The sequence below is a fragment of the Dipteris shenzhenensis genome, chromosome 12 (assembly GCF_047967505.1).
Source record: "Dipteris shenzhenensis isolate YYH24624 ecotype China chromosome 12, Dip_SZ_1.0, whole genome shotgun sequence".
Taxonomy (NCBI): domain Eukaryota; kingdom Viridiplantae; phylum Streptophyta; class Polypodiopsida; order Gleicheniales; family Dipteridaceae; genus Dipteris; species Dipteris shenzhenensis.
This window is the reverse complement of record NC_141607.1, coordinates 23,776,974-23,849,062: the sequence shown is the minus strand read 5'-3', so window position 1 is coordinate 23,849,062 and position 72,089 is coordinate 23,776,974. Positions and strand designations below refer to the sequence as shown.

Sequence of the window (72,089 nt, the reverse complement as noted above, 5' to 3'; positions counted from 1 at the left end):
GGATCAAACTTTCAGTATTGGAAAGAGCAGATTTATGATGTGTTAGTGCAGAAAATGCAGCATAAGCCCATTCAATGCAAAGGTGTCAAGCCTAATAGCATTAAACAGAGTGATTGGGATGACATGGATGAGCAAGCATGCTCTATCATTTAGTCATCACTCTCGAAGTCAGTCTACTTGCAGGTACAGGATGGTGTACAGGGTGTAGACTGCCATGCATATGAGTTCTATACTCGTATATGCCGGATGTATGACCATGATAGTGTTATGTTATAGCATGATGGGTTGAAATGCCCTGATGTGCTGAAATACAGCCTTGATATGCACTCCAGAGGTAGATTAATTTTGGTAGAAACAGGTCATGTTCAAGGGGGAATTCCAAGAGCAAGTCTAGCTCTCGGACTTGTGTTAGATGTTTCTATTGTGGAAAGTATGGCCACATAAAAAACTATTGCTGGAAATGGCTGAGAAAATACAAGAAGAAGCAAGGTTAAGAATGACAGGAAGAAGAAGAAGAAGCATGTTGAGCTTCAAGGCATGGATGCCAGGGTTTCCACTGACAGTTGCAGTGATGAAGGCATTCTTTTGTCTATGTCTGACACCTCCTTCTTCGCCACTGATGTACCCATTCTAGGTGATTGGATGTTAGATCCATGTGCTTCATGTTATATGACCCCTCATAGGTCATGGTTCAATGCATATCAGGAATGCATTGTGGAGAGTGGTTTGACGGGCATTGATCATTCTATGGATGTCTATGGTTATGGGGATATCCACCTTGTTATGCCTAGTGGCTCTATTCTTGTTCTACAAAGGGTTAGACATATACCAGGACTTGCTACGACCAAGATCAGTATTGGACAGTTGGTTGAGGCAGGTTATCATGTCTCTTTGGGTGATCATGCATGGAAGATTGCTAGAGGCAATTTGATTATGGCTAGGGGATCACGGGTTGGATTCTCTTATGCATTGCATGTATCAGGTGTCCAGGATAAGATGCTTATGATTAGTAAGCAGCCATCAGTTAGTTTATGGTATGCCAGACTTGGACATATGTCTACTGCAGGCATGGAAGCCCTTACAACATTGAGATACATTCCTGTTATGGATGTCTCTCAAATTTTATGTCATGATTGTGATGATGATCAGCAGTCAGGATCCTCTTTTGTGAGGAAGATAGTCAGTGAGAGGTATGTTGAGCCATTGCAGTTGGTTCATAGTGCAGTTTGTGGGCCTATGCCTATTGTTTCATTGGGTGGTGCCCCTTACTTTGTGACATTTATTGATGTTGCTACAAAGTACATATGGGTATATCCGATTCCGCAGAAGCATGATGTATATGATACATTTCAGTGCTTCTTAGGTAATGTTGAAAATTAGTTAGGAAAGAAACTATTGAGCTTGATGACTGATGGTGATGCAGAGTTTACCTCTTCTAGATTTTAGCATCTATGTGATACACTTGGTATCAGGAGGGTGTTGACCACTCCTCATCTTTCTACTCACGATGCCTTGGCAGAAGGCATAAATCGGATTCTATTGGATAGGATTGGTAGCATGCTACGATATGTAGGTCTTACCGAATGTTATTGGGCTGAGGCATGTAAGACAGCTGCATACTTGCTTAACAGGTCACCCAAGAGATCTCTGAATGGTAGAGTGCCATTTGACTTCTTGACAGGCAGGGCACCATGTTATGAGCATTTACGTGTGTTTGGCTGCGAGGCTTATGCTCATGGTTCCCGATCGAGGAGGTGTATCTTCCTTGGATACAGTGAGTCCAGTAGGGACTACAGGTTATGGGATTCTTCAACTAGAGAGTTGATACGCAGCCATAATGTCTATTTCAGAGAGGATGCTATGTTTAGACAGCCCAGGACTATGGATAGTAGGAGAGTGGTGTTCCACGAGGGTGTAAGTGCACTGATACCTCCAAATTCTTTGCAGGGGTAGCCCATATCCCTTGGAGTGGGAGGCTTTTCCGACAGTGAGCAGGTTATAAAGTTAGGACAGCCACGACTACTTCCTGATTTTGGTCAGAGACGGTCAGATGTCTCGAGTATTCCACAGGTTTATACTACTATGGAGATTGTTGATGCATCTTCTATGGACAGTTACAATTTACTCCCAGGATGTGGAGTGCCTCTTGCAAATGAGGATGAGGCTATGCATGGTGAGGAGGATACCTTGGCTAATGATGCCCGGTATGATCCATTGGCTGGTTATGCCAGGACAGATGTGGTTTCTGTAGTTATTGACTTGGGTCATATTGCGCATGGGCAGAAATCATTGATATGTTTGCTTCGTAAGTGCCTCCATGGCCAGAAGCAATCCCCTCGAGCTTGGCTTCATAGGTTTGATACCGTTATGAGAGCTCAAGATGTGATGCGCAGTGAGACAGGTTATGGTCTCAGTGTTCAGGAGGTTGCTATCCTTTTAAGGTTACTTGCCATATGGTTCATTATGGACAGGGATGCTTTGCAGGGGGAGCTGCATGGTCTTGATGATGTTTGTCAGATACTTAGTTGTTTCAGTATGGAGAGGGGGAAGTTACTGAGTACTCCATTGCCTGTATTGACTCCATTCTTGAAACACAGTAGGTTTGACGATCATAGATCAGTTGAGCAGCAAGTTATGGTTGATATGGCAGCCATAGTACTTCATGCATCCATGACTGTGTTGATGAGACTTGGTTCTCACATGTTTGCCATTGGGGCTACACTTCCGGTTCTTGCTTCCATTGCAGTGGGAGTTGGTAGCATGATTATGGCAGATTTTGGCAGTAGGGAAGCGGTTGTGGACATCAGGTCCTTATGCTTCTAGGAGTAGCATGCAGGTGATGCAGGTTGGGTAGACCAGCAGAGGTCTATTGTAGGGCATGTGCTTATGGTCAGAGGTGGTACAAAGACATTTTCTTTGCACAGTGATAGTTCGGGTGCTATGGACTTAGCACAGGAGCACGTGGTGGTGAGAGTTCACTCTCCCAGTGAGATCTGGCATGAGATCTTGGTTGACAGGCATCTACAGCTTGTCATTTTCTATCCTGCAAACCTGATGTCTGCTAGCAGCTTATCCTCTATGCACTTTGCACATTGTAAAGTGCTGATGGGCATAGGATGACGGTCTGGTCATCTTGTTTTTCACCCTATGGCTGATTGTATTATATGTGTATTATACTCCCTTAAAGGCACACTACCTTTAAGTGGGAGGTTGTTGGGGTAAAGGGCAGTATGCCCACCCACTTGTACTATGCCCATGTATACTCATATATATATATGATAGAGGAATAAGCTGGAGTAGCTTTTGCTCCACCACTTTTGGTGTCTCCTTAACACTTTGTGTGTGCTCTCCTCTCCCACAGAGAGAGAGAGAGAGAGAGAGAGAGAGAGAGTGTGTGTGTGTGTGTGTGTGTGTGTGTGTGTGTGTGAGAGAGAGAGAGAGAGAGAGAGAGAGAGAGAATATTTTGTGTGTGTGTATGTGTATGTATATTTTTATATACATTTATATACATACACACACACATGCATGCACACACACACACGCACACACACACACACAATAAGCATGATGGCAAGCTTTTACTTACGTGTGTGTGTGTGTCTAAGTAAAAGTTTGACATCATGTTTTTTGTGTGATGATCATTGAAAACTAGGTATCATTCTTCTTCCTTATTGATTGGAACATAATGATGACTAGCTTGGTGTCTATGATGAGAGGCACTATAGAGATTCAAGACTGGATTTGAGCCAACTACCTTTGTACTTGCATGTTGGTGGATGCATATGTGAAATGTGGGATGATAGAGTATGCACAACATCTTTAATAAGTATGATAAGGGTACCGGATTGATTACTTCCTTGCATACAAAAATTCATGGAAGCAATGCAATGTCTTTAATCCGTTGTTTGATTGTGATGTGGTTTGATGGACTACCATGATCTTGGGATTATCGAGCAAGAAGATGGTATGTTTGGATTTGGAATTATATGCATTAATGCATCGAAAAGGGTTCAACCACATGATTGAACTTTTATTACTACCTTTAATTCTTACATTAGCCTGGTAGCACTACAAGAATGGGATCATGTGGATGGAAGCTTTGTGGAAGGCAGAGCTATGAATTGTGGCTGTGACTCAGATGTATTTGTTGGAGAGAGAGAGAGAGAGAGAGAGAGAGAGACATAGATTATAGAGAGAAAAAGATAGAAAGAAATTGAGAGTGAGAGTGAGAGAGAGACAGAGAGAGAGAAGAGAGTGTGAGAGAGAGAGAGATAGAGGGGGAGGAGAGAGAGAAGAGAAATAGAGAGAGAGAGAGAGAGAGAGAGAGAGAGAGAGACGAGGAGGAGGACAGATAGGAGATAAATATATATATAAATAAATTAAATAAATACATATATATATATATAGAGAGAGAGAGAGAGACAAAGACAGAGACAGAGAGAGAGGGGGGAGGAGAGAGAGAGATAGAGGGGGAGGAGAGAGAGAAGAGAAATAGAAGAGAGAGAGAGAGAGAGAGAGAGAGAGAGAGAGAGAGAGAGAGAGAGAGAGAGGATAGAAAGATAGAGAGAGTATAGAGAGACAGAGATACAGAGATAGCGAGAAGAGAGTGTGTGTGTGTGTGTGTGTGTGTGAGAGAGAGAGAGAGAGAGAGAGAGAGAGAGAGAGAGAGAGACATAGACATAATATTTTGTGTGTGTGTGTGTGTGTGTCTATGTTTATTTTTATATACATTTATATACATACATATGTACACACACACACACACACACACAATAAGCACGATGGCAAGCTTTTACCTATATGTGTGTGTGTCTAAGTAAAAGTTTGACATCATGTTTTTTGTGTGATGATCATTGAAAACTAGGAATCGTGCTTCTTCCTTATTGATTGTAACATAAGGATGACTAGGGTGGCATCTATGATGAGAGGCACTATAGAGATTCAAGACTCGATTTGAGCCAGCTGCCTTTGTACTTGCATGTTGGTGGATGCATATGTGAAATGTGGGATGATAGAGTATGCACAACATGTCTTTGATAAGTATGATAAGGGTACCGAATTGATTACATCCCTACATACAGATTTTCATGGAAGCAATGCAATGTCTTTAATTTGTTGTTTGATTGTGATGTGGTTTGATGGACTACCATGATCTTGGGATTTATCCAGCAAAAAGAGGGTATGTTGGCTTTGGAATTATATGCATTAATGCATTGAAAAGGGTTCAACCACATGATTGAACTTTCGTTACTACCTTTAATTCTTATATTAGACTGGTAGCACTACAAGAATGGGATCATGTGGATGGAAGCTTTGTGAAAGGCAGAGCTATGAATTGTGGATGTGACTCAGATGTATTTGTTGGAACCACTTTATTGGGCATGTATGCAAAATGTGGTGGATGCACATGTCTTTGATGCCTAGAGAAAGGCCTCTACTATGCACTCCCATGTAGTGAATTGTGGATGTGACTTAGATGTATTTGTTGGAACCATTTTATTGGGCATGTATGCAAAATGTGGGAGCATGGAGGATGCATAACATGTCTTTGATGCCATGGTGCATTATGATATGGTGTATACCCAAAAGGACGATGGTGTGCGGCCTTTGGAGTTGTAGGTACCAAATTACTAATAAGTGGATTTTGAGTCACATTCATTTGTAGGGACCATTTTGGTGGATAATATGTGAAATGTGGAAGCGTAGAGGATGCACATCATGCCTTTGATGAGTTCCCTCAATGCTTCTCCCATGTTGCTCTTTCGACTCTCCATGTTCCCTTAGAATTTGATATCCTTGCATCAACATTGACTCATGAGGACGATTATGCAATGCATGTGCTCTCAAACTTCCCAGCACAACTCCATCTCCGTGCATGAAAAGAATTTAGCTAATCGACTCAAAAAAGTCACATACAAGCGCGCACACACACACACACACACACACATATATATACATATATTTATTTATTTATTTATACACACACACACATCTCTGTCTCTCTCTCTCTCTCTCTCTCTCTCTCTCTCTCGCCTTAGCAACATCAGTATTATCCCTTTGGATGGAGACTACCATCAATGAATTTGGTGTACTTGGCAGGGAAACGTCGTGTTTCCAAAATAGAAATTGTCTTTTGGAATATGCTATATATATAATATTATATAATATATAATATATTACATTTTATATAATATAATATATATGTAATATATAATATATTCTCTCTCTCTCTCTCTCTCTCTCTCTCTCTCTCTCTCTCCTTCCTTTCTCTAGGCACCTTCTTTTCACATAGCTTCCATCCTCTTGATCCCATTCTTGCGGCGTTGCCAAGCTATCGCAAGGCTTCAAGGGAGCAATAGAAGTTGGATCATTGGTTGGGCCCCTTTCTAGTGCATCAGTGCATACAACTCCAAATTCCAAAGTGAGCATACCGTCTTCTTGCTCGGCATATCCCAAGAATATTGGTAGCCCATGAACCCACATAGAGGAGGATGATCTAAATGAGGACGAAATAATGCAAGACATGATAAACACATACTTTGATGCTCCTTCACCCCAAAGTGAAAGAGATGAAGATGTGGAAGTGAGTAGGGAGGATAACATGAGTCCCAAAGAGGAGAGCTTGCGACATGAAGCTAGCACCATGTTGTATGAAGGGGCAAGCAATTCTCATGTTGCAGCCATTCTTTTGATCTTGAATTTACAAGTAACTTATGGATGGTTAGATACTAGTGTTATGTCCTCTTTTCGTAAGAGTTTTAAATGCATTCTAAACTATAGTTTCATTCATGTACCTCCAAATTATTGCCTCAAATTCATTAAATGTGTCAATCCCAGGTTACTCCAAACAGTACTTTCAATAATGCCTGACTCAAGAAAGGATGCAAAGAAGATGTTGGCATCATTAGGAATGGATTAGAAGTCAATTCATGCATGTACTGATGATCACATCCTTTATAGACTTGTAGGGTGACCAAGGAGTTACAAGGCATGTGAGGGATCATACCCTAAACATGTATGCTTGATCCATCTCATTCATCCTCGAGTCCTTTATGTTCATTCACTTCTATGCAGATTCAATGGCCCCATTTGTGTCTTGGTTTGCAAGGGGAAGATTACATGCATCTCGCACCCACATGCCTAATCATTCCAACAAATGGATGGAGAAAGCAACAAACAAAGACAAGTTAATTGAAACAGTTAGATAAGACAAGTTAATTGAAATAGTTAGGATGTGATGAAAAGAGGAAAACACAAAGCAAAGACATTCTGATGCATATAATGGGAAGCATATGTATGTACACGTGGGACCCAATATGTTTGAAAGTATGACATGAATGCAACTTGGTTTGCAAATTCATATGTGAACTCATCTATCAATCAATGGACTTCTTTCTCTCTTTGCATCATAGATTACCCAAGTTGTCCATGCATGTTCATTATTCTTCCTAGTGACATGAACATGGCTACGCGTGTTGGCCAGAGTCTTGAACTTTACTAACAAGATTCTTTAGCCAGGATCTTCAAATGTGCCACAAGAAAAGGAAGATAGGAATACCAAACACTCTCCTACAGTGTGAGAAATGAATAAAATGAGTATGCACATTCAATAGTGCCACCTTAAAAGCTATTCTTATATGAATTCACTTAGCTCAAGGCCTCCAATGCTGCACTTGCATCATCGACCATGAAGGCATTAGCTTCCTAAGATTTATTGTAGTTCAATATGCAATTGTGAAATGAAGTTAGCCACTTCTTGAGTGTCTCGTCATCCTATGATGAGGTAATGACCCAACAAACCGAGACTCCATTGCGAAGTGAGTCGAACACAAGCAAGGAGTACAATGAAAACTATAATTAAAAAACATGAATGCAAGGGACTTCAAGCACAGATGATGTACAATGGTTGATGAGGCACAAGAGAAATTGGCATACCTTGTATTTGTTAGTTCTCCTTAGGTAGCATCCATTGCAATGAGTCCACCATTGCCATATTTGGTCAACATCTTGAGTTGCCAAGGTGTTTGAATGCTTAGAATGAATGGCACATTTGAAAGCTCATCTTGCTCTTGATATATGAACATGGTTGATGCATTGCGATCCACCCACATGTGCACACTAAGAGCATCATTCGAGTGGTATTGGTAGAGCCAAGAGTTCACCTTCTTTGTAAGATTCAAGACATCACAAAGGCTAAGGAAATCATCTCTTCTTATACAACTACTAGGATCTAATTCAAGTCATCTTTTCAATGTTTGGATGTGTTTGTCCCAAACTTGTTGAGGTGTAAAACCCCTCACTAGCTCTTTGAAGACCCAATCGTTCATTTGATGAGACAATTAAGAGGCATAGTCAGGATTGGATTTATGACTGTCACCTTGATAGTGTACTCCATGAGTTATTTCACCTTTTTTATCGACATGCTGCATTTTGTGATGGATGCAATGTGGGGAAAATGAAATAAGTGTTGTACTATAAAATGGCACCTGCACCCAAGAAAGTGGTCACCACTAGAGGCTTGTAGATGACTTCCTTTCCCTAACTTAGGACAATTTTCCATCTCTAAGACTAGGCGAGAGATTGCTCACTTTCCTCTGGCCCAAAGCCACACCAATACCTAAAGATCACATGCATGAAAATCGGAGAAAATAAGGACCTCTAAAGCATTCTCAAGTAATATGTAGAAATTAAGATGCAAAGGGTCCAAGAAATCTTGACATATGTGATCTTTATTATCCAAGTCTTCTCTCAACTTCATTATGAGTGTTTGCTATTGTTGTTGCACTTGCTTGAGTAGATCTTGAAGTTGGTAGGAGCATCAACTCTATTGGCCTCACCTTGAAGGAAGTCAATGACCCTTTTAATTAAAATAAAGGTTTTTCTTGTGGCATTATACATGTTTTGTGGATCCAATATAGGATAGCATTGTAAATGTGAGGAGTCAAACATGCCTAGCTTTGGATTTTGAGCAATAGGCTTTAGGGGCCTCCTCTATGAATGATAATAAAAATGCAAACATGTAAGAATTAGTTTTTTAGTATATAAAGGTAGTTAATCCAAACACAAAAATTATCAGCATGAATAGCAACCAAGATCCCCTTTACATAATCTTCTAAACCATAATCTCAACCAACATATGCTTAAACAAAAAGAAAAACCAAAACACACACACACATGCACGTGCATGCATGCACACACATGCATGTGTGTGTGCGTGCATGCTTGCCAACATATGTGAATAATGAGCAATTTAATTCCCTACCTTATCTGTTGAATGGTCCATTGTGTACGAGGAGATGAAATAGCACTAGGTCTGCTTGAGATGCCGTGGCCTTAAGATGAAGGGTCTCGGAAGCTAGGAGTGTTTTTGGAAGGAATGCCTTGGCATAATTAAAGGAGACGAGCTCCAAAGAGCAACTCTAGAATTAGAGGACATGGAACATACAAAAAAATTAATTCATAGAGCTAGAGCAATTATCATTCACCTTAATAATTAAAAAAATATAAATAAAACAAATCAAGATCGTAATCCCATTATGTAACACAAGTAGTGAATGTAATCCCCTATTCTAAGAACATAATCCCATTACATAGTTTATGAAGTAATCCCATTTACACACTTGGTGGCCAGCTACTAGTTTGTCATCAATACGATCTGCAGTTGCATATCACCTTTCCGAGATGGAGTTGCTTGCATCCATTTTGACTTTGAACTTGGTCCTAGGTGGTGACGTTGGACACAATTTCAACAAAGAAGTCTTCTACAATCTGCTGCAGCTCGATATTTTGTCCCTGCTATGTTCTATCACCTTGCAGGCTAATTTGCCACAACTCGAGATATGTGCTACTTCAATCTCACCTTGAGAACAGAAGTTGGCATTTTGCATTCGCTTCAAGATAAGAAGGTGGATCTACAAATGCGGAGATGTGGCGAGGAGAGGTGGGGGATGGCGATGTTTATTTTCTTGGTGGAGCTGCACTGATTCAAAGGCCACTCTCAAGAACTTATGCCAGGTTTTGAGCTAATAATAGATGATCATCACGAGACAGAAGCTAGAATGCGAGCAATGGATAAAATTGGTAGGAATTGAGCAAGCCATCCAAGCTCATTGAATTGTTAGCTATGGTGAGCACTAAAGGATGAGGAATCACTACACCAGGGGCGAAATTAGGCCAAAATCTGTGAATGTGGCAGAGTGGCTCAGGATTCAAATTCTCTATGTCTACGCTCCACATACTGTGTCTACGTAATGGAGTTCTATGGCTCCAGCTACTCGAGAAAAGAATCGTTTGCTCATTCCGATGGAGGGTGGTGGTGGAGCATAGACACGGGTTCTAGGCTCCTATGTGGTGGTGGAGCATAGACATAGGTTCCAGGCTCCTATGTGGGGAAATGATAAGACAAAGAGACCTCTGAATATCCTACAAGATTGCCGTCCTGACATCTACTTCTAGTCTTCTACTCTTCTACTCTATCCTTTAAGAAGAGGTTTCCCCGTGGCATCCAAATAGCTAGCCATGTGGCACACTTTTAGCTCCTCTCTGCACACTCTCAGCACCTCTCCTCCCCTTCACTCTTGCTCTCACCTCCACTTTGTTACAAGAAAGAAAGAAAGAAACTATGATGCCTCCCCTTCATCACAAGATAGTTACGTTGTTAGGTGAAGTGCTGGACTTTCCATATTGAAAGAGGAGTGTGATTCCTCTTGACACTTTTTGTCTTGCCTTCCATGCACCGATCTTGCTAAACCATTGAAAGCTCTTCACACAATTGACCAGGAGTGGTAAGTCTCGACGCCTTGCCCAAACCTATCAACCCCAAGAATTAACCTTGGGTAGTAACCTTAATAAAATTTCTTTATTTCTTAAAAAGAATCCACTTGAAGAAAAAATCTAGCTATGTAATGGACACCAATGCATAGAACTCAGAATTTCAAAGATTTTACCTTTTTATAGAAGAGAGATCCGAGCTGACCATCAAAAGTTATGGCCCCGAAAGAGTTTGAGGTGTAACCCTAACCCTAAACCCATTCCTATAAAAACCCCCCCACCCCGTCATTCTTATTCTTTCACATCTAGCCTCCATCTGCTTCCCCATTGTGAACCCTATGCAAGACCCTCCTCCCTCTCCATCGACCACCACCCTACTCCTATCCTCATCGGTGAGTTATTTCGAGCCCTTCTTGCAATGATAACCAAGCCATCCACCCACCGTCCATTCACCCTCAACAATCTTGTTACATTGAGAAATACTTGGGAGAGCGTTGTAGGTGACCATCTCCTCCTCCCTTTCAATTTCTGTCAAAGTTTTTCGTCTGTCAAGTTTTCACCATCACCTCCCCCCCCTCCTCCTCCACCCCGCCCCCCCACCTTCTCCACCCCCCCCCCCTTCCCACCATCCCCATCCCTCCCCCCTCCTCCACCCCCCCTCCCACCTCCCCATCCACCCCCCCTCCCACCCCACCCACTCGAGCCCCCCCCCTCTCACCCCCCTGCCCCCTCGCCTCCCCTCCCTCCACCACCACACCCCCACCCCACCCCCCCCCCCCCCTCTCCCCCCCCTCGTCCCCCCTCCCCTCCCTCCACCATTCCCCCCTCTCACCCCCCCCCTTCCCTACAACCCCCCCCCTCTCACCCCCCCTCCCTCCCTCCACTACCCACCCCTCTCACACCCCCCCCTCCCACCCCCTCTCACCCCCCATTCCTCCCTCCACCACCCACCCCTCTCACCCCCCCTCTCACCCCCCCTCCACTAACCCCCCCTGCCCAACCACCCCCTCCCCCCTCTCTTAAGGCCTTAGAGCATTGCCTTGGTGGTCAGCCACCCGTAGCAGTTGCATAGCCCACCTACGGGCGGAGCCACTAGAGGCCCAACATATATCAAGTGCCAATCCAGTGCTACACTTGTGGAGGGAATCATCGAGAGTGACCTCATCATGGTAGCCCCACTACTTTCCAACCACTCAACAGAGATTGTGGCATAGGCCATGCTTGTATTGATTGTCCCATGAAAAATAAGGTCCCACAACAAAATGAGGCTAAGCTTGACATCCCAATTGACATTATTGGGGTGGACCATCAAAGCCTAGGCCCGAGAAGCATATTATCACAACCTGTGAATGTAATTACCCGCTAGCAAAAGGAGGCCACCAAGGGCCCTAATATTCCAATTCAATCAAGACGGCCTCTTCAAAAGAAAGCACAAGTGCCTCTATCTCCGCCCGGCAATGAGCAGCCAAGCTCATCCACATCAGCTTCTGAGCCTCAAATAAAAGACGCTCCATACCCTAATGCAGAAGTGGAGAAGACTCGATTTTAGGCACTTCAACAATGGGTGCAAAAGGAACAAGCTCAATTTGAGGTTGAGAAGCAAGATCCAATACCTGACTTGGCCCCACCAAGTATTGACACTATACTTGAGCCTCTATTCCAACAACAAAATCCACAACGTAATGTACCGCCATTCCAACTTGAAGGTGCTGCACTCTCTAGCATTCTAAGTTGCCCTGTGTCAATTCCCATTGAAATCCTCTTATGGAATTGCCCTAATCTCTAGGAAAGTTTCAAAGGATGGATTAAACTAGCAAATCCCCCTCCACCTATGGAAGACATAGAAGACACTGTAGTAAGAGTCAATGTGGGGACAAGAGCAATAAAACCAATTGTGCCTAAAGCATTGGATGAAACCTCCTCAAGTAGAGATGCCCAATGTGTGGCTTGTGTCTAGTGAATGCTTCATAAAGAGTCATACCCTATATCGGTTTGGTAGGAAGCCGATTAAGCAAATAGTTTGCAATGGCTATTGCTTTTGTTATGGCCGCTACCTGTAATCTTTTGGCCTTTAAGGCTCTCAGGAAATTGCCGAGCTTTTATAAATGTAAGATCCTCTGTTAAATTTTTGCTTAATATAAGTTGATAATTTTTATATAACGTGTTATTGGACGTACATGTACATTGTAATCTCTTTTGCTCAAATTTCACTCGATAAATTGTACTTTTGCCCTCATTAACTACAATAAGGACTAAAATACCAAGAAAGAAGGACTACAATTTCCTTGGTTTATGATCAAAATAGCGCTAAAATAACTCCAATGACCCCACCGTTGTGGTTGCATGGAGATACATCTAGAAAAATACAATTAAACTTTCAGAAAATGCAATTGATGATATGGCCCTTGAGGGGTCCCCTCTAGGGGCAAGGGCCATATCAACATGCATTATACAATATCCAGGATGCCATTAGACGTTGATATGGCCCTTGCCCCTAGGGGACCCCTCAAGGGTCATATTGCCAATTGCATTTTGCTTTGTTGCACAATGGAATACAATGTCCTTGGTACACAAATATATCACTCAAAGAACCAGCGCGATGGCTTTCATAGGTCTCCTTCTGTTTGCCAGTGCGTTGGTCATCATAGACCTCTTGTAATACGTAAAAATAAGTAATGGAGCTATAACTCCAAGAACCAGTGCGGTGGTCTCTCCAAGATAACCTTGAATTCCAGGCGATGACAGGTCATCAGGCCAGAGACTGTGCTGAGGCGATGCTCAGAACGATAGATTGCGTCTCATTATTACACCAAAAACCAGCGCAGTGGTCTCTCCAAGACAACCTATGATTTGCATGGGTTGCAAGCAAAGATGTGGCAAAAGGCTGCACGATGACAGGTGGTCAGTGCTGCGACGATGTTCAGAATGATAGATTGCGTAGAATTATTATGCCAAGAACCAGTGCGGTGGTCTCTCCAAGCCAACCCGTGGCGTTGCGCCGCCAAACGCTTCCGACTGATTGTGATCCTCAGACCCCCCCTGTCATGGCCTCTCCCCCAGGATGTCAGAGCTTGGTCCCAACAGAAACTCCGAACCTTCTACGGGATGACCACTTCAGAGATCTCGAGCTGGCTCGAGAAAGCATTTGCTCATGGCACCAGAGGCCTCTCGCCATTGCTGAAGGTGTTGAAGAACGGGCAGGACGACCCCGTCTCCCCCTCCAAACCTTCTCATAAGCGGCAGCGCCTCCATTCCGATATGTCTGATTCTTCTTCGACTTCGACCGCGAGCAGACAGTTGTTCGCAGCCCCCCGTCCCTCTCCATGAGCCTACACCTCGTATCCTGGAATGTGAACGGGTTTCACTCTTCGGGCACCCGTGGTCCCAGGAAGCTCATTTTGCGACAGGAACTTCAGCCTGCAGTGATTGGTCGATTGGATGTACTTTTGCTCCAGGAGCACAAGCTTTCTTTAATTTTAATGATCTGCATGGGTGCGTGCCCACAGGTGGCAAAGTTGCAACAAAAGGTTGCACGATGATAAGTGATCAGGCGGCATAAGCCAAAGATTGCACTGCGCAAAGCAGTGCAGAGATGCCATGTGTCGAGCTATGTGGTGTTCTGAACATTTAGATTACATCTCATTATTATGCTAGTGCGCCTTCATGATGTTAGAAAATTTTTTAGCGAGAGCGCGGGTCCGCGCAAAATTCAAATATTCCTTTGATAGAACCAATTGAAGGCAGTGCTCACGAGTACTTGTACTCACTTGTTCCTTTTACACGTAAGGTGCCTCCGAAGTGGCAAGATGTCCATCCTTCATCACATTTAGTGCACATCTTTGCCCTTTCTACCATATCTAGCATTACATATTAGCATGGGACATGGTGGTCCAAAAATACAAGTTTTTAGTTCCAACTTGTCCAACATTATATACATACATCTCCATGTATTTAAATCCATACCAATATCTCCCTTTTTCATTCTTTATTATTTTTAGTCCAACCATGGCAAGGTTAGTCAAGGTGTATGCACACCAAAGAATCACAAGGGTCCCCAAGAACACCTCTTTCTCACAGAGTAAATTGTGCCCATTTTTCCATTAGGGGATCAACCATTAACGAGGGGCACGGTGGTTCTAACCATCTATACATAAAGTTCCTAGTAAAAAAAACCATGCATATAGTCTTTATGCCCCTCCCAGTAGATCCAAGGGGGGCTATCATTCAATCTCCATTCAAAACATGGTGAATTTTTCCATAAAGACATAAAATTTGTACACTACCCATACCATCAAATTCTAGATATGGTCTTTTGTGAATGAATCACTGACATAGGCAAATGTCAATACAATATGCATGAGATATAAGAGCCATAACATCGATTGGGATGCTATACATACACTTGAAGTCACAACCTCAATCAAGATCCAACAAGTGTGGGCTGTGATGAGCCCAAATATCATAAGCATCCTGAAGGGGATGCATGCATGCGTGCGTGTGTGTGTGTGTGTGTGTGTGTGTGTGTGTGTGTAGAGAGAGAGAACCATGTTCAAGTAGACAGAGAGAGGATTTTGCACCGCATTTAAGATGTCTACAAATCCATCTATTCATCGACAATACTTTATTGGATCGCAAGGTTTCCTTTGACACAAACAACTTCAACAATGCTAGAGTTTTGTTAGCTACCTCCTATTTTCCATATTTGTGCACATGTTACTATGATAGCATTTTTGCTATGTTATCATTTGTCTTACACTTGGATTGTTTATGGTTGTATGATTTCAAGTGATCATTGATCTATTCTTCTTGTAAAATTTTTTGGATTATCTCTTAACTTGTGGTGTAGTGTGCTTGCAATGTGATGTGTATTTGGCCACCTTTGGTATCGTACAAAATGTAAGGAAGTAAGTCTGGTTCTCTTTGGAGGTTTGTCCTATCCTTTGCTATGGGTGGACTATGCCCAGCTAGAGTCACTAAATGGGAGAATAGAGAGTATAATAAACATGAAAATATGGTTGCCTAGGATAAGCAATATGTTATGTATGAAGATGAGGACCATTTTTAGTAGAAGACCAAAGTTTATTGCCAATGTTGTGGTTCTTATTTGTCATTGTTAAAGATGGATTATGTGGATGGGGAAATGGTACCACTAGATCATCTATCTCTAGCTTAGATTTTAATAGAGATGAGTCATATAATTGATTAAGGGTGCTCCCCTTATATATTTGCTTATGATATCTATGCTCATGGATGTATTATTATGGGATGCCAACGATTATCTTAGTTGAGTATAAGAGGGCAGTGGATGTCTTGAGTGTTTGGGAGGTTTGCAGTTGAGTGGAGTTCACAGTTGCAAATGAGGGTTAAGAACTTGATGAAAGCATTAGTCTATTTGCATGCTTGATGTCTTTGTAGGTTATATATCCCATGAGGGTCCCAATTCCACTTTTAAGGGGCTACCATGGGTGTGCATTGACGGGAAGGGTTGCTCAATGTATAGCACATGCACTCCATGTGTCTTTATCACTATGTTTACAGTATGATTGTGTCTTATCCATCTATTATATGATTGGTGCTAGGTACACTTGCCCTGCTTCATTGAGACTGTGTTTATGGGTTGTTGATCGACATATCTCTATCATTGAGCGCCAAAAAGGCTTTCCGATTTTTGCTAGAGAAATCCTTGAGTGGAGTTTCTTAACTACCAATGAGAGAGGGAATGCTTGTGTTGGCTTTGTTACTGGAGGTACACATGGTGGTATGCAGTTTTTCTCATAAGGTCCTTAGTTCCCCCTAGATGGAACTAGGAAGTGTATGCATCCATGGGGATGGGATTAGCCCAATTTCGTACACCTCTACTCACTTTGTTTGTCACTTATAATATGGATTGTACACTGTCCATCTAGTTTTGGCACATGTGCAAGCACGAGTGCCATGCACTTGTTTGCTTTGATTTGAGCACTATGAAGCGTATTTCTTGGGGAATTATATTGATGGGTGCTTGTATATGTTTGTTAGTGAGTAGAAAGGCATTTTGGTTTTCCTAGAGTGAACGTCAGGTAGTTTCTATGTGAAGTAAATACAAATGAGTGTGTGAGGGAATAAGTTTGATTGATGTGAGCCTCATTTCGTATAGTTTGAATTGTTTCCATGGAGATTCCTCCTCATGAGGGTCTTAATCTACCTGAATGGATTATGGAGATTCATCCTCATGAGGGTCCTAATCTGCCTGAACAGATTATGAATGCTAGCGCACTCACTTGTAAGAAGCCATGCATATGCCCTTACTTTTGCCTGGAGCCATGCACTTACACTTGCTGCACACGTTTCTGGCTAACATTAATGTTTTGTTATTATATTGTGGATTTTTGTTTTTGTTGAACCTATTTAATATGATGTGGCTTGACAACGATGCTATAATTAGTTGATCATGATGAACATATGCCAAACGAGTCTCAACTTGCCAAAATGAGTCAATTTTGTTGATTTGAGGAGATGCTTACGATTTTGTTGATTTCATATTTACGATTTTTCAAACGTGATAGTCTTATAGATACCTTCGATTTGATCATTTTATGTGTTTATATAATCTTGATCCAAGTTATATATCTTTGAAATGATCCAATAAAAAATTTCGACCTGCCACATGGTACCATCATAGGTCTAGAAACCTTAATTTTATAACTATATCCTTTGATATCTTTATCATGTGACTACTTGTCGCTCATGTTTTGTACATTGTCCCTTTCACATATTGTAAGAGTTTCTCAATATGAACAAGTTATTTTCTCCTTCCCGCTTGCTTCATGCTATCCCAACATGGTGTGAGAGTAATCTGGGAGTAGATTTGAGTAAGGATTGTGAAGAATTCATATCATAGCATCGTGTTGAAAGTTATGCTCACTTTTGTGTAACACTAAGTTGAGGAGCCGAATCCGAATGCCATGGCAATCTGGGGTGGATCAAGATGATGTGGCAATCCGAGAAGGATCCCAATGGTATGGCTACCTATAGGTCCAAGCCAAGTAGGATGTCATGTATTATGATTCCAAATGTTGGAACATGGATGCACACATGGCAAGAGTTGATCGAGGGATTACTATGGTTACGCAACTGGTGTATAGGGTGTCTATACACTATGTCCGCGCATGTGCGCCCATGGTGCATTGAATGCATCTGGGCCGTCCATGATCTTTGGGCGTGCCCACCAAGTATGTATAAACTTCACTTTGGGAGGTTTTAGAAAGTGGAAGCATTGTTGAAGTCGTCTATATATATCCATCCGACAAAGTAGGTGGTTTACCGTTCCTGTCATTGTGTTGCTGGGCTTTTTAGTAAGCCGCTCTGCTAAGCCTTGGAAAATGTATAACTGAATGGTGACTAGAGAGGTCCACGGATGTCGCAATGAGGACGAGACGCTGTGACAAAAAGAAGATAGAAAAGTTGCGTAATCCATGAGTACACGGAGTCCTCGTTTTCAACGAGTTTTACGCATAAGCTTTGTATTCTCCCAACGGGTCTGCAAGAATTGATTCCATTTTACTAAAAAATGGAAATGGAGGAGGCAAGGAGTGAGGAGGTGTGGCTGCCGGTAAGAAAGAGATAGGCATTAGCAAGCTAAGAGGGGAAGCAAGAGCATGGGCACTTGCGTGGATATGGTAATGCGAGAGCATAGGCAGAGCTAAAGAATAGCTCGCCAACAAGCAAAGCCAGAAAGTGTCAGGCAAGGCAAAAAGGTAAAGGTGAACTCACCTCTCTTAAGGATATCCCAAGGAACTCGGATTTTGTGTTGGTAGTGATAATATGCACTTTCAGCCGAGCTAGATTCACTCAAAGAGGAGTTGGAAGCCAAGAAGAAGGTATTGAAGCTGATGAAAAAACCTCTGTAAACATCCTCAATGAAAATCAACTTGGAAGATCCAGACCCTAAACCCACCGAATCGACAGCTCTAAAGCACCTCCAAAGGCACTGACAGGGTGCTTGTCCCCACCAAAAGAGTACCTTCCATGATTCATCCTGGTATGAGTTCAAAAGGATCCCTTAAAGCTTAAGCAGTGGAAAATGTCCAAAATAGACCTAGTAGCTGTAGCAGATTCACTCATACTGAAGAGATGCACCCTGTCGAGGGACCCATAACTAAGAATACAGATTCCCCATTAGTACCAGGGAAGAGGAATATCGAAATCTACCACCGCATGTTTCCTTTCCACTGTGATTGTTCACAACCACTTACCAGCAGTTCGATACTTTTGTGGCTGGTTCCCATAAGGCATAAAACAGCACCGAGAGAATGCGCTATTAAAGCACCAACACTCTCAGAAGAGGTTAGATGAATTGTCATAGGTGGCATATTTGATGAAGGTGCAAGCCTTTGCACGGTTGTGGTGGCTAATGATGCAATAATGTGACGACCTTTGGGTAATAGCATGCATCGTTTGTGCCAAGCTAGGGACCAAGTTGACAGATGCTTAAAGCATCTGCAGCTCTGCTGCGAACATATCGGGATCATTCATTCAGTAATAAAATAATACATGGAATGGAGGATTTAACTAAATGCCCCTTAGCAGCTCAATGTCATTGAGCCATGGCCTAGTTGAATTCGAAGATTGCAGAAAACTTCAATTACCAAGCCATTGTATCATATCAAGACATCCACGTTATATCCCACTAGTTGTACTATATCTCCATGTTCAGACATCCATTTTCACATCTCCAATTGCTACCTATGCCAATATCTTCGGTATGATTCCACTTCAAATCATGACATGCACGTAGAAGAAACAAGCCAAAGAGGAGACAAATCATGATGGCATGAATCCACACACAATCACAAGGAAAAGAAGTGGAGGTTCAGACAGAAATGGCAATGAGTTTCTACTGTTGAAGTATATGTGATACTATCCATGTTGGTAGATTGATTGGGATAAAATTAGTAAGAATACATTTAAACTTGAGAAAAATATATATGAATTAAAATTTGAAGTCATATTTTCCAACATGGATCAGAAAACAACCCGATTTCCAAAAGGATGAAATATACAGACGTCCCAGTTCTTGGCTTCATGATGACTGGACTTGTTCATTTCTGTGGAAGCAGTTAGTTTATATTATCCTACAGTTATGACATTATCACAAGCACAGCCACTGGGAAAAAGCTGTTCTTTTTTTACAGAGGGGTTCTTTGACCACTGGTCAGGCAAAGCTTTGAAGACTTTTGAAGCACTATTATTGTGTCACCAGGGAAAAGAATTCCAGGAGATCTACCGGACACGAGACAGTCTTCTTCTAGTCTAGTAGAGCACAAACTTTCTTGTTGAGTTGATGTGCAGCTATGCAACAAGCAAAAAGAGAAACAAAAATAACGAGGTTATAATTGCTACATAAGAGCTAAAGTGACGCACAGCTTTGTACTCAAAATGGCTTTTTTTGAACTTCTTCTAACAATTGCATCACAGCCTTTCGGTCAGGCATGCTAGGAATAGCTCCTTTTGCACGAACACAGAGAGATGCTGCAGCTGCTGGAATATTTTGATCAGAAATAGGATCAGTATTATATCACTAAAGATCCACCTTTAGTTTGATTTGAAGCAAATTTTGTTTACAAGTTGTGGCCTAGTTGAAACAAGAATCACAGTTAATACAACCTTAAGTGGTATTGATGGAACCATTCAATTTTGGTCAAGAAAGGCACATCACCTATTAAGCATTACTTAAAAGATATGGTCTGCACTGCCAGACTTAAGCTACCCTTGCTTACAGTTGAAACCCGTGAGCCCCCTGTGCACATTTCTCCCACAAAATGCATATCATGGGCTCGCCTTCCTTCCTTTACTCAGCATCTCCAAGGGTTTCTCCCGAGTCACAGGTCATAATCTATACCCCAGGTCAAGACTTAAGAGAGGAACGTTCTCTGAAAGAATTTGTACTATCAACTGTATGTGGCAGATCATTACGATTGAGGACTAGTTATCTAGCTAGTCTCGAGCTATCTTGTCTCTGACATGCCCTTCTTCAAGTTCTTCTGGCACTCCTTGCAGCATATCTGCACTTTATCTTCCCCTCCACCCTAGTCCAGACTCCGCTGAGGGTGGAATTTGGGTCGACGGTACTAATGGGGGGCGGCCAAAAAACAATTGAGGTCTACCCCAGCAGTCTCTGTTATGTGTTCACAGTACTTAGATATCTCAAAGGCACCTGGGATTATGGTCTGAAATATAGCAGGTTTCCATATATTGATTTTTTTGGTTATCTCAATGTGAATTGGGCTGGAGTCTTGACAACAGACGGTGTACCACTGGTTATTCTTTCAGCCTTGGATCTCTAGCATTGTCTTGACAAAGTAAAAAGCAACCAATTGTGACCTTATATTCTACAGAAATAGAAATTTTAGGATAAACAAATGTTGCATGCGCAGTGGTATAGGGTGCCTACACAAAGGATATGTCCATCACATCCTTGAGAAGGGTATCGGGATCCTATATAATCACGTGTATTGTTGGTACTCCGTCATCAGTGAGAACTGGATCCACTGTCGTCGGGCTTCTAAATATGCCAAAATATGTGCCAAATGGATGGGAGGATGGATCTGTACTCCACAGGGAATCAAAGCATAACTCGAAATCTAGGAACGTGTTGGTGGGGTCCATATCATCCACAACAAACTTCATGGTGCCAAGGGATGAAAAGCACCAAGTGGGAGTGTATCTCATGGTGCCAAGGGATGAAAAGCACCAAGTGGGAGCCAGATACACTAACTTTGCTCAACCAGGGACAAGGCGACCTTAGGCTAGGTGAGCTAGAGAAGGAAGGCTCCCTCCCACTGATGGTGGCCTCCTAGATGTGGTCACCATAGAGTGCTAAGATCACTTGGACCGAGTCAGGAATCTAGCGGCCAGTAGGCGTGAGACAGAAGATGGGCCTCACAATTAACATGTCTTGTAGTTCCTAAGCCATGGACCTGTTGTTTTGTCCTCAGGGGAGCGGGAAATCTGGATGGCGGTGGGAATCAGGAAATCTGCCATGTGAGGTCCTCTGGTTAGACCAAATGGTCACCTGCTTGAGAATTCCAAACAGGATAACCCTGCTAGCAAAAGTAAGTGGATCGTTAAAAACGGGGCAAAAGCAGTGAGACAGGACTGCTTAACGATGCCCAAAAAGGACGAGAAGGGAAGCAGAAGGGGAGGAAAATCAAAAGCGGGGAAGGAGAGAGGAGTGAAACAAGGCCTCTGGCGTGCCCACCTGGCTGCTCCCCTCCTTCGCATCGGTTCGTAAGCAGAGGTTGAACTCGGAAGGTTAACAGCCTCTGGTTCGCTGGTCTCCCGCCGCATTTATGTGTTCTGAGGTGCTGCGTGTGCAGCCCAATTCCTAGGCGCAGCTCCCACAGCAGCCCCTAGGTTGCAGGTTCCCCTAGAGACGAGCACTAGGAGCTCGCACAGCCTCTGGAGCTCTGGAGCAGTCCCGAGTGGTTGGGAGTGTGTAGTGCTCCTCGTATCAGCCCACATTTGTATGCCCTTGGTACGCCGTCGCACAGATACAAACTGCTCTCCTTCGAAGGTCCTAGGCCCCCTGCCTTGGGCAACTCTTGTTGAAGGAGTTTTGGCTCATGCCGTTGGCATGCCATCGCACAAATAAAGACTACTCTACTTCGAAGCCCCCTTCGAAGTCACAGAAGTCCGGGGTTGTGGTGCAGGCTCCCAGGGTGAGCTTACCACAAAACAAGCAGTTTGGATGGGTCTCCAGGTGGCCAAGTCTAGAATTGGGATCCTAAACGTGCACACACCGGCTTGTAGACAACACCGCCCTGCTTCTTAGAGGCGGTTGACGAAGTGCCTCCAAGATGTCGACTCTTGGATTGTTGGAGGAGATTTCAACAACCTAGAGTTTGCGGAGGACAAGCAAGGAGTTCTTTGAGATGCTCACATGGCTTTTCATGAGATCTTCGACTCAAGCTCGCTTCCTCAATCCTTGAGCAGAGGTTAGATATACTTGACTCCAAAGGGGGGGATGGGTCAGATGTTCAATAGTCCAGACCGATCACCTTACTAGATACTACCTACAAGATCTTAGCCAAGGTCTTGAGTTTGTGGTTGAGGCCCCACCTCGCCACTATTATCACGACATGCACACAAGTGTCATTCAAGAGCGCAACATCCTGGACAACATCTTCACTTTTTGGAAAGCCATGGATTGGGATTGTGAGGAGTCTCAACCTATGGCGATCCTGCTTTTGAATTTCGTAAAGTCTTACAACAAGGTGGAGTGGTCTTTTTTGGATGGCACTATGTAGAGGATGGCTTTTTGAAAAATTGATTCGTGGGGTCTCGGTAATGCATGCAGGAAGTGTTAGCTAGATGCTTATCAGCGGTTACAGGGGGAGGCTTTCTCCCTTTCTCACTCAGTCCAACAGGGCTGCTCCCTCGCTCCCTTTCTCTTTGTTGTAGAGGATCTTGGCTATTAACTTCATTCCTAGGCAACAGGTGTCTTAGGGATGAGGTTCCTGTTTCACTAAAGGAGGAGCTCCTAGAGTTTGTGGATTATACAATGCTCTTTGTGGAGGGCATTGTAGAGAGTTTGAAGGGAGTCTGTGGGGCCCTAGAGACATATTGCTTGGCCCCAGGGGCCAAGATCAATTGGACCAAGTCAGTTGGTTTCCTCACAGCTGGTATTGTGACAATTCTTTCTATCTTAATTGGTGCGTTGCCCTATCAGCTAGATTTAGATTTAGATGCTCGTTGGGGAGAGACTAAAATGAAAATGTTTAGACTTCACAAGCAATTGTAGCTTGAATGAAGAGATTTTGGACTACCTTTTGATTAGCCTTCTCCTTTAGTGCTAGCCTTCATCATGGCTGAGTCTGCCCTTTACCTCCGGAGTGCCGACAGAAACTCAGTACGAAGACTTTGTATAAATTGATGCTCAAGTATGTGTGGGTGTGTGGATTTGTATGTGTGAGAGCATATTTTTATACTATGGTCTACACCCATTGTTGGGAGCTGATGACGTCAGTGGGGATGTCATAGTAGCTAGTCCCTGCTATGCATGATGGAGTTTATGGTTTTCAACCTTGTGAGTGACTATCATGAGATTGAAACTGCACTATGTTGTGTTTTTAGAGGATGAGTTCGGGAATGTTCCTGGATTCATCTAGGTATATGCTTCTGTCGTATTAGCGGACATGCAAATTTCACCTTGTGAAGTTTTCGTCCAAGTTGCGGCCTGCTGGTATTGTGACAATTCTTTCTATCTTAATTGGTGCGTTGCCCTATCAGCTAGATTTAGATTTAGATGCTCGTTGGGGAGAGACTAAAATGAAAATGTTTAGACTTCACAAGCAGTTGTAGCTTGAATGAAGAGATTTTGGACTACCTTTTGATTAGCCTTCTCCTTTAGTGCTAGCCTTCATCATGGCTGAGTCTGCCCTTTACCTCCGGAGTGCCGATAGAAACTCAGTACGAAGACTTTGTATAAATTGATGCTCAAGTATGTGTGGGTGTGTGGATTTGTATGTGTGAGAGCATATTTTTATACTATGGTCTACACCCATTGTTGGGCGCTGATGACGTCAGTGGGGATGTCATAGTAGCTAGTCCCTGCTATGCATGATGGAGTTTATGGTTTTCAACCTTGTGAGTGACTATCATGAGATTGAAACTGCACTATGTTGTGTTTTTAGAGGATGAGTTTGGGAATGTTCCTGGATTCATCTAGGTATATGGTTTCCTCACAGCAACAACTGATGCAGTCCAGGAGATCGTAGAGTGGGGGGCTACATCCGGCTTCCGGTGGATTCCAAGAGGTCACAAAGCAAGGTATATAGGCTTTTAGGTGGGCATTGATATCTCAACAGCCCAGTAGATCGCCCTTGTGCTAGAGAGTGTGCAACACAAGCTTTTGTATTGGAGCTCCGCCAAACTCTCTTTGCCAGGCAGAGCCCTAGTGGCCAATCAGATCCTTTTGTCAATGTCCTGGTTCATTCCCTCGTGCTGGTGCTTTCAGAGAGGCTGCATGGGTTAGCTCCGATGCCTAGTGCATAACTTCTTATGGCCAGGTTCTGATAGTAGGAGCAATAGTAGAGCCAAAGTCGCATGGCAGGCAGTGACCTTGCTACAAGCCCAAGCATCATTGACCTAGCGATGCAGAGCCAGAGACCTTTTGGGCAAGTTAGTGGTCTTTAGTCTCACCCCAAGCTTTGATCCCTGGAAGCTCTTGCTACAACGAGGGCTTCTCAAGAACACCCCCCACACAGGTGGACAGCGGCAACAGTCCCACGAGTGGATTTTCAGAGGCCCCCCTCACAAGGAAGGGCTCCCCCCTGATGAGGATCCTTAGCAAGGCAAGGTCTATAGACGATTGTCCGAGGGACTCATCTGGGTTAGCCCCACATGCCAGGAGTTCGAAAGGCAGTTGCTCATGTGGCACCCAAGGGTCTGAGACCAAGAGGGATGCATGCGAGATTAGCGGACTCATATCAGTTGGGCACAGTGGAACAATACCCCAGTGAGGTCCTTCGGGGTTAGGAGTCAGCTTTCTTTGGATGCAAGGGCTAGGTTGGAGGCTCTCTCACATTCAAGGGGGGCAGGTTTATGGATGACAGAGATTGATGCAGCAACCTTTGCTTGTGATGGGAGGGATTGAGCAGTGCCTGGATTCCCACCATTGGTCTAGACAATTCTCGAGGGTAGGGTTACCTCATAGGATTCAGTTTCTGCTGCAGTCCTATGGGTGTTACCGTCACAGATACTACAAAGAGGGACCAGGAGGCCTCTTGCGAGCTGAGACAGAGAGGGATCGTGGGGACGAGGCGATTTTGGATGGGCTAGAGTGGTAGAGGACATGATAGTGGGCCGGTTGGGTAGGATCTGGACTATTCGGGAGGGAGCACATTGGCGCCTTTGGATTTGGGAGGGCCGGCCCCTTTGGGAGGTCCAAGGGGAGCCAGGTGAGTGGTTTTGGCTTGCTAGAGTAGGGCACTCAGATAGGGTGGAGGAGGTGCCTTGCATTGGCCGATGCATTTAGTGGATCCAGTAGTCTAGACTCCCTCAAGGAAGCGCCATTGGGTTGAGTAGGACATTCCCCACGAGGTTTTTTGGTGTTTGTGGTCTTGTCTCTCGACCAACCTAAGACCACGAAAGATATCAATTTTCTTCTGGATAGTGGCACATGGAGCCCTTCCCATCAGCCCTTAGTTGGAGCAGATGTCGGTGGATGGCAAGTGTCTTTACTATACAGACGGAGTGTTAGAGACGATCCCTCACTGCCTCTGTGGCTGTCCGGCCGCACAGAGGATATGGGCAGCAACCTTCAAGATTGTGGCCAGCCCGCAGAGGTGTAGTATGGGGGATGGTGGCATGGGCACGCTCTCTCCATGATCTATTCTCTCCAATATACAGGATCTAGGGCCAACATGTATCCAGGATTGAGGCATATGATGCATCGCCTCCCTCCCCTGTGCCCTCCGACATCACCCAAGGATAGTGTATGGGAGACGGTGTCCAGCATCGCTGCTTGGAACATCTAGGTCGCCCGTTGTAGTCAGATGATGGGAGGCCAACAAGACTCCTCGGTGGCTATCCTCATTGCCATATGGCAGGACATCATATTCACCTTGTGTGCCCTCTAGGAGTGCCGTACTCCACAAGTTCTAGAGCCACCGCTAAAAGGCAAGAGTGTTTCTGCAAGGTTTGGCATGCAAGCATTTTTAATGCCATTACCACGAGAGGTATTTACTGGATGTATAGACCACAACCCTAGCTGTAAGCCCCTCTTACAGAGACTCCCTAGGCAGTGAGGTAGGTTCTTTGGAAACACGCTGGTTTCTTTGTGACAACCAGTGTTTTATTTTCTTTTCCATGATCAGCACCTTTTGGTTTTGCTGATTTCGTATGGGTGATTTTCAAGCTTTAATAGAAGTTCTTTTCTCTGGCAAAAAAAAGAGAAAGAAGAGGGGGCCGAGAACACAAAGGAGGGAGGGAGGAAAACCAGAAGAGAAGGAGAGAAAGGAAAGGAGGGCTGTGAACACAAAGAAGAGGTAAGGAGGGAAGCCATGAGGCTATACACCCCCTAGGTCAACCTAAGATATGGAAGGTACCTTGCCGTTTGTGAGCAGTCAAGGCACAAAGGGAGGAAATGAAGGACAAAAAGGGAGGATGTTGAACCTGAAAGGGCTCAAGAAGAGTGCCCACAAGCACTCCTTTAGACCACAAAGTGGAAAGGCCTTGGATGAGGACAAGAACTTCCCAAAAGGCAGTTCGTCAGCCCAAGAAAGGGTTGGACAAAAAAACCCACAAGCTAAAGGAACGACGAAAGGCAAAAGGGGCGTGAGCAAGTGCAGAAGGGGATTAAAGCCGAACAAGGGAAAACCATCTTGGCTAAAGATATAATGTGGGAGAAAAGAAGCCATGAAGGTCTCAGATGAAGGACGGGGAACTGTAGCAAGCCTCTGCACAATGCCCAAGCTTTCACTGGCAATAACAAATCTCTTTCTTTCCATCGATACTCTGCCAATGGTCCCAAGAAAACTTAACTTTTGTCGCGTTAGCATCTGCTTAACCTCTTCCACCTATATTACTTGAGCATCCTCCTCTTGAAGCTAGTTTATTGCTTCATCTTCCTTCTCCATCTTTCTTCTCTACCTCTACCACACTGGTGAATGTTGCATGATCAGAACCTTGCATTTTTTGATTGTTGAAGTGTGAGAAGTGGAAGCCAAGATGCGCGAAGGGGAAGAAGCAACAAATGCTCAATTGTTCTATTGAAAATTATTTAACAACAATGAAGTACAAGGGATAAAACCATAAGGTGTAAGACTACTGGGGTTAAGACCCTTACAGACAACTAACTTATGGTTAAGGGAACAAATGTAAATGAGGGTGAAGGTGCCCCTAACCTTATCACTACCCTACCAATAACCACTACCTTAATATTTCCAACACCTCCTGCACTCAAACTTTTCTTAATACCTTGGTGAACACATCAGCCACATTCTGATGTGTCAGGAAAAGATTAAGCTGATCTCCCCTGCATATAACTGCTCTCTGACATAATGTTAATGAATTTCAATGTGTTTTGTGTGGGCATGAAGTACAAGATTCTGTGCTAGTGCAATAGCACTTTGAGAATTGGAGTTGTGACTCAATGATGCATGTACATCTACAAGCAATCATCGCAACCAAACACGTTTGATTGTTATTTGTGAAAGCTACCTTGTACTCAACTTCATAAGAGCCATCAATTGTTTCTTACTCAACCATGAAATGCATGAAAGCCCCAAAGAGAAACAATTTCCATTGGCCAGTGTTATAATCACGAATTCAATCTAAGTCACTGTATGCAACTGCAAGTCACCCTTCAGGAAACACCAATCCAAATGACCGTGTGCCTTGCAAGTCGTGGAAGACACCCTTGAAAGCCTGCCAATGTAGTGTCATTGGGCTGGATAAAGGTACTCAATTGCAACACTACAAATTGAATATCTGGCCTAGTATTGCTTGACTAGATGAGGCGTCCAACAGCTTGATTGTAGATAACGGCATCAAATGGTACACTGCCACGACGCCCTATCCAGGCATCACAAAGCCTATGGCTGCGCCACATACACCCCTTCCAAGAGATCCCCATTCAGAAAGGCTGTTTTTATGTCCAACGCAATTTCCAACCAAAATGTGCATGCTGAACTCAGTAAACAGCAAGATCGTGATTCTTTTGATATGTTTGCAGGGTTGCTGCCCATATCTTTTGATACAAAAGCTGATATACCTGCTGCAAATCAGAGTTTGCAATAGGAACCACAAGTTCTGGATGCCTCAAATCAGCCTATGTCTGATCCTGTTACTCAGCAAGACATTGATGATGTTGTTGCACAAGAAGGTTCAGCCTTGCAGGAAGCAAGAATAGTCCCACATTGGCTGCTTCATACTCTCCAAGAGAGCAGACTTTGCTCCTCTTCCTGGCTGGACACGCAGAGACATTGATGAGAGAAACTTTTCAGATTCAGCTTGGGTTAGCAATCTCTTTGATGGGGATGAACCTGATTCTTTTGAGGCTGCACGAGATAGTGCGCATGGGATGCATACCATGCATGCTGAAGTAGATCTATTCAGAAGAAGCCCCTTTGCTTTAATCATGCATCAGGCCATCTCCACAAGTGAAACCATTTTTACATCAACTGCACCAATTTGCTCTCGAGCATAACGCACAATGCATTGATGCATGATGCCCTTCTTAGCCAAGAATTTTGCAAGTTCATTTGAAATGATCCCCCCTCCCCCCCCCCCTTCCTCCCTTTGTCAAAAAGTAGGATTTGCACTTGGCATCCTGAATGATTTTCAACCAACAGAAATAAAGTGCTTGAAGACCATTAAAATTTAGCACTTCATTGCTTCCATCCAAAATTTGTGTAGCAGCCCCTCTGCTGCATCTGGCCATCTCCAGGAGTGACTGATTTCTATGTTCAACCACACAATGCTCCTCTAGAGTATAACGAGCAGTGCATTGATTCATGATGCCCTTCTTATTTTTGCAAATTCATTGGACATGTATTCCCCCCTTTGTCAGATAGTAGGATTTGCACTTGGCATCTTGAACGATTTTCAACCAAAGCAATGGAGTGCTTGAAGCCCATAATTTTTTTTGCTTTTTTCTTTACTGAGAATGCAACCCTCACACACATGTTTTGGGGGAACCTCCAAATATGGAAATGCATCAACCATCCGATATCTCTGTAAGAGCATCAGGCTGCCATAGTTGACATGCCCGAAGTTGGCATGCCACAACTTTGCATCATACATGGCAAAGGTAGAAGGAGAAGCAACTACAAGCATTGTGTAACCGCTTATCAAAACTATCAAGCTCAAAGAGTACCAGACATTACCAAGGCATACTCATTTTCTATAGCTTGATCGTGCAATTATCGTCAAAAATAACATGATATCCCCTTCTTGTGAAGAAGAGATAGATAGAAAATTTTTCTTGCTCCCAAAACAAAAAAAACGTCATAAAGATGGAATCAGAGCCATCAAAGGCTATGAGCAAGATCTCCCCAATTCCTCTAATAGGATAAGAAGAATTACTGGCAAAAGAAACTTTCTTGCCTATAGGAGAAAAAGACAATTTGTCAAACAACAGCTTTCTAGACATTATGTGTTCAGATGCACCATTGTCAAAATACCATGTGTCAACAACTCATCAACATTGAACGAGCAGAACTTCCAAGAGGCATCGTAACTACAACTGAAGAATGCCCAATCATGCTCTACAAAGTCGGCAGTAGCATCATCCTCATTGGTATCCGAAGGTGAAGAATCTGAAATTGCCATATCAAACTCTTCTTTTTCTCCCTTGTAATCCTTTTCGGGTACTCAGTGATGTAGTGACGTGACTTTTTGTAGTAATGCCATTTTCCCTTTTCTTGGCTTATTTGTATCCCTCTTGTCCTTTCCAGATGATTGTCATGCATCATGCTTTGGCTACTCCAACGAACTCAGTGATGTAGTGACATGACTTTTTGTAGTAATGCCATTTTCCCTTTTCTTGGCTTATTTGTATCCCTCTTCTCCTTTCCAGATGATTGTCATGCATCATGCTTTGGCTACTCCAACGAACTTTGACCTTCCTTTGTACTTAGTAGCAAATGCCTGCTCTCCACCACGTATATTAGCTGACATGTTTTTCCACGTCTACTCCTCTTGCAATGAATTTCCCACAAGCTCCTGTAAGTGTCTTTGGATTACCTCTTAGGGACAAATTGAGTGACGTGTGAAAGAGAAAATACGGCTCCGGCAAGGATTTCAAAGTAGTGGGGCACCTGGAATGGCTTCGTCAATATTCAAGAGTTGCTCCATGAGATCCTGAATTTTAGTCACATGGTCTGACAGTGAGTCTCCTTCATGCATCATTACTGAAACAAGTTCCCGTTTAAAAAATGAGACACTTCCCTCATTACGGGCTTGATACATCGCATCCAAAATGTCCCATGCATTTTTAGAAGTCCTGCATGACCTGATATGAGGTATAATGCACCTCTTCACTGAAAGTGCAATTAAAGTTAAGGCTTGTGCATTCCTAGCATCCCATCGCCTCAGCTATGAGATGAGATATGAAGCTGGCCCATAACTGTCCACACTCCATGCAAGAGATGAATATGTAGATATCCAGGTGAATGGATGACCCATCTCGGTAGGGAAAAGGAAGTGCTCCCTATAGAATGTCATATCATTGGCATGTGGTTGTGTTAGGGACGTCCAAGTGCAGTAAATATACACCTACCATAGCTTGTTTCTAATGACCTAATGAATTTCCTATTGTGTCATCCATATAGTCGGTGCCTCGCAAGAGTAAAAATATGGTGCGAGATGGCTCTTAGCTCATCCTCCCTACCCCCCCTCAGCTCCTCTGCCCCTCTGCCCCTCGCCTCCTCCTCTCCTATCCGGGACTGTTACCCAGCAGAGGAAAATGGGCTTCCTAGCAGAAGAAAACGGCCAGCTTTTTTGTGACTTATATGCTCTCCATGTCGAGCTGGAAAAAGGTGCCTTTCAGCTGCTCAACATTTGAAGCACTGCTTCTCCAAAATGGGGTTTATTGGGCTCTGGATCTGCTTCTATAGTCGCGCCATTCCTCAGTTCCTACTGCTCTCAAGGTCAGTGAAACCTGAGAGCTACAGCTTCAAGAACATGGCAGATCTGCTCTGTAAACTGTCTTCAAACAAAGCCTTATTTGCATTTTTTGGTGAGCTGCATTTCAAGCTCCAAATCTGTGTTTTTAGGTGCCATATTCAGCTCCAAGACCACATTGTTACAGCTCCAAAACATCAGCTACAAGGCAAGCTCTATCCTTCCGACTCTCCGTCCTTCATCCTCAGACCCTCTCTCCTCGCTCTTCTCCCTTGCAATTCCCTCGGGAGAGTCATGACTAGCAATGTAGGCCTCCAAAACAAATGCGGGCTGAAACGGAGAGCACCGAACATTCCCACTGCTTGGGAGAGCTCCAGGAGCTGGGCAAGCTCCTAGTGCTTGTCTCTAGGGACACCCGTGCCACCCGTGCCATAGCCTCTCCTCCACCACTTCGCTGTGCTTTTAGCCCTTGTTCTGCCCCTTTTGGTCACACCATTGCTGTGTGCAAGCCCCGCCACTGTTCGCGCTTGAAGCTTCAAGCAGCGTGGTTGGTCGGGTGCTCTAGAGTGCCCGCTTGGCTGCTCCCATCCTTCGCATTGGCTTGTGGTGGGCAGAGGTTTGCTGGAGCAGCGATCACAAGATATACATGCATTAAGATCATTTGTGGGATTATTAAAGAAAGTTTGTCAACAACTTTCCCTTTATTGCAAATCTAGAGACAAAACTTCCTAGAAAAGCCATACATTTCCATTGGACTAAACGACCAGACAAATCTTTTGAAGCTTTGAAAGAAGCTCTTACAAAGGCTCCTATGTTATAACTACCTAATTTTCTCTAGACCATTCTTTGTAGCTGTAATTGATGCTATTGGCATTGGGAATAAAGCAGTCCCTATGTAAGCTGGACATCCCACAGCATAAGCAAGTGCAGGGTATAATTATAGCACATACGATAAAGGCTTAATCGTTGTACTTGTGTCTTTCCTAGATTATTATGGCATCCATCGTCCACTCAACTTTTGGGAGAAGGGTCCTATGTCTGTGATGACTGCCCCCAGTCCCTATGTAGGCTGGACCCCACAGCATAAGAAAGTCAAAAATTAAAACCAGCAGGGTATAATTATAGCACATACGATAAAGACTTGACCATTGTACTTAGTGTCTTTCCTAGATTATTATGGCATCCATCGTCCACTCAACTTTTGGGAGAAGGGTCCTATGAAAACTAAATCTCTGTGATGACCGCCCCAACCTCTTGCTCCTCCCGGTCCTATGAAGGGTCCTATGAAAACTAAATCTCTATGATGACCGCCCCAACCTCTTGCTCCTCCCGGTACAAGAATTTGCTATTCCTCATGCATCATTGGATAGCGACTGCTCCAAACAGAGGACTATGGGGAACTGCTCCAAAATTAGGGCTATGGGGAACTGCTCCAACTAACATAGTCTCTATCCTGGCTGCTCCAAACATAGAGTGAGAAAAAAGAGGGGGGGGAGGGGTCCGAAATGGGGAAAAAGAAGGGAGAAGAAGTGGGGGCAGGAAACAAACTGGGGGAAAATAAGGAAGAAGGGTTAGAGGTAGTAAAGAAATTGGGGGAAAGAAGGTAAGGGAGGGGACAGGGGGTGTCATGAGGGTTGGTTGGGGGGGGGGGGTAACAAGTAAGAAGGGGGAAAAGGAAAAGTAACGAGGGAGAAGGTGGGTAAGGAAGAAGAGAAAGGGAAGAGATAGAGAAGACAAGAAGGGGAAAGAAAAGCGAGAAGGGGACAAGGGCAGCAAGGGAAAGAGAATACCCTTGGGCCACCAATAGGTCTTCAAAAGAAGCCAAAAGCAAGAAAATGGATTAAACGTGGAGGGGGGGCGGAAAGGATAAACAGGGGGTCAGGGGGAGCTACAAATAGGGAGGAAGGGAAAGTGTGAGAAGTTGGAGGACTGGAAGTGCTGCCCCCATCCACCCCGGACTGGGAGCAGTGATCATTAGATATACATGAGTTGAGATCATTCATGGGATTATGCAGCTTTTAAAGAAAGTTTGTTGACAACTTTGCCTTTATTGCAAATCCAGAGATAAAACTTCCTAGAAAAGCCATACATTTCCATTGGACTAAACAACCAAACAAATCTTTCGAATCTTTGAAAGAAGCTCTTAAAAGGCTCCTATGTTACAACTACCTAATTTTTATGGACCATTCTTTGTAGTTATAACTGATGCTATTGGTGTTGGGATTAAAGTAGTCCCTATGTAGGCTGGACATCCCACAGCATAAGAAAGTCAAAAATTAAAACCAGCAGGGTATAATCATAGCACATATAATAAAGAATTAACCGTTGTACTTAGTGTCTTTCCTAGATTATTATGGCATCCATCGTCCACTCAACTTTTGGGAGAAGGGTCCTATGAAAACTAAATCTCTGTGATGACCACCCCAACCTCTTGCTCCTCCCAGTACAAGAATTCGCTATTTTTCATGCATCATTGGATAGTGCCTGCTCCAAACAGAGGACTATGGGGAACTGCTCCAAACATAGGAACTGGTCTAACATAGCCTCCTCTATCCTGGCTGCTCTAGAGTCCAAACATAAAGTGAGAAAAAGAGAAAAGGTGAGAGGGGGCACACGTAAGAAGGGGGAAAAGGAAACATAAAGAGGGAGAAGGCGGGTAAGGAAGAAGAGAAAGGGAAGAGAGAGAGAAGAGAACAAGGGCAGCAAGGGAAAAGAGAATACCCTTTGGCCACCAAGAGGTCTTCAAAGGAAGCTAAAATCAAGTAAACGGATCAAAGGTGGAGGAGGAGGGTGGAAAGGATAAACAGGGGGCCAGGGGGAGCTACGAATAGGGAGGAAGGGAAAGGGTGACAAGTTGGAGGACTGGAAGTGCTGCCCATCCACCCCCAGCACCTAGAAGGAGGCACAGCAACCCGACTGGCTGCTCCATGTTCTGCGCAAAGAAGGCGGCCCCAGAAGGGAGCTTGGAGAGAGAAGACCCATGAAACCGTGGGCAGTCTGTTAAGCCAGAAGGCTGGCTTGAAGCACCTGAAGCTTCAGGCAGAATGTATTAATAAATAATACCATTATTTTTGTTTCTATAAACCTGGCTGCACATTCTCCACTCAACTCTGGCAATTTCAAGTTCCAGCAATGTAAAAGTGAGCTTTTGATTTGCTACAAAAAAGGAAAGAACAAGATGCTTGTTTGATCTTACTTGCAAACTGAAGGGCATCAGCTGGTGATCGACCTTCCACAAGAGCCACCGCATATGCAGCAGTGAAGGTGTCACCAGCACCTGTTGTATCAATCACGTTTGGAGCAAGAATGGCAGGTTGCATTGTAATGTGGCCATCTTCAGTCAAGAGTATTGACCCTTTCTCTCCTAACTTCACTAAGACTTGTTTCACACCCTGCAAAACATTAAACCATTGGATATCAAGATTGGAACTACCATGAGTTATAAATACATTTTGATAGAATCTGTAAGAGAAGAAATTGGTTGAAAGGCCACAAAACCCTTTGTACTCTATGTTATTCTATATACTTCCACTTGTTCTAGGTACTGTTCTTGAGGCCCAGACTGTATGCCCAATGCTCCCTAGATTTTCAGACTGTATGTGGTCCTTATTGCTCTTTCTGCTTTTTTTCCTAGAGTTTGCTTGCTTTTTCTAAGCCTCCCGTCCTCAAGTAATGCATGTTTTTTAAAAAGATGTTGTCCTGTCATCCATTATCATTGTATGTTTCTTTTGAAAGCAGGAATGTTCTATTCATATAGACTAGCACAAATCCAGTAGTCGACCCAAGACAGAAACTGCCCATGTTTAAGATATTAATAATTAATAATTTGGAAAGTCAATGTTTTCATACCATTTCTTGACATTGTCTTGCAGCCTTAACGATGTCTTCGAGGCTTTCTACCGGTGCTTCTGTTAAACGTGCAAGCTCTGTCTCATTTGGACTAAAGAGTGTTACACAGTGGAAAAGATCTTCAGGGATAGGCGCCTCGATACCACCCGCATCCAGGATGACTGGTACATTTGCACTCCTGGCAATCTGCAGCACCAAGATTCTACATTTCAAGTAACATATTGCAGAGTACAAACAATTCCTAAGACTGAAGAAATAGCATTCAGCTCCAACCCCTTAAAGAAGATCCTCAAAACACCAATGTTTAGTGGTTCTTCATACACAACAGGCGTTTGCCATGCTTTCTAGGAGGAACAAAAGAAACACAAATCTAAGCTTTGCTAAAAGGGAAGTTCATAAGAGATTTGCAGGGAAATTTTGGAAAGAAGTTCTTCTTCCCCAGCAAATAGCTAAATCCTGAAACTAAACGCACTTGCATAAATTCCAAAGACAGACTTTTACTTTAGAATTTCTGCCAAAATGCTTAAGTCAAGCACTATCTTTAGCAAGAATGCAACAAACCAGTCCACAAAATTAGCTTCTTATACAGATGAAGCTTACCTTCGCAGCCTCCAGGTTTACTGAGTCTGGAACTTCCCTTTGTAAAAGCACAGCCCCAGCTCGCCGGATCAGCTGTTGTGTGCTCACAGGAAACCTGCTTATGTTGTCTTCTAACCTTGGCCAGGAAACATTTGCACCTCCAACAATGATGATGGAATTTTGACCTCCAGGTTGCAACATTACAACAGCATGGCCGGTGGGGACAGCAATAGAATTCAGATGCTCCAATCGGACCCCACAAGATGTAAGGGCATCACGAATTAGTGATCCATGAGCATCTTTTCCAACCTGCAAGGAAACGTTGTCAGCAAGTCAAGCTACAATGCAGCAAATTCGCATATGACAATGTCTAAAAATCATGCTTGAGGACATTACCTTCGCTTTGAGTCAGAGAGCTTGAGACCTGACAGAAACCAAGCTTCTCACAAATGGAGAAAGTGCTCAAGAAAGCACTCTGCAATTATTTCAACCAGTATGGCCCCCACAGTAAGGCTTAAAATTATGTGAGAAGTATTGTAAACATGCCAATGAGATGGTAAATCAAGGCATTGTTGTTGACTTCTGTGGTTCTAAAATGACTATTCTTTTTCCTCATTGAACCTGAAGGTGAAGCAACCAATTAAACTTACAAAACCAAACTTCTAAGACTGATGGAAGGTCAAAAATGAGTGATCAAACTAAGATAGGATAGAACGATCAAGATGTGACACCACCCTTCCTATCCGCTATGATATGTCCTCCCCTGTTGCATATGTTGTCGTGAATCCTTTGGAAAAAAGAAAATGCCTCTTAATCATTCTTCCACCTCTGATACCATGAATTGTTCTCCTTCTTGATGCAGCACTCTGCAGGAAATCTGGATGATGCAAGAAGTTTTCTTAATGAGCTAGGCTTCTCTCTCTTCCCCTAGGTGTCCTATTGTTACACTTGACACTACTGCTATTCAAACTTTGAGAATTTGGAACCAAGCTTGTATACAAAGTCTTCATATCTGATTTGATTTGATAGCTTCCTAACTGGACATGACGGACAGCTAGATGATTGAGATTGCCTCAATGAGACAAGATGTAACCCTGCAAGCATAGAGTTAGTGGATCATGGCACTAACCTAGACTTTGATACCAAGGAAATTTCTTAATGTAACTCGGCATAAATTCTCTAATTGACACGATACTCAAATAAGCAACCAAAATTTTTGTATATTTGCAAAAAGATATACTTCCAAAGATTATCAAAAGTCCAAAAAAGAATAACACACATCAAAGGATCAGATGGGACTTCCCTATTGGGGATTTGTAATTTCAAGTAAACAAAGAACCACAAGAAACTGAAAGACCCCTTCCAGATTTCTTCAGCTACCCCATGTGGATTGACAGATGCTTTCAGCTCGTGACATTAGGGTGGATGCCATCTTAATAAGTACATTGGGAGTCCCTTCAAATTCACAAGCTGCTCTAAAACCAAAACATATAAGATTAGATACTTTTAAATAATAAAAATTGCTTACTTTCTCACACTCGATTGCTAATGGTGGCATAGCTTGTAATCCATGGGGTTTCTCAAAACATTGTTCTTGATGTAACAAAGATGCTGAGCCAAGCAATCTTCAGGATCATAGCTTTTAGGCTATTTGGCAAGGCAATACAGAAATTGTTTGACATTTTTTAGATCCTCTTTCCTTCTGCATGAAGGAGCACTTACATGGTTTGCTAGAGGAGCTCTTGATTACAAAGATCACCTAGGGGAGCTAGATTGGAAAATTTTCCATGACATGGTCCGTGGTATCTCAAATCTGCGAGGGATAGATTTCGTAGTCTCAACTATCCTCCTGTCAAAGTCAGTAAATTGCAATTGAGGTTTGACATAACAATGGTGCATTGACAGAAAACAAACAATATAGAAGTAAATGACAAATTTGTAGAGTATCAATAAGTCAAATCACAGCCTAGCATTGATTTTCTTTGATGCACCACTTTCAATCGTCATCCCAAGGCGATGCAAGCAATGGGCCTCCACTCCTTTGTGAAACCATAGACCTTTCTTTGGCGCACACCTTAAGATCATCGTTCTACCATGGCATAGGCAAAGGAGGCTTCATCACCACTTGCCCCTTGTGCCGTTGTGTGGAACCATAGTCATTTTGATGGCATCAAATGTGGAGCAAACTATTGGAGAGCGTGAAACTCTCCCACAGATACAGTTATATATGGCCACATTACATTGCCTTGCCGTGGTATGATTGACTCAAGGCCAACCTAGCCACACTTAATTGTTGGTCTCCTTCACTTTCAAGCTTGGGACATAGGCTTCTTTGAGCTAGATTCTCTAAAGCAGACACAAAGTCCTTGCTTGGAGCCTCTCTCTCTTTTTAAGATTTGCATATACACCTTAGCCTTGATCAGCCCAAATCACTCAAAATTCTATGAGATCTGAACTGATCTTATTTGGTTCATCTTCTTAGGATCACCAATTGATTAAGAGTAGATAATCAAGGGTATTGCAAAGGAGTTTTCACATGGGTCATCTAGAGACCTCCAGCATCATATGCTCAGTACCAACTTGAACCTCACTTCTCCAAATTGAGCATCAGTTAGGAATATTTGGTTTCCCTTCACAGACTGAACATAACTTCTTTCCTCTAGGATACGATCTACAAGGTCCTCCTAGATCAATGCTCCAATTGCACAGAGGCTTGGAAGTTGGGATGCATTACTAGGCAATACCCATGACATTTCAAGATCCACCGTCAAGTTCCCCTGTCAACACCAACGTGATCATCCTCATGGTTAGAGTTCAATGAGCTCCTCTTCCTTCTCCATAATGATGGACCCCGTCACCCCTACAATAACATCCGCCTCTTGATCTTCCATCTCATCAATGTCACGTCTCCTTTGCTTACACAACACCTGATTCCTATACCTCATTGCAAGCTGCCTTCCCTTTTTCTCACCAATGTGCCGAGAGTGAGATAACATCCACCTCTTGATCTTCCATCTCATCAATGTCACATGTCTCCTTTGCTTTCACAACACCTGATTCCTATACCTCATTGCAAGCTGCCTTCCCTTCTTCTCACCAATGTGCCGAGAGTTTACTATTAGATAATCAAGAAGATTCGCCTCATAGAAAAGGTCTCAAAGAAGAGTAGGAAGAAAACAGGATTTTGAAACACTGCTGGATATAGAGAGTACTTGAGAACACTTAAAGCAAAATTATGCAGGAAACCTTGGGTTCATGGCTTTGTGAAGCCAATTATGCTTTCCTTAGGTACCAGCACATTTGAAAGAGACGAACAAGAGTTTCAGTTCGGTCATTCAAGATCTCGCTCCATCTCCACATGCTCTGCATGTCGTAGATCTGTAGGTAGACTATGCAAATGTGGTCTGCACTTCGTTCTATGAGTCCACAATTAAAAATTTTTCTTGTAAGACTTATATCTGTAAACCGAAGAGAGAAACAAGTGCCTATGTTTGAGTTCCTTCTACTGACTTGCTATTGGTTCGCTAAATGATCTTTCAGCTACGATGTAATCAGTCAAAGTTTGAGCCAAATTAGCCCTATCCTCACTAACTTGGCCCAAAGTTGGCTATTTGAAGGCCAAGTTTGGGCTAAATTAGCCCTATCCTCACTAACTTGGCCCAAACTTGGCCTTCATTACATACGAGATCGTTAGGATGAGAAATTAACTTGCATACATATCTGAAGCTTTTGGAGAGTTTTGAAAGCCTATACAGCGTATCCTTGGGGCTGGCTGCTTGCAGGTTGCAACCAGGAGATCAGTGATACTATGTGCTTAGCTATTTTAAATTCGATTGGACTGTTTGTACAGTTTGCAGGTATGAAGTTGTTACATGGGCATAGAGATTGGACTTATAGGTGCACAGCTCATGTCCCAGAGCCAGCTATTGACAGTCAAGGGGCTGAATTACATGCGGAATAGAGAACCATAGCAGTCAACAAGAACTGAAAGTTTTCTTCTCTAAGTACATATGCAGGTGCATAGAATCTCTCTATTTGCCTTCTTTCAATTCTGTGATGTCTTCACCATCGGTACACCTGCCTGTTGACAATGCCTGGCTCTCATCTTCGCATGCTTGTTTGGCATATCTTCTCTTTTCCCGGTTCTGGACCAGTATCCAAGCCATACCAGGGGGGACAACTGTGTACGGCAGGGCAGTGAATTGAGAGGCTGAGAGAACTCCTGCTGCGGTGATGGTGTCTCTCCACCCTGTCCCTCCACAAGGCATCCAATGAACTTCAGGTGAGACTTGGCAAGATGACCAAGCTCCAACAACAATGGCACGATCCTGAAAGGACCACCACCTCTACCCGCTGAAGCAATAACCTGCTAGAAAGGGTCTCCAACATAATCCATGAGGGCAACAAGGAGGTATCCGAAAGAATCGTGTAGACCTTTGATACCCCATCGTCCAAAGGACTGAGGCTACCTTCTTAGGGGGCTCCAAGGCTGCACCAACCTTGGCCCAATCAAAGAAAGGATGTCCATGTACTATTGTGGCAAGACCAAGAATCTTAGAGTCACAGGGTATCTAGGGATCTGGTGACGCATCTGCATGTCATCAACTGTGAAGCATGGTACTAGGGGATAAAGGAAACAAAATGTGGGCCTAGGAAGTCGAGGATCTCGGTGGCAATGTTGGAGCAAGCACGATGGTGGATAACTGGACCGCTAAGACACTGCATCCATATATCGTCACGTCCTAGATGTGATCTCCGTCTAATGTGAGGCTCACGTATTTATCCTCAGGTGAAAGCACAATAGAATAAGTGGAGGGACTAAAGGATGCTTCCATTTAAGTTCCTCTAACCAGACCCAATGGGGTCACCTAACCAGACCAGTTCCCAGGCAAGAAAATGAGTGGGAGGGAAGGGACAAGAGGAAAGCAGAATGTGATGAGGAGGAGCGGAAAAGTCAGGCTATGACCGAAGAGAAGACCCAAAGGGCTATAGAACCCAGGGGGTAGAAGGGAGAGAATGGGCCATCTGTGACAACTTAAGAGCTGCCAAACCCTTGGGTGAGCAGGATAACAACCCTGTACAGCCTTAACGGAGCCCCTCCAAAGGACAAAGAAAACCAGGGGGAATCACAAGGGGGGGGTGGGGGGGGGGGGTGTCACAGATGGAGGCTTCAAGGCAGCCTAGGTACTTCAAACACCAGCCTGTGGGCTGGCGGAGCAAGGGTGAAGGGAGCTGAGAAGAAAGACAGCCAGGAGGTACAAGAAATGAACAAAAATAGGGGCCTGATTTGATCACCTTTATCCTTAAAGAGCATAACAAAAGTTGCTAACTGGAGGCCTATCAATCTTCTAGCCATGCCTACAAGATTGCAAAAGCCCTTGCTCTACATTTCAAACCCCTCATCTAGACAGCAAACAAGGTTTCTCCAAGTCTGCTGTGGTATCCGGATAAGATCTTCACTTTCTAGGAGGTCACTTAGTATGCACAGGGAGATGATCATCACTCAATATGCTCAATTTTGAGAACACTTATGAATGAGGAACAATGTTTAAATGTTCTAAGTCACACCCCAATTTAGATGGTAGGTTTGTGTCCCAAGACATCCAAATCCCCAAGCCAATTTGAGAGCTATCCTGAGTCACATGAAGTAGTTTGTGGGCGTTCTTCATTGTTTCAATCATAGCTTTAATTGCAGTAAGCTTTCATGATGTTGCACCCAAAAAGAGAGCTCTTTCGGATTTCCAAGAAATCTGCTAGCCTCCAAGTATGAATATGCTTCTTGAGGCATTTCGGAAGAAAACTTTCTCATAATCCAAGGCAAGCTTCTCTTTTCAGATTTCTATATCAAACTTTCATGAAGGCAATGTTTAGAAAGTCAACAGATTAGAATATTCTAGCTCTTTGGGAATGAGTAAAGAATATAATAAAACATCTCATTTTGAAGCCTATAGAACACTCTCATCATTGAGAGAGGTGTCTAGACATTTGCCAAACAATAAACTCGTTTTTGAGACGTATGCTAACATACTAAAGAAATCAGCTATTTTTGTGCTTAAGCGTAATGAATCATCACTGAGCAGCCGTGCATTTGAAGATCTAGTTCACCATTCATGTGTTTTACTAGTAAATCTCCTCAAGAATCATTGCAAGTCCGTTGTTCACCTTGTTCAAGTCCTTCAGGATGGTCCATGCACTAAATGATGTATCTAAAGCTGAATATGTGGGACTTATAAGAGTATGGCATCTCATAGTGAGAGAGGGCTGTGCCCGCGGAGATGTTAGGTTTGGTAGACTTGGATAGCCTAGTTTAGGCAGGGGTTTAGACTTGGTTGACTGAGCCCCAACCAGGGTGGGTTGAAAGCGACCAGATGTTCAGGACAACCCAGCCCCACCTGGGTCAGGTCAGCCGACCTGCCTGGTCGGTCTGTTTGCCAGCAAATAATAATGGCTGGGGGCCTATGAAAGGCTCCTTCTTCCACAGGCCAAGTGTCTCATACTCGGGCATTCTTTGGAGCATCCTTTCTCACTCTTGATCCAGCCCCATTGGCATTGGATTGTACCTGGATATACAGTTGCTATTGCCTACACCTGTGTCTTTCTCTCTCTCTCTCTCTCATGCTTCCTCACAAGCACCATTCTCACATGGTATATTTCAAATGCCATCGATGATGAGGGACTTGAGAGGGCTGAGCTGACGCTTTTGTGAGTGCATTGCAATGGAGAGGACACCTCAAGGGTGCTGCTCACTCACTGCTGCTGCGAGTTTTACTGATACATACAGAGGACGATCTAAGGCGGGACTTGAGGGTGACTGCTTTGTGCAGTTTGCCCACAGTCCATAGTCCCAAAGTCGGCTACATGTCCTACAGCTGACTTGATCTTCTCGCGGCTATTTGTGGCAGCAAGAGCAGCAAGAACCCATTGTGTAGTCTTTCCACTGCAGGGCAGAGTCCAGGGCTGGCCACACGTCTAATCCATTCTCAGGCCATTGAGCAGGGCTGACCATAGGCTGATGCAGCCTGACATGCGATCTGCAGCAGCCCTTCATAGGCCACTGTTTGGGACAGTTTGAGTGAGGTGTGGACATCACCAAAAGTATCTGTTTGCAGGTGTTTATCCAAGGTGTAAAACAGCCCTGCACAAGGCGGTTTGAGGCTGAGCAGAAGGCAAGCCTTCTCGTGGCACTTTGTGGCAACAGTTTCGGTCTGTCTGCCCATGGTGATCTAAGCAGATTTTGGAGCTCTAGCAGGGGTCGCCTGTTGGAAAAGGCAGCAAGGGTGTGCATCTTCAATTCCCCCAACCCCAACCCCATCTCTCTTCTTTTCCGTCTTAAAGGTTGTTGCTTGCCAGGATCTGCTACAGGGTGTAAAGTCTGGAATAGCTTGCCGTGTGTATAAGGAGGACAAGCTCGACAGCACGAACTATGCCCATTGGAGGCTCAACATGAAGATATGGTTCATCCATAAGGGTTTGTGGGAGCTTGTTGAGGGCTATGAATGGAAGCATGAACATCCCAAGAGCTCCATGGAGTTTCAAAGGAGCTCAAGGATTGGGAGGATCGGGATTCAAAGGCACATTCAGCTTTGGTCAGGACAATCACAAAAGAGGTTTCTCCAGCTATCCACACATTGGGGAGTGCATCTAAGGTATGGTCTACACTTGAGGACCTCTATGCCAGGGATTCGGCGATGCATGCTGCACCTTGCAAGGAAAATGTACAATCTCGAGCTCCCCAAAGGGAGTTCCATGCAAGCATTCCTAATGCAGGCCAAGATACTCCATGATCAATTGTTGTTGTTCGAGGTGGCATTATGGTTCGAGGATCTAGGCTCTTGGTGCTCTCTTTGAGGTGAATCCAATAGGTGTGCTGTTGGAGGGTCCATGGTTGCATCTTCATCGGGTTGCTTCTTCAGATTATTGTGCTCACCATGAGTTGCACAGAGGGTGTTAGAGTATGGCATCTCATAGTGAGAAAGGGCTTCTTTGTGAGCGCGCCGGCCCGGAGAGGTTACATTTGGTAGGCTTGGATAGACTAGTTTAGGAAAGGGTTTAGGCTGAACTGGGTGCCCAAACTAAGCCCCAACCACGGTGGGTTAACCGATCCGGATGGTCTGGTCAACCTGACCCCACCTGGGTCGGGTAAGCGGCTCCCCCTTCCACACTCCAAGTGTCTCACACTTGGGCACTCTTTGTAGCATCTTGTCCAGACCTATTGGCTGTGGATTGTACCTAGATATACAGTTGCTATTGCCTACCTCTCTCTCTCTCTCTCTCTCTCTCTCTCTCTCCACCTCACGAGCAGTGGTGCACCGACTCAGCATCACCTATCATGGCGAGCCAATGGAGATAGTGCAATCTACCCATATTTGGGAGCAGTCTTCACGGGACCCATTTTCAGATGACCCATGCAGCCCAAGCTCAACTCACACAAGGGTGGAGTGCTTTGGCTCGGCTAGAGCAATAGTGCTTCTAGGCACACTTCTAGGATCCACCAACGAAGGGCTGGCTTTTCGATACGCTAGTGCGACTAACCATCATGTATGCAGCACCCTTCTAGGATATGACCTCCCGAAGGCAAAGTGGAGGAAGTTTGAGCGGCTACAGGTGATTATGGGGTCCATGATGATTCGATGTAAGCCCTCTATCCCACACGAGATAGTACAGGCAGAGTTTGCCACGACCCCTCTCCAAATTGATGCCATCTTTCAGCTAGTGACATTCATACACACAGTTTGGGACTTACCTCATTGGAGTCTTCTGAGGCTGGCCCTGGAGTCATCCAGACGACTAGCAGAGGGTGGGGCAAATACATGGTATGCACGCATATCCACATGGCTTGCCAAGCACGGTATCAATATGGACAGACTCCCCCCTAACAATCCCACGAGATGAGATCAATCGTATCATACGATTAGATCTCCTCCAGCTCCATACATCTCGGACTTAGGGAGGGGAGCAAGAGCTCTCCACCAAGACTCAATTCTACCACGACCACTTCCTGAGAGTATCGGAGGAGGGATTTATCATCAGGCCCCAGTATCTCGAGGACAAAGGAGTCTGCATTAGTGGTAGCCTGTGGCATTAGCTCCACTCCTCCGAGCCACCAACTAGCTTCATACCTTCATCTTCCACAATGGTTAGTTACTTCCATGAGGCTGCCCCAAACAGTCCGAATTTCCTAAAGACTGGGTTTATCCGGTCTGTAGGATTCTCCCCACCAGCCTCTCTGTCCACTGAATAGGCCCTGGACCTGCTCTGTTTCGTGCGCCATCCTGCCATGTGCCCACGCGCCTGTTTGGCTGCACTGCCCCGACCTTCTCCCCAACCACTCCAGACTTCAGCGAAGCCTGCTCAAGCCCTTTGCTCAGTCTGCAGCACCTTCTAGGCACTGCCCCAACAAGTGGAGCTGTCCCAGACTTGCTGCCAGACTGTTGCGTGGCAGCCTTGATCCCCTGCACCTCTGTTCCATCCAGTTCTGACCACTGGATCATCTCCAAGCAGGTCCTGCTGTCTGTGCAGTCCTCTGGTGCTGGTTCCAGCCTCCAATGCCAACCAGGTACTTTCCAATATGCTGCCCACATGGCAGCTTGATCCACGCGGCCTTCTTGAGATCTTCATGTTGCCCCTCCCCTGATGCTCTCCTCAATTGGGGGGTCACAGATGGGGAGATGACAACCTAAACTCGAACATGTTTCTCTTCTGCTGAGTTTCTGCCACCTATGAGACTGCTGAGATTCCTCCTGACGTTGTGGCAGCCAAGTGTGGCCACCCTTGGCATCTGTTTTTGTGCTAGGGTGTACTAGAGACAACATAAATGAGCAGTTTGTCAGTTGCCATTGCCTGATTGGCCTATTGTCATTGTGATAACTTCTATTGTAAATCGAAATAGACTATGTGAATTTTTTAGAAATAGCATTCATTGTCATGTTATTTGTGTCTATTCATTTCTATTGTAAATGGGAATTGACAATGAAAATGTAAAAATAATATGAATCAACCTGTCATGTAATCATTTCCATCTCGATGGATGGTTATCTAGATTTGCTTTAAGATGGAATTGAAAGTTGTGTACGGGATGATTTCTCACTAACTAGCTTCGAGCTTGATGGGACATCTGTCGACTCATGCAAGGAAAGGCTATCATGGAAATGATCAGGATAAGACGAGCCCCAAGGATGGGCTTCCTCAAGCAAGAGATCAGGGAATTGCTATCTAGAGGATGCAAATCATGGCCGTGCACATTGAAATGATAATAACAGAGATGTTCCTTGTCACGCCCCTGGTTCTCCTCTACGTTGAGAAAACCCATGAGCTTACTGTCAATTGATGTCTACGTTGTCACGCCCCTGCTTCTTCTCTAAGTTGAGAAAACCCCTGAACTTACTGTCATGCCCCTACGTCTCCTCTATGTTGAGAAAACCCCTGAACTTAGTCGTTATACTTCTTATTGGGAGGGCCTTTGGTTCCATGACCCTTGCTGATGAGCTAAAAATTTTGCACTAGATCATAAGCATTATCGTACGCCGTTGGCCAAAAGCTGCAAACATAGCACTGAATGTCAGACAGGAGACCAATGAGAAACTTAGTGATCTGATTCTTTCTAAAATTTGCAACGGAATGGCCACTTATGTGAAGAAATTCACATTGTGGTTGAAAGATATCTTGGCCCCTTGAATGAGCTCAAAGAACTAGGCGTGAAGACGGTCCACGTATTGTGGTGGCAAGAAGCGGGCTCATGTGTCCTTTATGAACTTGCCCAATCATAGTGAGCTGTGTCTAGTAGTTTATTGTAATGCTTTGTGTGCCACTTGTGCCACCAAGTGACTGCTTAGTTTGTCAAGTGCATGGAAGCTAAAATGCACTTTCATTTTCTGGGTCTCCTCAATGGAAAAATAACTCTTGTATTGGTTGAGCCAAGACAAGAGAACTGATGGTTCTGTCTTTCTATCGTATTTGTCAAAGTTTATCGTCCCACGCTCTGTTGCTTTGGCCTGAAGCAATGACAATAGCAAAGCTTGATCCCATTCCTCCTTTGCTTTTCAAACCTCCCGGTCTCATTTGTCCTTAACTTCTTGCATCACTTGGAGACGCTCTTCTCTGGCCTCCTAGATAGCTTGGAGACCACCTTCTTCCACCTCCTAGGCCGCTTTCCTTTACTTTCCACACAACTCAAAGGTGTTCTTTTTTCACCTTCTAGGCTGCTTGATCACGACTATCCCTCAGCTCCTGAAGTTGTAACATGCAAGCAAGGAGATTCTCTGATTGTTGGGCCTGCATCCGCATCATGGCCTACACCATAGCAACCATGTCTAAAGGGGATATTTGTGCCTCCAATGGTGGAGGTGCTGCTGATGGAGGTACTGGTGGTGGGGCTTCCCCCTGAATCTCTCTTAAATTGAAGCCACCTCTTCCTCCATGCCAGGGTCAAACTGTTCTCCAGGAATCATGATCGTCTTGCTAGAGCAGGTCATCACCATGCAGTGGTTGTGCTATCTGGATCTTGTGCTTCTCCCACTGCCCCTTTAAATAGGAATAGGGCTACTGAGGAGCTAACACAGTCTGTGGCCAATCCAGAATACCATATAATAGCCCGACTGTATGGACAAACTGCCAACCATGCTGTCTGCCACCCAACTGACTCTATAGAGCTCTGACCAACTCTGACCTGCCACGTGGTAGTTGGGTACCTGTTGTACCTGTTCTACCTACTGTGCATCCACATGGCAGTTTTGGAAATGATGCCATACTGTACTGCCAACCTACACAGATTGGATCTGGGACATCAGCGATCGTGCAGGCTAACGTCATCCTATCCTTGCTCTGTCCTATTGGCTGACCTGTTGTGGGCTGTAGGACTGCAGAGCTGCACATAGGCAGCCATGCCATGGCCCGCAAATGCCCATGACAAGATGAGACAACTATCCAATCTGGAAAACCAAGATTCAGAGCCACCTGGTTGCAAGAGGGATATGGGAGATCACTAATGGAGTGATGACCAAGCCCAAGAATCAAGTGAAGGCCATGTGCAAGGTTGTGAAGGCTGCAGACCTAGCGGATTTCAAAGAGGTTGAGGCACTGTCAAGGATTATCAAGACGACTATAGATTTGGTGCTTCTGCCCATTCAGTTAGCGCTGACTGCATACAAGGCTTGGACGATCTTTAAGTTTTTGATATAGACCAATGATGCGTCATACTGACAACACTGGAAAAACTTCGTTGTCATCCAATCACTACCAAACTTCGAAAGCACATTGGCCAAGACTATGAGGTCTGATTCTTTGCTGAGGAAGACAAGATGATGCAGCTTATGTCTATGAAAGGCTGCCCGACAACTTAAGGAGAATTATTAGCTACATTTTGCCCGGGTCTCAGCTGGCTCATTCATGAGACAGAGTGACGAGATAAACGTCTCTATGAAAAACAGACTTCGCCTGATCTGTGGCTATAAAATGGTACCTAACAACATGCCTTCATGGAATATCCAGCACATGCTCTCCAAGAAAGAGATACAGTAAGATCACACCACCCTCCAGCGTAATTCTTGTGATTTCCCTGAACAAGGGATTGGAACTTGTTTCCTGGAGGAACAACACAAGTAAAGTCAGGTGGAACAAGGGACCACAGATGAAGAGAACGTATAAAAATTAGACTCTTGGCTAAGATTGGGTTCAGTGTATGTATGGTTTCATGGTGAGTCTAAAATCTAAACACACCTAGCATCTAATGCTAGATGATCCTAGATGCAGTAGTCTCCCACCAGCAAGCATGAACCTTTGAATGTCATTTTGGGTTTGATAGACCATGTCTAGTCTCGGTAGACACTGGACATAAAAAGCAATCATCATCATCATCTCTGTCCGGAGGTAAAGCATCTTGTATATATGCATGCTGTAAAATTGTTCCGCTTCAATTTATGAGCAAGGCTCTTCCCATTGGTGCGCACACAACTGTCCGTGCACATGTATTTACAACTCTCTATTCTGTATCAAAGGCTTCCTTGAAATTCATCCATTGTCCTTGTAATTGTTGGTGCTTGCTTTTGTATCCTTGATTTTCTTCTTGGTGACTGTAGATAAAAAGTACTAAGAAAGCAATTTCTAAGTGACTGATATGGCATGAATTAACAAAGTAGGAGCCAACAACCACCCTATGTGGATTATCACTTTCACAAAGTGTTCGGCAGAGCACAAGATGCCCCCCGGGCACATTTTACAATCGTCAGCTTTATCCAAAGTTTTTGCAAGATCAAAATGCTGGTTTTCTCCTCCCTATAATCATGTGAGGCAAATTTTCAAGCGTCATATACAGTTCACCGTGGCATTTAGTGCTACATGTTCTATAATAAAGGCAAGACTGTTGTTTATGTGCCATGATTGTAAATTGTAAAATGTTGATAAGCTTGCATTCTTTATCTCACTCATTGGGGGTATATTTATCACCAATACAAGAAGGCTAATCAAAATTTGTTGATCAAGCTGTCATCTTTTAATTCACTCCTCCGATGCATACATCTTGCCTCCTTTATTAGCACATGCAGGACTCCAATTAAATTTCATGCAACTTGCTCTTGCCGGTTGATGCTAAGTTTCTATCCTTCGAGGTGAATTCACCTCCCCAGCTTCTTTCACCAAGTACTCTTCTTAGGGGACCAAAATTCTGTCTCTTCACAAGAGTTTTGGTTGAACAAGATTGTGAGGCTTGCATTTGGTTCTTATGCTAGCCTTTGTAACAGTGCAAGTCTTCTTTTCAGGAGCACCTCATGTTCTCGTGACCTTTGATGCTGGTCTGTACAGAGACCTGGCGCTGATGACATATGTAAAGATGTCACAGCAGGAAGTCTACTCTACCCATGAAGAAGCTTATGTTATGACGCTTTGCAAGTGGACACACTAGAAGTGAAACCTGCACGTGCTTTCCTGTTTTAAGGATTCTAAATTGGGTACCTGCATTTCGATCGCTACATAGGTCTATGCTACCCCAATGCTTTATGTTGCAAATTCTTACAAATTGTCGACAATTTCCCGCTCAACTGTTAGCTTTTGAGTCTTTCAACCTTGAAACGTTTCTGAACTAATTTCAAGCCTCGCATACGGACAGGTCTTTGTGAGACTTACTTCCCAACCTAATACCGTGACAATCTGGGAAGTGGAGCGAATTTAGCGAAAACATTTGAATATTTTAATCGAAAAGAAGCACGTCACAAAATGAAAAAGGACGACTTTTGCAAAGCTAGGATCCCATCGGAAGCGATTCTTTGCGACTCAAGCAATAGATTTGCTCAACTCCACAGGTGTTCTAGTTTGGTCACAACTGTTTGAACACAATTCCCAGGAAAAAGAGAGAATATAGATTTCACAGCCTTCTCATCAGCAGTTTGTCTTGAGCACCATCATAATCGCACGCCTGGTGGCTCTTGCCCACTTTTGGTTGGTTAATATTTTCCTCATGGGCAGTCCTGTCGAGTAGACACTAACATGCTATACAGAATTCTTTACCCCTCTTGGTCATATCTACTTGATACAGAAACGTCGGACGTGATAGAGAGTATTAGGTGATAGTGAGCACTATTCCGATTAGAGTAACCCCAATTGTCGAACCGTGAGGCTCCTATCGCGCAAGTCACTTTAAAGGTCAGATGATTACCCACTACGTGCAGGCTTATTAGAACCTGTAACTCGAGCTCAAGTTTCGGGAATCGGTACAACTGCACCGCCCACAATGTTAAGTTCTAATGAAGGCGGCGTAGCTAAAGCTTTTCCGAAATTGCCCGTTATAAGCGCGCGAACCGGGGCGACGTGCAGGATCAATTATTTTACCTGCCCGACGAAGTACGTAGGGTGTGAAAGGCGCGCGCTACAAGCAGCTTGGTTGGCGCCTTTGCCTCCGGGCAAGGTTTGGCCGCTTTTGGCAGCGAGCGTCTCGCCGGGTTTGGGGAGGCGGTCGATTTCAACGTAAATGTCTGCATTGGCGGATCCAACGACGACGAGAGGGGGAGGGCCGCGGCGAGGGGAGTCCATATTGATGGAGAAGGGGGGGTGATGGCGATCAAGCGAGCAATGGAGGGGCTCAGAGCTTGAGCTTCTGAGCTATGGCGATGGAGAGTGTGAGCATCTATGGTTGTTTGCTCATAAAAGCGAGGATTACGTGGCATCCACGTCACATACTCGTAAGTCGCCATCACATCGGCCTTCCACGTCATCCATGTGAGTTGTACATACGCTGCCTCTCAAACAAGTGTGCTCCCTGACCCTTGAGCCTCGCTGAATTCACCTCTGCCATCCTTGCCCATTTTTTGCAACAGGTAACAAGTCATTTTTCGCAGGACAAGGCTTCGCTAGGGCGGTTGTGAATGCGTAGACCTGTGGTTGCCTCGAAATGCCCGTGTGGAGAGGCCAAAATTCGTCTCCACAGCGGAGCACAGATTTGCCAAGAATTGGCACCTACAATCACGAGGATTGACAGGGGAACGATTTGCAGCAGTGGCATTTCCTCGCATTCATTGGCAAATATGTCGAATGTGAAAGCACTCTTAGAGACCGCCAAAAGCTGCCCAACAAAATGCCCATTGTTGGGGCACCTAAATAAATGGGATAGGTGGCTTGTCATGGGCAGATCCTTTACACACACACTGCCCTCTCGAACCTGCATAAATATTTGAAGTGACCATTAGGCGTTCAGTGTGTAATGGGCTGGCCACTTGCCAAGGAACTTGGCATTGTTGGGGGACCCTCGAACAGCTTGTGGTTGGCTGGTTTATGCTGTGCTCATCGCTGGGAAGCCAAGCTTGGTTACCCATCTAACCCAAGCATAAATCAGCATCCACGTGGGAAGGAAGGTTTGCATCTTGGGCGTTCACTGTGTAATGGGCTAGCCGCACATCGTGGAAACCCTACTCTCCCATTGGTTCGAATGGCCACTAATGACTGGTGTTGTTCCATTTGTAAACAACCTGAGATGCCTCTATGTCCACCTCGGTGAAGTTCCTTGTCAATGCAATGGAAGCTCTATGAGCACGCCTTGCTTAAATGGAGTCCAAGCAGAAGACTGGCCACCTGAGCAATTCTCATTGAAAGGAAGATTCTCTAAATGGAACATGCGTGGCTAGGCTTGAATGGAGTCCAAGCATAAGACTAGCCGCCCAAAAATTATCTCATTGAAAGGAAGATTCTCTCTCTCTCTCTCTCTCTCTCTCTCTCTCTCTCACACACACACACACACACACACACTCACTCATAGGAAATATCTTGACATGTAATGGAGGTTGAACTTTGACTTTACTACTCACAATGGAGATAGCAAACCATTGTTGATGAATGCCACACCAATTCATTCTCAAATGAGAACATTGGTCTTGAGTATCTTAATTTCATAAGCTTGTTGGTTATAAAGGTTGCCCAAGAATTGGCTTGATGTTGTGGGAATGCATCATGAGCAACACCATAGGCAATGAAGGGTAGTTTTAGGTTTTTCTCATTAATTTTTGCACCATTGATTTTTTGCCTGACAATTTGAGCACCCTTGGGCACATAGCATAATGAATTCAAACTCACCAACTCACTCTCTTCTTCCAAGATCAAGGAAAGGTAAGAGTCCAAGCAACGTGGACCCATGATGGTGAGTTCAACTTGATCAAATGACCAACTTGAGCACATAAAGACAACCTTATAAACATGATAACGAAACTTCAACTTTCTAGCATGTGCATCACCTTTGTATTATTTGGAAGGCTCTAACCATTTTCTAGCAACCTTGCCCAGATATGTTTGCATAAAGCAAATTCACCAAAAAGAAAAAGTTTGTGTATAGCAAATTAGCATGACATCAATGTAGCATGGCTTGTGGCTTTCCATTAAATTTAAAGATAAAAATTAGCATGACATCAATGTAGCATGGCTTGTGGCTTTCCATTAAATTAAAAGATAAGCATGTTCACATAGATTTGAATAAGTTGTGTACACATCATGTGTGCTTAAGATTAATATCATAGATCTTGATCTAATTTTATCCATGCCATAAGGGTAGTAATGGCCCCACCATGCCTAAGATTCCTCACGCACATTGGTGTCCCTTCAGTCATATGCCCATATGTTCGCTTCCCTAAGATAAACCCATCATGTGTGCTGATAGTGTCATAATATTAATATCATATCTTGATCTGATTTTGTACATGCCAAAGGGTAGTAATTGCTCCACCATGCCTAAGATTCCTCAAACACCATATACCCATATATTCGCTTCCCCTAAGGGTAGTAATATCATAGATCTTGATCTGATTTTATCCATGCCAAAAGGGTAGTAATTGCTCCACCATGTTTAAGATTCCTCACTCACACTTGTGTTCTTCTCTCATGTGCCCATATGTTCACTTCTCCTAAGATAAACATGTTCACATCAATTGGAACAAGCTATGTCCACATCATGTGTCATCATGTGTGTAGTAGGGTCGTAACTTTAATACATAGATCTTAATATGATTTTATCCATGCCAAAAGGGTAGTAATTGCTCCACCATGCCTAAGATTCCTCACTTTCCCTTATGTCCTTCTCTTATACCCGTATATGTTTGCTTCCCCTCCCTTTAAAACAATAGATACTAGAGCATTTTGAGGCACTACGTATGAATCTCAATGGCTTCTTTGTATATTGTGTTGGCCTTGTCATTCTTCTATTTTGTGAAATTTTTTTAACTTCATATGTGCAATCCCCTTGCATAGAGGCTCCCTTCTTTGCAGTCATCTTGGCTTTCTATTGATGGGGCTCCTCGTTTTTAGAAGGTTCTTTGTCTTTAGTTGGTATACTAGTGAACCTTTATTCCGCTTTTTTTGGCATTCTTACTTGCATAGTTGTGAAAGGAACCAATGACATCGTCTATACTTTCTATGCCCATTTGGCTAAAGTACTCCCATATTTTATCTCTTTATTCATTCACCTTATGGATATAGGCTTGGCATAGAACCTTAGACTCATTGTTTATATCATACTAAGTGAAAATTTTCAAATACTGAGCACTTAACCATTAAAGTCCCATACAAAAAGCTTTAAAGACATTGCCAACTAAATTGATGCAATGTGGACTCTAAAATGATCGAATCAACATTCAAATATCTATCTAATTACAAAAGAATAATCAAATACTTTACAAGAACTCTCAAGTATAAGGGATTCCATAGAGTATAAGATGTTGAGATCAACTACATGGTCAATCCATTTCAGTTTAATGAAGTTTTTGAACACAAAAAAAAGGTGCCAAAATAGATACGAGAACAATGATGCAATAAATTCCATATAGGGTTGATTGAAAAAATAGTTGATTTGAGACAGTCTTAGAGAGACTTATAGGTGCACTTTGACACAACCATCCCTCTTGAATGGTTAAAGGAGGCTATTCAAGTAGGGAGAAGAGAAATGACCCTTGGAGGGATTTTCTCTGGCACAAGTGTCCCGTTCTACCGGTTATGTGCATCCTTTGGGATCGAGTAGGTGAGACAATTCTTTATACAACCTAAGAGAATGAAGGATTAGTCAGACTAAGATTTTAGGAACCCATTAAGGAAGTGTTTTTAACACCATCATGATTGTTGTCTTTAGCAAGGGCTATTTATATAAGAACCATGTCCTATTTTAGTCATGGGTAGCCCATGATGCCTTGGTTGTAGGGCAGCTAATACATTAAGCACTTATTGTGGAATCCAAGAGATTGAGATTGATTGATACAAAGTATACCTTTAGGACCTTATCCTTCTTCAACTATATAGTCATGAATGCTAAGCACTTATAGGTAAACATCGTACATGGTCACCTACTTGAAGAGCACACTAGGAAAGTTGTGGTGTTGCCCCGCCCTTGCAGACCCACTTCTAGAGATGTCTATGGAAAACTAACTGGAAGAGACAAATTTTATCTTTCCACCCCTTTTCTAGCATGGTGGAATCATTGTTTCCCTTTGGAAGTAGGTACTTGGTGCAAATCCCAATGCCTATAATGCCTTCTTACATAGCAATAGAGTCCATGTGAAGAAATGCATGAAAAAGGTAAATACAATGTCTATTGTTATATACATGGAAATTCTTGTAGTGTTGTGATATGTGTTGTTATATAATACCCCCACGTGGAGCCTCCATATGTGCTAAAATAATGAGTATATAGCTTATGGAACTTATAAGAGAATTATGCAAGAGGCGGAAGCAGAAATATTAAGGTGCAGAGAGGTTGGAAGGAAAGAGATTGTTAGGGGGATGAGAGGGTGATATAAAATTTGAGTTACGTTGATGATTGACAATTGCATGACTTACTTCAATCAAGCCCTCTCTACACAAATTGTGATATGTGTTGTTATATAACACCCCATACGATGACCCTTATATGTGCGAAAAAAATGAGTATATAGCTTATGGAACTTAAAAAAGCATTATGCAAGAAGGGGGAAGCAAAAATATTAAGATACTGAGAGGTTGGAAGGAAAGAAATTGTTTGGGGGGAGGAGGAGGTGATAGAAAATTTCAGTTACATTGACGATTAAAAATTGCAAGACTTACTTCAATCAAGCCCTCTCTACACAAATTGAAGCAACGATTATCTCAAGTCTTATTTGGCCATATCATCTTCAAATTCTAAGGCATAAGATGAGAAACTCTACATGTTTATATGCTTTATAATCAAACAGAGTCCTCATAAAAAATCTGAGTTCAGTTTGCACACCATGTAAAGAGTTGCACATAGAGCCTCATCAAAACCCATTATCAAAAGAGAAATCTAAGATAAATTGCTACTAGATGTGTGTTATAAGCCTTTGTCCTCCTCCTTCTCACAAGTTTAACCATAGTGCTACTAGAAACTACATTCTTATGTTTATCAAATTGAGATCAAATCCAATGGCTACTACAACAAGCCGCAAAGAACATGAGCAATAGAGATCCATAAAAGTTTGCAAGAGCTAAGCATATTTCATTCTTAAAACTTGTGACTTTTCTATTGCCCATCAATTGCAACCTAATATCCATGATGGTGTCTATAGTTTGGCTAGAGTGCCCACCACTAGACTTTTTAGAGGGTCTATTCTTTGGCTATTTACATTTACCCCTAAACATCCATGGCCATCCACCACGATTGACATTCAATACATATTCAATATGTTGAAGTGTGAGTACCATCATCATGTTTACAAGCCAAATATCTTCTTCTTTCAATGAATATGCTATAGTTCCTACACCAACTATTCTCCAAAAGCTAAAGTTCTTGAGCTTTCATTGGTGCCAAACTCTCAAAGAGTTTTCCAACACTTGCCTAGATTATAACGTGTCAACTTTAAGATGTATACTCCACTATTCTTAGATACTCTATTGTCATATTGTTCCATGAAGTTACTTTATGCGAAATTTAATCAGTCCAAATTTTAATTCAGCATTTCTTGAGTATGTAATACCCAAATTGGAGGACTTAGTCCTCAACAAACTTGAAGTACTCAAAGTATGATCTTTCCAGGACTTTTTAAGGCTACATATGATATGTGTTACTTTTGACATGACATGATTCAATATGACATATAGGTGCCATATCTCATAGTTTTGGCTTTAAAATGTGCCAATGTGGTCTAGTTGATGTTCAAATCTTCTTTGACAATCTTGTTTTAACAATCACAAATTTTTTTGAATGCCACAAGTTCACAATCCATTAACTTTTTCAAAATATGCAGACTTATCTACTTTAAGTAGAACATGCAATTGAATTGTGACTCCATGGCATCTGCACTTCTTATTACAAAAGGATGATTTGATTGTTCAAGGCATCAAAAAATTCTTAAGTGCAATAGGCAACTAGGTTTGCTATGTAATCTTTTGTACCAATCTTGTGAATCAATTAGAGGTAAGTGCTAAATTAGCCGTACATCTATGATCATCATCTTCCAAAAAAATCATTACATTTAATGGTGGAAAAAACTTCCATTCATATTTACAGTCAAAAATTTTACATTACCAACCATCTACATCTAGCATACATATCATCATTCCTTGTCATAAGGCCCAGAGAGGTAGAATCTATATTCAATTTATTGGTGTTCATACCCACTTTTTGTAGAAATTCACCTTTGCCAATGTGATAATCAATATGTACTAATCATGAAAATGTTGATATATGCCTTCCATTTCTTAAGCACCCACTACAAAAAAATGTCCACAAAAGACTTCCATAGAAATAAGCACTCTCTAGCAGAGATTTTTGGCCTAAGCCATCAATTTTAGAGGTAAAATTCCGGGTACTTGATTGTAGGTAAGCCTCCATTGTTGGGCATTGAACTACTTCACAAGAGACAATCTACTTTACAAAAAGGAAAATGGGTAAGCCTTAGTCAAGGCACCATGAAGCCTCTATCACAAAGCATTACATTTTCGATGGATGAATGGCATGGATTAAAAGTTTGGGTAAGACTTGATTAGGGTGGATGATTCATATGGATAAGCATTCACCGAGAGTGGTTGAGCAGTAACTTGATATTTTTAATGAAATTTATCCACCCTATATATATGATTGGTATGGATAAGCATCCACCCATTGGTTGAGAAATAACTTGATAGTTTTAAATAAAATTCCTCCACCCTTGACATATGATGATAATGGAGAACTCTATAGCATTGAAATGGATCTACAAATGACACATGCTATGGGATACAAATTTGTCTACTCCAACCAAGCACTTGCATTTGTCGATTACTCTTGTACCAATTGATGCTAAATGGGATGCAACAACAAACTCTAAAAATATTTCCCAAAGAATGATGTTTATGAAAAAATATAATCACAAATTCTTAATGGGACTTCAAATGCATACAAATTATCATTTGAATAATTGGCTACTATAGCTTCCAAGATAACTACCACTAGCAAACAATGCGGTTGGATTCATCCTAATTCTCATCCTACCATAGTCCCCTTTTCTCTTATCCCACTCCGAAGCTCCATCCTACTCATTATAGAGGTTGATCCTGGTTGGAAAGCCTAAACTCTCTCCTATCTCAAGCTATATTTTCCATTTGAACTCATGCCTGATCCACAGGTACCACCAACACTGCATACCTTTTTATACAAGACATTGGCACTAAGGAACTCAGTGTCATTCAGGGTATTGGTATTGATTATAGAAGACACCCAAATGCAATCATTATCTCTTTGCCTAAGTGTTACAATTAAAAGTAGCTAAAGAGAAATATGGAAGAGAGATAAAAGAGCCAAGAAGTCACAAAGCAATGCAAATTTTCTATTATCTCACAAAGAGTATTGAAGGAGATATCTCACACACTCATGTACAAGACCTTAAATAGGAAAATGGAGAGGTCCGCTTGTCCTTCACTAAGCATATCACCTCCAAGTGTCTGACATGCAAGGGGGTACTTACAATTGCTTACCACATAGCACCTAGATATGTAACAAGCCTAGCACATGACTAGAACCTTAGAAACCCACACCATTTAGGTAATCTTGGATGCTATGATCAAACTAAATGTCAATACTCTCTCGATTAGGCATCCATACCACACAAGTTGTGCTTGACCAAGGAACCACTGACTACTCACTCAGGACTTGTTTGATCACAAAGCAATGTAAAGTCACATAGTCTACAATATACTTTCAGTATTAATGAGGTTGGCTTCATGGTTGGATGAGATATCCTTATGATTAATTTTCTCATTCCTTTTCTTCTTGTGGCACTCCTTAATTGTATGTCCAGGCCACTTGCAGTAATAGAAAATACATGGCTTCTTCACAAAGAGAGCATGCTCACCTTGTTACACATTTCTCCTTTTCTTTGTTGCTATTTTTCTTTTTTGAAGCAATCCGTGTTTCCTCCACAATAGGTGAAGCTATAGCATCACTAAGTGTCAAGGCTACCTGATTTGCCAAAGCAAACACACATGCTTTGTAAGAGTCGAGCATAGTGGTGAGAAGTACAAATATAGACTCCTCCTCTCACTAATGGTCACTAGCTAGTTGGTCCACTTTGAGCACGAAGATTTCCAACGTTCTCAACCATCTTTATTCCTTTGTCCATCTCAAACTGAAACAAGCTCTTTTTAAGGAATAAGTGAGCAATATCATTCATGTGGCCAAACACTCTTCGAAGTCTTCCCACGCTTCATGGGAGGTACTTGCTGGTGCTACCTGGTCAATCTGGGAATCTATCAATCCAAACATGAGAAAGGATAACTCATTCATATCTAGAGTTACCCAGGTAGCCAAGTCTCTGGGGTGATGAGCAGTAGGATTTTGGTAAACTCTAAAAACAATTCCCCAAATAACTCTTTCAATTAGACCCATCTTTATTTTTACGGAACATGTATGATGTTTTGTTCCATCAAAATAGTCTTTCTTGTTGAAATAATTGTTGGCGGGAGGCATGAGTCTTTCCCTCTAATCACTAAGATAATGCTAAAGTAGAGAAGATGATGGCCAACAAAATGGCTTAAAAGAGACTGCTCAGTCAATGTTATGGTTGACTTGCATTAAATTAGAATCTTATTTGAAGGGAGTGCTCATTGATCTGATCTACCATGTGTGAGTGAGTGAGGGCCTTAGCCAAAACCTTAGCAAAACCATGTGGAAGAGAATACCTAGCAAAACCTGTCTCGTGGCTGCTATTGAAGAGACTTTTGTTGCAGAGATATTTCATCACTCTGATTTTCATTAAAAAAACATGCAACCATAGAATGTTACTATTTCTGAGAAACTATAGCAAAGAAATGGTCACGAGCAGTACATAGATGACTATGATGATCACAACTATTGGAGACTCTCTTCAACTACACTCTTGAGATCAAAATGCTTTCAACAACCAAAGATTTATTGTAGCAATTGGATATGACAATAGCATGAGAGAATCCTCCCATGAACAATAAGCAATGATGCAGATTTCTTCCCATGAACAATAAGGGATGATGCATATTTTGAAATAGCAAGCATAAAGGACCCGAAGCTTCTATACCCAGCCTTTCAACCATGTGTCCTTCAAAGAAGAGAAGAAACTCTTAAGTAGTTTGAGAAAACTCATTCATGACAACCTTTGGATGACCACAAACATTTCAAACTATGAAAGGCCAAAAACCTCTACATTGGAGTTATTACAGTAGAAAAACCACCAAGATAAAATGGAGCCTAGCAATAAGACCCAAAGAAACCTTTAATAAGTAGCCACCCTTACAACCTCCTGGAAGACAATCAACAAAGGATAGCAAGAATATAGCCCTGTAAATTGTTGAAAGAGCTTACAGCTTTGATTGCATCCTCTCTTGCCTTCTACCTATACCCTTAGCTCTACTCCTCCCTTTAAGTGTGCATCAATGTAATGCCTGAAGGACCCCTAATTAAATAACATCCTGAGGAAAATTTGAGAAAGGCTCCCATTTTTGAAGTATGGTGTGATGGACCAAGGGGCTCATCTCAGATCACAACAATAACTTAGATGAGGACAGGGTGTACTATATGCATGGCCACCTCTCTTCATATTGATTCTTGTCTATGAGTCTCGATAGTGCCCTTGTACCAGTTGCTAGCATACCATGTGTAGTAATGGGCCAAGATAGCCTATTAGATGGATTCAATAGAGAGTCCCATATGTTCTAGATCCAATCTTTCCATTAATTTAGATCTCTTTCTCTATGATAAATGTCAAAGATGTAATAGCTCTTACTTGGCTAGCTTGTTGCTATACTTTTGCACATTGCCTTCTTGCACCTTTCCTTTCAAGGCTAAATTTCCTCCTTCCTCAACTTGATTAACTCACTCCTCTACTAAGAAGAACATATGGCATCTATCACTTCCTCATAGTCCTTGTCATCCAGGGACCCACTTGTGACATCATTCTAGGAATTTTGATGTTCTAATATCTCTAAAAAGCTAGGGTTTCACTCAAATTTAGATAGAATGTGGATAAATAATAGATCTAGAGAGACTAAGGGAATATTAGGCAAATTGTTTAAAGATATAATTTCTTGATTTTATACCTACATATGAATTCTATATCTTTTAATGGGTGAGTGGATGGGTACTTTTAACATCTTAATAGGTTATCTTGTGGAAAGTAATAAACAATTCTGTAGACATATGTAAACATTTAATTAGGGATATTTTATATGCATGCTACACCCACCATTGGCATTACTAAATTTAATGGGGATTGCATAGTAGAAATCTTGCTATGCATGAGGTATGTGTGATAGAGTTTATGTTTCAAACTCATTTCAAACAAAATTTTTCAATGCATCGAAGTAATAAAGGGGGAAATTTTTTGGTGTAAAAAGTGATTTATTATCGGGGATAATGTGTTAAACAAAAGGGATATCCAAGAGAAAAGTATAGCTGACATTGAAAGAATCTTTGCAAGAGCAATAAATAGAGCAAAATAATGCAACTATGCCATGAGATGCAAAATTTGAAGCTGTGATTCATTTTATGCTTGCTTTATTTGATTGCTTAGTTGATATTGTTACATTTACAACTATCTAAAGTAGCTGCAATTTATATGCATTAAATATTTATAATTATTGTATATGTTATGAGGTGTTATTCATGAAAACATAAAATTCTAATTGCATGTTTGTAGAAATTCTAATCAACTTTTTCAATGAGGAAGTTCTACAATTAAGGTTGCAAATGTTGGGACTTTAAAGGATGAATACATTACTTTATGAATAAAAAATTATGTGATGCTAGAAATTTATGTGATACTAGAAAATCATGCTACAAAATCACTTTCAAATATTGAAATTCATGCAAGGTTACAAATTGTGTTGTAAGGCTATTCAAAGATAATGTAGATGTTGCTCTACATAAATGCAAGAATTGTGTGTATATTATAATCATCAAATAAAAAATAGACCAAAACAAACTCAAGCATAATTCATAATAAAAAGTGGTCTAGAGCTTGAATTGACATTCAAATGCATGAACCAGCTTTAAAGTAATTAAAAAATAGCATGATGCACTAAGCATAATTGTATTAAACATTCAATAGTATCTAAGGGGTATCGAAGGTTTAACAAATATATGTTGAAGCATTTTGTGTGTTTTGCAATGTTTGTCATTACCACAATGTCATGCACGTGTGGGTCTACATTTGACTAAGTGAAAGGCAAGGACCAAAAATGACCAAAACTCTAAATATATCCGAATCATGGATTATGGAGGGATTATGTTGACATGATTTTGTAGTTCTAAAAGTTTATTTCTCAATCAAAGATAGCTTTACTTCCCTTTGTAGCACAACTTATTAAATAAGTCACTGTGTTATATTCCTTTCCTTTGTTAGCTACATTAGGATCTTGTGGATCTAATGGAATAAAAGCTTAAGAAATTTTTATATTGCCAGTTCCACTCTTTGCACTATTTTGATCAATTAAACCTTTTCAATTGAAGCAACATTATGCCTTTATGTTGAGTCCACCATGTGATTGATGACAACATGTATATAGAGTTGGTGCACAATACATACATGAACTTGGTTTTTGTTTGGTGCCGTTCCCTTGATCTCAATAAAATCTCTAATGATGATAATTGGAAGGCCACTTCAATGTAGACTGGTTAGATCAAGGTGAGCAGATGGATTTTTTTTGTACATTTGTATCAAACGAATCCTACCTTTTGGACAAATACTTCTTTGGGGCATAGCTTTTGAAACCTCACAAAAATAAAGAGTTGCCTTGGATAATGCCATCATCTGCATGACTTTCAAAGAGGCCTAGACTCTCAGATCACAATTTACCTCAATCTAAAATAGCTTGGGCAAAGCCCCAATTATTCAAACAAGTACTTATTGTATTGGCATGCCACATTGCATGCAACTCAATACCACCTAGGTTGAGGTGTGTGAAAAGTACTGTTCCAATCAGATATTCTTTGCATGGTCGATCACGCATTATGCATCGTTTTCACCTAGTGTTATGCACAACTGTCACTATGCATTAGGTTGATTCAAGTTGGTGTGTATAAGACTCTTTAAAAACTTGATGTTCTTGTACTGGATGATGATGCAAATTAGAGTTTTGCAGAGACAGATTGCCTCTTATTATATGTTCTTACTTTGCATTAAGGTAGTGATGAACTCATGAGGTTAATTGCAAGAAGCTGATCATATTGGGCAATTTGTGAGTCAGATTTTGTTTTGTGAACTCTAGCCTATGCTTCTTTTTGTTGGGTTCTGTAACCTCTTTGGTTTGCTTAAGAAGAGAGGGTCGAATGATTTCATTCTCAATTACTTGGGGATCAATGACACCAGCTAGCCCTACAATGGCCATGATGCTATGGGGTCCGAATCGTGTGCATGAGAGCAAAAATAGAGCAATGCTATGCTTTATCAAAACAACACAATCTGTAGTGTGATGGATAGGCTTCAACTTCACCATCCGAATAAAGACCCTAAACTTCATAATGTTTAATTTTCCATTTTGTGATAACGCCAATGGAAGACCAAAATATGCTAAGCCACTTTGTTAATATAGTGAGCGGTTGAAGCCATCCCTCCCCCAGAAGATCCTTTGGTTCTGTCCTTGCACATAGCATACTCATTGATCCACAAATTATCTTGGAATGAACATATTACATCAACACCCTAACCCTTGATTTGTGATTATAACAATATATTTATAGCAAGAAATTTGATGAAAAACCTTTTTTAATCAATTTAGGGTTTGAACAAAACTATTTTTTATAAAATCTTCCTTGCACCCATGTGCTCCAATGGCAGAGACAACGCACAAGGTGAATTTTCAGCCCCAAAAAAGCCTAGGAAGAGGGAAATCCAATGTCATACGACCAGAGCCCACTTCACAAAGTGGGCCCAGGAAGATGAAAATCCGACATCATATGACTAGGGCCCATTTTTTGAAGAGGGAAATTTGACATCATATGACCAGGACCATGGTATGATGTCAGATTTCCCTCTTCCTAGTCTTTTCTAGGGCTAAAAATCCAGCCTGTGCATTGTCTTTGCTATTGGAGCACATGGGTGCAAGGAAAATTTTTTAAAAATTGTTTGCTTCAAACACTAAATTTTTTGGTAGGAATACTTTCTTCTAGTTTTGGGGTTTGAAAACTCAAAATATTCTTCAAATGTGTTGAATCATTAATGAAATTTTTTGTGTGTTTGGATGCTAAACCAAAAAGCCTAGTTTGATTCTCTAAACACTAAACCATGGTTCAATCTAGAGCAGTTACTTTTTTGCATAATTTTTATCAATGTTGCACGAAAACACCTCCCCCAGACGAGGAATGCTAGCCTGAGGTATTTCTTGCTCGCTCTAAATAAATTTTTTAAGCCCACCAGTTTGTCCATCAGCTCCATTGTTGTGACTATCTATGAGGTAGGTTCCTAGGATGCTCGTTGGGCAACTAGAGGAGACGAATGAATTGCTGTAGCTATTGGTACTTGTCCAACTTAGCTTATAACTACATGTTCTCCTCCTGTAAGGCCTGTGCTTCTACGACCGCCTCCCTTAGGCATGCATTCTCTTGCTCCAGTTCCTCAACTCGGGCTTGAGCTACTTGTTGATATTTGTTCTCCGAGAGTTGTTGTAGTTTATGCAGGGATACAACATTGCCCTGGGCCTTGTTCGTGAGGTCCTTCATGGGTTCCACCTTGCACTGTAGATTGTTGTGGTCCGTCTTAATTCTATGTGTGCATATTGCACTTGTGTGTGGGAGTCATTGTGAACTGATTGTTTGCCTCCCAACTGCTCCTTCAAAGACCTACACTCATGAGCCAGGTCACACCTTCAGCCGTGCATAGGTTGGCCATCTACTCTTTAAAGAACCTATTCACCTCCTCCCAATACTCAACTTGTAAGTGTGGGGGTTAAAGGTCACTGTGCCTTTACCTCGATTATGTACAATACTCAAGCACATATATAAATGAATGTAAAAGAAGATTAGGGTGTTCTGCACCCACCAAAAACTTGTGTGGCTCTTTGTTTCTCTCTCTCTCTCTTTCGTTCTGCTTCCGTTGAGAGCACTCTCAACTGGTATCAGAGCCTGGGTGATCTAGTTGAGCGTGTGTGAATGCTTGGAAGCTCAGCAGCTCTGTGGGAGGAAGGAGAAGGTCTGTGGGAAGCTTTGTGGGTGATTTTACTTGCATCTGAGTGTGCAGATACCTTGAAGGAACCTTTGAAAAGTCACTTTGGTTTTGCGAAGTGGTTTTGAGAGCCTGTTAAGCGTTTTCAAAGAAAAAGTCGTTTTTAAAGCTTTTCCCTGTTCTGTTTGATGACAGAGACTCTGTATTGACTTGTAGAGGCAACTATTGCTTACTTTTGGTGTCCATTTCACTTCAGGAGCTTGGAAACACCTTCATTCTTGAATTTGGGATCATTTCATTGGATTTCTAACTCACTATGTCAGTTTCTACGTTTTTCTGGTTGGGTGTTGGAACTCAAGTTTGGAGCAACCATTTGCAGATCTATCAGTTCCGGTGGACTTAGGAGGTCCTAAAACTTCTATGTTGCTCATCATTCGTACTCTGGTGGAGTTTACAAACAGTTCTGTTTCCAAAAACGTTTTTCAGTCCATGTGTTGGACCCAGTGATCGAGACCACGGTTTCCAAAACCATCTGTCCCATTGCGTTTCGGATGCCTAAAAACCCCTACTTGTTAGTTCTTGCGTGATTCGGTGGAGTATTTTCACAGTTATGGATCTCTGTGTATTGGATTTCGTCTCTCTGTTATGCATTTTTCATTCTAAGGTTTTGAAACCTTAGATTTATGCCACATGGTAGTGGATAAGTGTTGACTTCCATTTCTTACTCATCTGTTGGGATTTTAGAGTTCCAGCAGAAAAGAGATATTTGTAGCTTTTCTTGCTGAGTCCGATTATGCAATGGAGCCCATGTTTTGAGGCATCTCAGGTTCTATTTTCCTCCTATTTTCAGTAGCGGTCATTGCCGTGGGACCATGAATTCTTAAGCATACCTTATGCTGATCACTCTAGTTGTAGTTTGAGCCGTGTGCGCTCATTTGTGGTGTGCATTGGGTTGTAGTGGATGATTTATAGGCCATTTGGAAGCATTGTGATCCTTATTGGATGCGTTGATAGGCCGAGATTGCCTTGTGGGATGCTATTTTTATGGACGCTTTGCACATGGATGCTATTTTATGCTGAGGGACAGCTTTGACACATTGTAAGTGATGCACTGATAGTGTTATTCTCTCTTGGATGAGATATTGGTAATGCATATGCCCATGGACGGTGTTTATGCTTGAGCCATTTGGCACTTATTGGCATTTTGGATTGCCATTGCAGTTGGCATTTTCTTTTGGGCCAGATTTGCTCATATGCATGCATAGTACATGCACTTGAGTCAGCTGCATCTTTTGATGCTTTGAGCTTTGAGTTTTGGTGATATTTCACTCTATTGTGGCATACACATTTGGGTGCACCTGGTATTTGGTGTGATTTCTCTTTTGCAGGTACTAGCATTTGGGATTTTGCTTCATTTGCATCATGGCATCCTCTTCCATGTCTAAAAAAGGAGTTTTTCAGCATTAAAAAGTTTGATGGGACAAACTTTTCTCACTTTTCTTTGTGGAAATAACAGATAAGGGATGTGCTTATTCAAAAGAAGGAGATTAAACCCTTGGCAGGTATTGAAGCTAAGCTTGCAGATATGTCTGAGGATGATTGGAATGAGTTGGATGCATTAGCAAAGTCTACTATTAAATGCAAAGTCTACTATTAGATTTCATCTTGCAGAGTCAGTTTATTTCACAGTAGTAAATGAGCAAACTACGGAAGATTTGTGGAAGAAACTGTGTGCCACTTATGAGAAGGAAACTGCCTCTAATAAAGTTTACCTCATGAAGAGGTTGTTTGAGCTGTAGATGAAGGAACGGGTCTCCATTGCTTCTCACTTGAATGAATTCAATATTATTTTTAGCCAGCTTCAGGCTCAGAAGATGAATTTTGATGCTGAGACTAAGGCAATATTTCTCTTATGTTCATTGCCATCCTCATGGGATACCTTCCGTACAGCTGTCAGTAACTCTACACCTGGTGGAGTACTGAAGTTTGATGATGTTATGGATAGTTTGTTGGCCGAGGAGATTAGACGGAAGTCTATGGATGGCAACAAGCAGGATGCAGCCTTAAATGTGCAAAGGGGCAGATCACAGTTCAAGGGGAAGTCCCAAGAAAGAGGGAAGTATCGTAGCAAATCCAGGGCACAGAACATTGAGTGTTACCACTGTGGCAAGAAGGGCTATGTGGAAAAGGATTCCTACAAGCTGAAAAGAGAGCAAAAATATAAGAAAAAGAATGCGAATTGGGGTGCAAATAAGAAGGAAGACAGTCCAAGGGAGGACAAAGGAAAAGTGAAGGTTGAGGAGATCAATGCAGTCACACATGATAGTGACAATGACATTCTCTTCATGTCTAGTTTATCTGCAGAGTTGCTTACCACTTCAGATGATGCATATTCCCAGGATTGGATTTTGGATTCTGGTGCTTCATTCCATGTTACTCCCCATAGGGAATGGTTCTCCACTTATGACAGTGGAAAGACAGGTTGTGTGCATCTTGGAAATGACTATACATGTGACATAGTGGGAGCAGGTGACATAAAGTTTTCTTTCACAAATGGGTCTACATTTGTTTTGAAACATGTCAGACATGTGCCTAAGTTGACCAAGAGTCTTATTTCAATGGGTCAGCTAGATGATGCTGGTTTTCACACCACTTTTGGCTTTTAGAGTTGGAAAATTCAGAAGGGCTCTATGCTTTTGGCCAGGGGTGCCAAGTGTGGGACTTTGTATCCCTTACATGTATCAGGGGTGTTTGATCATGTTGTTACAATAATCGAGTAGCCAAGCACTTCTTTATGGCATTGCCGGTTGGGCCATATGAGCCAAAATGGGATGAAACTCTTATGCTATTTGGGTTATGTACCACATTTGAGTTTCTCTGATTTTGAATTTTGTGAGCACTGTCTCTATGGGAAGCAGACTAAATCAGCCCATAAAAGAAGGGTAAAGAAAGAGTTGTAAAAGCTTGATTTGGTGCATTCAGACGTATGTGGTCCCATGCCTACACGATCATTAGGCGGGGTTGAATACTATGTGACATTCATTGATGATGCAACTAGGAAAGTGTGGGCTTATGCTATAGCTCGAAAGAGTAATGTGTTCCAGGTATTTCAGAAATGGCTAGCCTTGGTTGAGAATCAGTCAGGTAGAACACTTAAATGCCTATGGACTGACAATGGTGGAGAGTATCTCTCTCATGACTTTCAGCATTTCTGTGATACATGTGGGATTAAGAGGGAGCTCACATCCCCTTGTACTCCAGAGCAAAATCCAGTTGCAGAAAAGATGAACCATACCATTCAAGAAAGGTTGCAATGCATGCTTTCCAATGTAAGTCTTTCTGGTGGTTTTTGGGCTGAGGCAATGAAGACTGTAGTGCATGTGATCAATAGATCACCTAGTAAGAGTTTGGATGGTGGTATTCCTGAAGAGGCATGGAGTGGCAAGAAGCCCTTGTACTCTCATTTGCGTATATTTGGGTGTGAGGCATATGCACATGTGCCAAAAGAGCTTCGAAAGAAGCTAGATCCTAAGTCTAGGAAATGCATCTTTTTGGGTTATGGTGAAAGTGGAGAGATGGGCTATCGTCTCTGGGATCCAGAAGCAAAGAAGATCATACGCAGCCATGATGTAGTCTTTAATGAGAAGAAGATGCATAAGGCACCCATGAGGGATGTGGAAATGAGGAGAATCACTTTCCATGATGTGAATCCACCTGCATATGTTGATAGACAGCAAGCTGTCCATGCGCCAAATGTGCAAGAAATGGTACCACCAAGTACTCCCACAGGTATACAATCAAGGGTAGATGATGGATCATCTATTGGTGGGAATGATGAGCCAAATGTGGCTGATATGCAGGTGGGACAGGGGAGCCTTCTTGCTACAGAGAGGCTATGATGCGCGAGGATCAACGCAAGTGGGAGTATGCTATGCAATCAGAGATGAGTTCACTAATGAAGAATAAGACTTGGGACTTGGTTTCTTTGCCACATGGAAGGAAAGAATTGCCATCTAAATGGGTCTACAAGATGAAGGTCACAAGTGATGATGTGCCTAGGTACAAGGCCCATTTGGTCGCTAAAGGGTTCAAGCAAGAGAAGGGTGTCGACTTTGATGAGATATTCTCTCTAGTTGTGAAGATGACCACACTTAGATGCATGCTTGGACTAGTGGCAATAGAAGATATGGAGCTTATGCAGATGGATGTCAAGACAGCTTTCTTGCATGGGGATCTGCATGAGGAAATTTACATGGTGCAGTCGGAAGGCTTTGAAGAAAAGGGCAAAGAGCATTTAGTTTGCAAGCTGAAGAAGAGTCTCTATGGTCTTAAGCAAGCGCCTAAGAATGGTATCCGAAGTTTGATGCTTTCATTTGGTCCTAGGGTTTTAGGAGTGAAATCGATCACTGCCTCTACACTAAAAGGGCTAAGGATAATAGCTTGATAATCCTGGCACTATATGTGGATGATATGCTATTGGCTAGCAAGAATACTTATGAGCTAGATGCATTAAAAGCCAAGTTGTATGAGGCCTTTGATATGAAGGATTTGGGACTTGCAGGTCATATTCTTGGTATGCGCATCATGCGTGATCGGAGTAGGAAACTCCTTTGGCTTTCACAGAAGGAGTATGTTACAAAAGTATTGCAGCGTTTCAATATGGAGGGGGGGAAGGCAGTGAGTATTCCATTGCCTCCATATGTGAAACTGAGTCATACAGATAGTCCCAAATTAGATGAGGAGAGGGCCATGATGGCCAAGGTTCCTTATGCATCAACGGTTGGGAGTCTTATGTATGTTGTGATAGCTACTAGACCAGACATTGCATTTGCAGTGGGAGTTGTTAGCCGGTATATGGCTAATCTAGGAAAGAGGCATTGGGAGGCAGTTAAGTGCATCATGAGGTACATGAAGGGTACCAAGGAGATGTGCATCTGCTTTGGTAGAGGAGACATGCGTGTACTTGGGTACATAGATTCAGACTATGTAGGGCATGTGGATAGTAGGAGATCCACTTCTGGTTATGTGTTCACCTTTGCAGGTGGTGAAGTGCCATGGATGTCTCGTGCACAGAAGTGCACTGCTTTGTCTACCACAGAGGCTGAGTATGTTGTAGCCATAGAGGGTTGCAAGGAGGCTATATGGCTTGATTGGCTAGTGGGAGATTTGGGGATTCATACAGGTGTACCGACATTGCATAGTGATTCCATGAGTGCTATTCAGCTAGCCGGTCTTTCATGCAAGGATCAAACACATTGAGGTAAGGTACCATTTCATCAGGGAGGTACTTGAGGACAAGCGCATAGAGCTTGTCAAGGTTCATACAGATGATAACCTTGCAGATATGCTGACGAAAAGTCTACCTAGTCAGCGGTTTGAGTATTGTCGTGTATTGATGGGCATTGGATAGTATGCTCACTAGTCGTTTTCCCTTAAAGGCACATTGTCCTTTAAGTGGGAGGTTGTGGGGGTTAAAGGTCACTGTGCCTTTACCCCGGTTATGTACAATACTCAAACACATATATAAATGAATGCAAAAGAAGATTAGGGTGTTCTGCACCCACCAAAAACTTGTGTGGCTCTCTGTTTCTCTCTCTTTCTCTTCCGTTCCGCTTCCGTTGAGAGCACTGTCAGTAAGAACAAATTATGCTCCAGTACCTAGGGAGGGATCCAATGGTTTGCCAAGTAATTAAGAGCCTGTAGTGCATGGACCATATTCTCTCTCAACATCTGCCACTGACTTTTCATGTGGCAGCCCGTTCCTGATGTTCATCCTTAGTGACAGCGGGTCTAGAGGAAATGGCTCCATTAGTCTAAGGCTCTGAAGGGGTGTAGGGAGTGGTAGCAAAGTAAAAGGGGCAAATGATGAACCAGTTTCCTGCTTGGATTTGCTCATCCGGATTTCTTGTTCTTTTGGTGGTTCATGGCCCAATCGTTTCCCCACCTTCATCCATTCCCTTTACTTCAAAGGTGTTCTGTTGGCCGTTCCCCTCCTATTTCTCATGTTCTTTGGGGGTGCCATCAACACCATTTCCCCCATGTTTGTCATGCTCGAAGGTGCCCTTGCCGCTATTCCCTCCGGCTTATATCCATCATGTTCCTTAGTGGCCTCCTCATTTTGCTGCTCCTAGTCCTTGTCCTAGATTTATTGCACCTTTGGTTTCTAAGAAGAGAGTAGTAACGTACAGATGAAGAAAGTGATAATGAAAAACGAAAGAAGAGCGACAAATAGATCTTGGACTGAACTTTTCTCTAAGAGATTTTTGTAGGTGTAAGAAAAACGTGAACAAAGAGGAGGAAAAATGACTAATCAAGAGAGAGGTTGAAAGAAGGTGCTAGAAGATGGCAGGAATGCATTTCTTAGTGCATGAAACATTTTGTAAGAGAGAGAACAGTGAGAGAGTTGGTTTGGAAGTGAAAGTTTGTTGAACTAGAAGGAAAACGTAAGCATAGTTCTAGTTTAGGGCTAGTCTAGATGGGAGAAAAGCAAGGAGGCCTGACATGGTTAGGCCATATCTGCCATGGGCAATATTTTATTGTGAAGCACCAATGATGTTTTTGGGGGTATTTAGGGAAAGAAATGGAATTTCCCCTAGAATTAGGGAGCCTCTGTTACAAAGAAGTCCACATGGCATAATCTCCTTGATGGATTCCATATTCCCTTATCCAAGCCTCTAATATTTTAATAGTTCTCTGAAGGGCCGCTTTTTGAGTCCAAATTTTTTGTAATGTTCATTGCTTTTCCAACAAGTTGATAAATTTTGTGTTTATTCATGATTGCTCTTCCATAAAAGATAACTATATAATTTTTCTTTATTATCTAAGCAACTAATATTTAGAACATAGAGTACATCATTTTATAGTCTTTGTGTCTTAAAAAACTATTTGTGGGTAGGTTTTCCTTTCCTTGAATAGATGTGGTGCTGGGGTGCTATGTTAGAATACTTTCTTTGATCATTCTAAAGGTTTCAATTTTGTGAACCATTCTTTATGATCTATCATATGAGGTGATGCTTCATACTTTATGACAATTATGCTCCATTATTGATGTACGGCTATTTCCTTATGCATCATTGACATGGTAATTGCATTCACCTTTTGATTTTGAAGTGGGTTGCTCTTCTTTCAAACTTTCAAGAGACTTTGAATGACAATGTGCTTTTTTTTGTTGGGTTCACCATAAGTTTTACTTTGTTGATTTGGCTAATGCCCATGAGTTTGTCCATGAAA

General features: G+C 42.6%; 1 protein-coding gene across 2 annotated transcripts; it reads right to left on the bottom strand.

Annotated features, from left to right (window-relative positions):
* Positions 1-19,791: 19,791 nt before the first annotated feature.
* LOC147896002 (ribokinase-like) lies at positions 19,792-50,900 on the bottom strand. Of its 2 annotated transcripts, none has more exons than XM_087382705.1 (5): positions 50,623-50,900; positions 35,827-36,114; positions 35,227-35,412; positions 34,574-34,769; positions 19,792-20,289 (listed from the first exon to the last, which is right to left on the bottom strand). In XM_087382705.1, the coding sequence occupies exons 1-5, from the start codon at positions 50,821-50,823 to the stop codon at positions 20,183-20,185; spliced, it is 978 nt and encodes a 325-aa protein (XP_087238831.1). In that variant the 5' UTR covers positions 50,824-50,900; the 3' UTR covers positions 19,792-20,182. The 2 variants fall into 2 exon arrangements, with proteins under 2 accessions (XP_087238831.1, XP_087238832.1); XM_087382706.1 differs by having other exon boundaries at positions 19,792-20,286.
* Between the last annotated feature and the right edge of the window lie 21,189 nt (positions 50,901-72,089).

Coding starts and splice junctions, on each gene's coding strand:
- LOC147896002 (XM_087382705.1), bottom strand. CDS start 50,823: ATGGACTCCCCTCGCCGCGGCCCTCCCCCTCTCGTCGTCGTTGGATCC. Junction 35,413..35,826: donor TAAACCTGGAGGCTGCGAAG/GTAAGCTTCATC, acceptor TTGGTGCTGCAG/ATTGCCAGGAGTGCAAATGT. Junction 20,290..34,573: donor TGATGCCCTTCAGTTTGCAA/GTAAGATCAAAC, acceptor AAAATATTCCAG/CAGCTGCAGCATCTCTCTGT.